The following is a 50,686-nucleotide window of genomic DNA, read 5'->3' on the forward strand; positions in this document are numbered from 1 at the left end:
AGCAACACCACGGCACCCCGCTCCACGCTTAATGTGGACTTTTGTAACATCCGGGGAATTCACTCCAACTTAAACGCCGTCCACCACCACCTTGAGACGTCGCAGCCGGCCTTGTGTTTCCTTACGGAGACGCAGATATCTCGACCTAGCGATACGTCATATTTAACGTACCCCGGGTACAAAATTGAGCATAATTTCATGCCTCTTGCCGGGGTATGTGTGTACGTTAGGGAGGATATCTGCTGTCGCCGTCTCGGCAATTTTGAGGGTAGGGGCCTGTCTACTCTCTGGCTCCGCGTAGATTTAGAGGACCGCGTCCGCATCTATGCGTGTGTCTACAGGTCCCATAGTGGTAACGCAGAAACGGATCACCTCATGGGCTGCGTTCAAGCGGCATTTGATGACGTGCTTGCTCAGATCCCCTCCGCTGAAATTGTAGTCTTGGGTGATTTCAACGGGCACAATGCCGAATGGCTTGGATCACGTACCACAGACTACGCAGGGCGATCTGTGCATAATTTTGCATTGGCGTATGGTCTGTCCCAATTGGTTGAGTCGCCGACGCGGCTCCCGGATGTGGATAGCCACATGCCGTCCTTATTAGATCTTCTGCTGACTACACATCCCGATGGTTACCAGGTCTCTGTCGACGCCTCTCTCGGAACGTCCGACCATTGCCTGGTCAGGAGTGTAGTGCCTATCCGACGCCAACGTCGCAGACCACCAGCGACCCGCCGCGTTTGGCACTACAAGTCAGCAGATTGGGATAGGATGCGTTCCTTTTTTGCATCCTACCCTTGGGGCAGGGTTTGTTTCCCTTCGGATGATCCTAGTGCCTGCGCCGTTGCAGTAGCCGATGTGATACTGCAGGGCATGGATATTTTTATACCAAGCTCTGTAGTACCGATCGGTGGCAGATCACAGCCCTGGTTCGATGCGTCAGTTAAAGCAGCATCTGACTGCAAAAAACAGGCGTATCGAACTTGGGTTGCGGCGCTGGGCTCAAAGGATCCGAACTGCAAAGTTCTGAAGAGGAAATATAACGTGCCTCCAGATTTTTTAAGCGGCAAATCGCCCGTGCGAAATCAAAGCACTTTTCAGCTTTCCAGTTACCCGACCGGAACACGCAAGTTCTGGTCGTTGTCGAAAGCTGCTCTTGGTAACTTCAACCAGCCGTCCATGCCGCCGTTGCACATGAGGAATGACACCCTGGCCCATACGGCAAAAGAGAAAGCCGATCTCGTGTACACTCTTTTTGCCTCCAACTCGACTCTTGACGACAACGGAAAAACACCGCCGACCATCCCGCGGTGTCAGAGCTCCATGCCTGAAGTACAGTTCCGACAGAAAACTGTTAGGCGAGCTCTGTTTTCGTTGGACGTCAGGAAGTCGAGCGGGCCGGATGGCATTTCTCCAATCGTGCTTAGAACGTGTGCCCCTGAGTTGACGCCGGTGCTAACGCGTTTATTCCGGCACTCTTATTCAAAAGGCGTAGTCCCTGATTCATGGAAGTCAGCCCTTGTCCATCCGATCCCAAAAAAAGGAGACAGTTCGGATCCGGCAAACTACAGGCCTATTGCGATTACCTCCCTACTCTCCAAAATCATGGAGAGCATAATTAACCGCCAGCTCTTGGTATACCTTGAGGGTCACCAGTTGATCAACGACCGGCAGTACGGCTTTCGCAATGGTCGGTCGACTGGCGATCTTCTGGTATACCTAACACATAGATGGGCGGCGGCTATTGAAAGCAAGGGGGAAGGCCTGGCAGTTGGTCTGGATATAGCGAAGGCCTTTGATCGTGTATGGCACAAGGCGCTCCTCGCAAAACTTCCATCATTTGGGCTTCCCGAGAGCTTATGCAAGTGGACCTCCAGCTTCCTCACTGGGCGCAGCATACAGGTCGTTATCGACGGTTATTGCTCGAATCCCAAGCCCGTGAACGCTGGAGTTCCCCAAGGCTGTGTGCTATCTCCCACGCTGTTTCTTCTGCATGTCAATGATATGTTGGACACCGCCAACATGCATTGCTATGCAGACGACAGCACTGGTGATGCCGTATACACGGGCCATGCAGGTCTCTCTCGGGAAAACGTCGACCAGTGCCGGGAGAAACTTGTGTCTTCTATCGAGTCCTCTCTCGAGAAGGTCGCGGAATGGGGTAAGTTGAACCTTGTCCAATTTAACCCCCAGAAGACTCAAGTTTGCGCGTTTACAACTAAAAAAACCCCATTTGCCGTATCACCGCTCTTCGAGAACACTTCCCTTAAAGCCTCGCCTAGTATCGGAATACTGTGTCTCGAAATCTCGAGCAATTGCCAATTCCGTGGCCATCTGGAGGGCAAAGCCAAACTGGCTTCAAAGAAACTGGGCGTCATAAATAGAGCACGGCAATACTTCAAGCCGGCCCACATTCTAGCGCTCTACAAAGCGCAGGTCCGGCCTCACATGGAGTATTGCTGTCATCTCTGGTCTGGCGTACCCCAGTATCAGCTCGATCCATTTGACCGCGTGCAACGCAGAGCAGCTCGAATTGTCGGGGACCCAGTACTCTGTGAACGGCTGGATCACTTGGCGTTGCGTAGAGACGTCGCTTCATTGTGTGTCTTCTACCGCATTTATCACGGGGAGTGTTCCGAAGAGCTGTTCAACCTGATTCCTGCCGCCGAATTCCACCTTCGCACGACACGCCACAAGTTAGGATTTCATCCCCACCATCTGGATGTGTGGCGGTCCTCCACAGTGCGGTTTTCAAGGAGCTTTCTTCCTCGTACCACGAAGCTGTGGAATGAGCTTCCGTGTGCGGTGTTTCCGGGACGATACGACATGGGTACCTTCAAGAAAAGCGCGTACACCTTCCTTAAAGGCCGGCAACGCTCTTGTGATTCCTCTGGTGTTGCAGGAGAGTGTGGGCGGCGGTGATCACTTAACACCAGGTGACCCGTACGCTCGTTTGTCCTCCTATTCCATAAAAAAAAAAAAATGTAGAGGAATATCTAATATATTGAATTCCGGTATTGTTTAGAATAAGATTACCTTCAGCTCGGTTTGAATTAAATTATATTATATATTATTTTAACGTAATATAGTAATAGATAAATAATATTATCATTACAAAGGGATAGACAATGTAAACCCTTCACATAGTGCTAACTTTAAATTCAGTATCCAATGCTCTATGTGCTCCAAGGCTGTGTGCTATTTCCCACACTGTTTCTTCTGCATATCAATGATATGTTGGACGTCTCCGACATGCAGTGATAGTCCGCAGTCATCTGGAAGGTAAAGCCAAATTGTCTTTGCCTTTCAAAAACTGCAGACGCGGACAAATTTATCTTTCTCGAACCAATTGACCGCGTGCAACGCAGAGCTGCTTGTTGTTGATTGTCGGGAACCCAGTGGTGCCAGTGGCCAGTGCCAGCTCGATCACTTGGCTTTGCGTAGAGACGTCGCTTCATTGTGTGTCTTTTATGGCATTTATCATAGGGAGTATTCCGAAGAGCTGTTTCACCTAATTTCTGCCGCTGAAATCCGCCTTCGCATCTTCGCAAACTTCGCCCAGGCCACAAATTAGGATATCATCCTCACCATCTGGATGTGTGACCTTCCTCCACAGTACGGTTATCAAGGAACTTTCTTCCACATACAAAAAGCTGTGGAATGAGCTTCCTTGTGCGGTGTTTCCAGAACGATACGACATGGCTTATACGATATGACCCTCAAAAAAAGCGCGAACACCTTTATAATAGGTCGGCAATGCACCTGTGATTCCTCTGATGTTGCAAGAGAATGTTGGCAGTGGTGATCACTTAAAATTAGGTGACACGTATTCTTGTTTGTCCTTCTCTTCCATAAAGAAAATGTTGTGAAGAGATAAATAAATGAATAATCACAATGTAGTTTGATTTTTAATAACGGTTACATGGTGAAAAACGTACAGAAATAGAAATGAATACCCCAGGCAAAGCGAATACGTCTCGCTAATAAAGTTGACCCGAGTACTTGGTGCATGTGATCAGTCTCCACTTCTACCCCGGAGGGGACAGAAAAAGCACACGGTCACGCGTTGCTCACCAAAGATATTGAAACACTATAAGAGTGAAAATTTAAATAATTATACGGCTAACACAATTGTGGGCTACACCAGGGTGAGTGTGATAACTTCGCAGTCACACCCAGTCTCGCACAATTACGAGTGAAATTTTAGTACAATATTTCAAGGTAGATTCGTGTTTGCATAAATACCTATGTACGTTGTAGTAATATTTGTATTGAGCAAGCAGATTTTAAGAGACAAGCCCACTACATTTACGCAAATAAAACAATCAAAAACCAACAAACAAATATGCAGTAAGCCAAACATTAAAATATTGCACAGTAATCTAAAGTTAATTATAACGCACTTTTTCAAATTTTGGGATTATTTATTTAGATTTTTCTGTTACACAGATATTTTCCATACCATGTATCGTTGTAATTGTTTGCGATTTGATATGAACCGCGTCATTTTCTAATAAGGTATTCGCTTCGTTTTTAATTTTATTCCAACTTAACTCTACATCTTCAATGTTAGTTAATTGAGAACAAATCACAATACGGATGATATATTGGTTCCTAAAAGATCCACGCACCATGAATAGTTTCTTTTTCTTGGTTATATTCTCAAGCAGCTTTTTCGTAAGTAGATCACCTTGAACTAGTCTGAAGCAAACTAAACCCATCGATGGTTCCGGTTCAATAATGAATCTATTATCAGCTTTCATCAATTTGGCAAAATATTGTGCTAAACTTATATGTCTTCTTATATAACTTCTTATGCCTTCAGCTCCATAACTTTTCATTACAAACCATAATTTTAAAGCTCTGAATCTACGGCCAAGTGGCATTTGCCAATGTCGATAATCCGGTATTTTTATTTCAGAGTCCACGTCTTCTAGATAAACTCTTTGCACGTCGAACGCGTTGATAAGATCATAACTATCCCTAACCCACATGGCTGAGCAATCGAAATTCACCAGGAACCATTTATGGGCGTTAACATCGAAGGAGTCAGCATATTCTATGCCGTTCAACAAATGTCTGTATTCTTGGCAAATCAAAGCTGACCCAGCATAAGCAGCGTCAACATGTAGCCAGACATTGTTTTCTCTGCAAATGGGACCTATTTCATCCATTGCATCGAATGAACATAATCCTGTGGTACCTAGATTGCAGACAACATAACATGGAATAAGTCCTAGAGCTTTATCTTCTTCCATTGCTTTCTTCAGAGTTTTTCCACGTAGCCTTCCATTAATGTCTGATTCTAAAAGCCTCATCTTCATTGAACCTAGGACACCTGCCTTTTCCACTGCGGAGTTGCAGTGATCTGATGTATATGCTACAAATTTGGTTTTAGCAAGATCTTCGTCTAAATCTGGATCTTGTTTTTTTAGTCTACGAACCATTTTATCTTTAGCTGCAAGAAGACCGACAAGCATAGCTTCGCTAGCAGAACCCTGAAACATTAAATTAATTTGGAATTAACATTATATATTTTCTCACTTTTGTGAGGCATGCTTATTATTACAACATAAACGTTGATTGTATTCAGTTATTATTTTTTTTACGTACAAACATGCGTATTAATAGCATCCGCTAAACCCGTAAAACCAGTAAAATTATAAAGTTAACATTGGTTTCAACTATGGAGTTACACTATACTAAAGCGTATAGACTTATAGGCGCCTATTTCTGCCGTGAAGCAGTAATGTGTAAGCATTACTGTGTTTCGGTCTGAAGGGCGCCGTAGCTAGTGAAATTGCTGGGCAAATGAGGCTTAACATCTTATGTCTCAAGGTGTCGAGCGCAATTGTAGTGCCGCTCAGAATTTTTGGGTTTTTTGAGAATCCTGAGCGGCACTGCATTGTAATGTGCATGGCGTATCAATTACCATCAGCTGAGCGTTCTGCTCGTCTCATCCCTCATTATCATAACAAAAAAAAAAAACTTCCTGAGCAATCCTTACTGAGAAGTCATGTACTAGACATGATGAGTGACGCCATGTTGCCGAAATTCAAATTCATCAAATTCTAATATTTCTGTTTAAAATCATTTACCGAACGTCGAGAACGAGAGTTAGTTAAACAAACCGAAAGCGGTAGCCCCCCGAGAGCTTTATATGGTATACCCATGGATCCAAGTCGGGAGCTGAAGTCGGCTGTGGAATCTACGGTAATTGTCCCAAATTTGGGAAATCTGTCACCTTGGGAAACCTTACCTCCGTTTTCCAGTTGGAGATATACGCCTTTGTTTAATGTGCGGAAACCATCCTGACTAAGGCTACGTCGGTATGTGTATTTACGTCTACACAGGTCGAAGATTTGCAGACAACTGCCGGACTATATTGAATAGTTTGGAAAAAATAAAGAGAGTTACACTTCGATGGGTTCCACGATATGCAGGGATCGAAGGTAACGAAAGCGCTGACGAAATTGCAAGAATTGATGCCAAATGCACTCAATTTGGCCCTAAACCTTCGTTACACATCTTCTCTGATTGTGGTCCCTTAATGTGTAAAATTAGCGTCTCTGGGAGACCAATTCTTCAACCACTTGAGAGCAAAAGATATATATAATAAGATTTAGCCGATTTATCAAACATAACCATAAGATATACATCGTCTAAACAAGCCGCTCAAATTGTGACATTGGTGCGCGAAGTCGTTGATCCAAATCAACGAAGTGCGTGGAGTAAACGTGACTGCACGAACAATAAGAATGAGGCTTAAAAAAGCGGAAATCACGCAGCTCACAGACGAACTCGTTTATGAATTATGTTTGAATTACGTATAATATCTGATACTGTACTTGTAAAACTCCACCGCCGGGTCCAGAATGGCTATTTAAGAACTCGTCAGGCAGACCTAAGAGTTTTGCCAGCCAGTCCATTGCCACCACTTCCAACTCTGTGCATGCTGGACTTGCTATCTGAAACGTAAGGTATATTTATTAGAGCAGTGCCGAAGCCTTTGAAAATGATAAAAAGTGAAACAAAATAATAGTAGGATGAAACCCATTGGAAAGGGACGAGAATATAACAAAAATTAAGGGAAAAATAAATTACGGGCGATCTGAGGTCGGGAAGTGGAAAAGAGGGGTGTTTTAGGGTAAAAAACGGTTTATCTCGATTTCTGGCAAAACTACAAGTCTTATGGCAAAAAGTTAATTGGCAACGTTGTAGGTAAAAAAGAGATCTTTTCATATAACAACTTTTGTAATTACACTTTTTTCACATAACCTCCAAATTTAGGTGAAAAATTCAAAAAACCAAGATTTTGGTTTTTTATTTATATCTTTTTCAAAAAAAAATTTTTTTCTACGAAATTTGGTGAAAACTTACCTCATTATGTCCCAAATACACTGTAATTAATTTGATTTAAAATATTTATTTTTTCGCCTTATTTTAACTTAATATCAAAAAAGCACCCTAATTTTCAATCGAAAATCTGACGTTAAAATATCAGCTTTTTTCAAAAAGTTGGGGGGTTTTTTGTTCGTTGAAATATCTACTTTCTGATCTCAGATCGCCCGTAATTTATTTTTCCCTTAATTTTTGTTATATTCTCGTCCTTTACCAATGGGTTTCATCCTACTGTAATTTTTTTTCGTTTCAAAAATTATCGACCCTGGTCTAATTGTAAAAATTATATTTTAAATATCCAATGTCAGAGTGAAGGGCATTACTATTGCCACGTTGTGCATCATAGATAAAAAATACCTTCACAATATGCGCTCTACGCACAAGAAGCCAGTCATTTACAGAGTATGCCAGGTGTTTTAGTATTTACAAGTTCTAGCCAAAACCAGAAACTGAACCACTCTGATAGCGTAGAGAAAGGACACTCTACCTAATTATCCATCCCTACTCTGAGATTACTAACTGGGCACAAACTTGAATTGCCAAGTTTGTAATGAACGATAGAGTTATAGATATTACAACACCTGGATCTAGTACACTTTTATTTATCCTCTTATATCTTATAATATATATTTAAGCGACAAAATTGTAAGAAACAGGTAATACTGAATGGGTGACATTGAAACTTTTAGAGGAAATGCGAAGGTTTGGGAACAGACGTGAAGAAATTGGTCTGAATTCAACAGGCATACATGCGAGACTTAGACGCCCAATTTTGAAATGTTTGCGAAGAGGTTGAAGCTCATGCAAAATAATAGTAATTCTGCAACCTTCATTAGACGAAAAGCTTTGAGAACCAACACAAGGAAATTGATATAAATTCAAAAAGCGTGCAGGCAAGACTTAAACGACCAGCTTTCAAGCGTTTGTGAAGAAGTTGAAGCTGATGCATTAATATTAATCTTGCGACCAAGAAACTCTCGTTACCAAGAAATGTGTTACAGAAAATGCTCGTGGAGAGACCACGACTGTAATAGACTAACTTTCCGAAGTTTGGACCACTGTCTGTCTGTATTTCAGTACCCTCAGTCACACTATTTTGATGAAACCTAATTAAGAAGAGAAAATTCACAGCAAAGGGATTAAGTCAAGGACGAGATCAGACACGTAAAAAAGGAAATGATAGGGAGTAACTATCTACCTATTGTGATCGCATATATATGTATAGCCTCAAGGATGGGCTCACATTGCTTTCATTCCTCTCCACAAAAAAACCCTGGCAACTATCGCCTAATTGCGCTTATTTCAGATGCAAGCAAATGTTTACATCATATTTTAAATGAGCGTAAGGATGGATACTTACGTATTAAGTATAAGAATGCTATATATGACATATGCTTTGTTGACTTTTCAAAGGCGTTTGATCCTGTCAAATGTCCAAAATTCTCAAAAGACTCTTTTGAAAATAAGAGCCAGTTTACTACTTGCTGCAGGAATTTGTCAAGAATGCACTACCTCTCCTCTGCTGTTTTTTATCTACACAGAAATTGTTATTAGAATGACCACTGAAAATTGGACAGAGAGTGTGATTAGTGGTCTGAAAATATTTAACTTGTGGTATGCCGACTACACTAGGTACTCTGTTTGCAACTAGTACCTGATGGATAAAAGACCTATAACGCAGGATTAGCATATATCAGCCTCAAGTTTGCACTCAAAATTAATTGGAGCAAAATCAAAATGATAATTGTGATCGCTCGCCAGAAATCATAAAAATTGCCAACTGTGACGTAGTCCAATCAAAAATTATTTATCTTCGAGCACTGAAAAAGAGAAATGTGTTTACGAGATCAAGAGGCGTAATGCATTCTGTAGATTTGCCATGGAGAAACAGCAGCGTGATAAAATCGACTAAAACCGTTGATCTTGCGAGCGTTGCTGTTCTCGGTTTTTATTCCACGCAACAGAAACTTTACGGGAAAGTGAAAAGAAGCAGATAGTTTCTGTCAAGATGTGATGTTGGAGAAGAAGTAACGTGGACAGAATTCTGTAGCTAATTTTCCATACCCCAAGAACTTGTTATCAATCAGAAACGCAATCAGCGTCTATTATCCACTATATAGTGATAATCTTACATTCTTCGGGCATGCTTTTCGACGTGTCTAGCAAACGCCTTGAGGTATGGGGTGGGTTGCGGGTACATGAGCACAATTAAAATGGTCTATAAAATGGGCTGCCCAAATACAGACAGCTGTGGATGGACTATTAGACTACTATATTAGAAAAGTGTGTGTGACCACCAAAGAGGAGAAATAAGCAAAGCCTTGTGTACCTTAATCGACATAAATAACATGTACATTGTACACTCCCGAAAGGACAAACTATGTATTAATTACTAAGCAAAAGCAGCGTGAATATACCTGGGCCTATACTTGGATGTAAGACTCAAACAAAAAACAGAACTCATATTACAATTCAAAGAGTTAACATGACTCTAGGGCGGCAAGTCCGAATGTTTGCTTCAGTAATAATCTGTTTACAAGGTGATAGCAATCTCCATGTACGTAATATAACTTTGGGGCTGTGCTAACAACTCTTAAAAATACCGCACTAAGAACTATTTGAAGTGCAAATTTCTTTGTAAGAAACACAGAAAATCCTAGAGATTCAAATTACATAAAACGCAGAGATACACAGAGAAAAAAAGCCCAACGCACACGAATTGGCTATTCAACCTAATATAAAATATAAAATTAATAATTTCACAGGTAATTCCAATTCGGCCCAAATTATAGCAGAACCCTGTAATGGAATTAGACTTAATCCAATTTTATCCAAGAAAATATATTGTGATGATAGGGCTCATTAAATATTTATTACAAATCTGAGTGCAGTTAAAACGATAGAAAAGAAAAAATCTTATTCTCTTTTTGCTTAGAGCAGTATATATCTATTAGGAGTTTAATTTGTAGTATAATGCTGAAAATAAGAATATATTTATTTCGATAAATGCTTTAAAAAGTATTATAAATGTATTTAATATTACTGTCTAAGGGGGTGTTTTTCGACATTACATACAGTTATTTTGACGTTGCAACAGTCGCCGTTCCAAAATAAAGGCAGTTTAAGTATTTACCAAATACAGTATTTAAACAAACATCTTAATTAAACATCGAAAATCTATCAAGGGTTTGAAGCTCAGATTGATCACGTACATCAAGTGAATAAAAATGTTTGCCGGATCCAAAAAATCATTTACAAATTGAAAAATAATATTATCAATAATAATTTCAATTTATATTACCCAAGTCAATCCCAAAACACCAAGACCGTCGCCAAGGAGACCGCCTATTACACTGGGTAACGAGTATCCAGCGGGGTAGTATGCGTGAAATTGTGGTGAATTCCAGTTTGTTATCTGAAAACAAATAATAGGTACGGGAAAGTCTTTTCGCATATAGTATGTTTAAGCTTCTCATAAAATATGTTTGGTTGTATTTTATTTTTGTCTAAAGGTTTTTTATTTTTCAAAAAATAAAACTAGTAGAATATTTCCAGCTTTTTTCATTTTATTTTTCTCTTCAATGAAGAAATTTGATAAAGAAAATTTTTACAAAAAATTAAAAATGTTGATATAAAAATTGAATAAGCCTGAAGCAGACTGTCCAATATTATACCAGCCGAAATCACCGGTGGTTGCTTGTTTCCTTGTTCTGTCCAAAGCATTCGATCTAGTTGCATACGATGTGCTTTAGGAAAATATGGAGCGAGCTGGCGTACAACCAGAGCTGCTAAATATAATGCGATTTGGTACGCAAACCAGTTAAATAGTGTCAGATGGTGAAGTGAGCTCTCTGAACTGTACGGGTTGGAGTGCGGGGTATGGCAGGGTAGGTTAACCTCGCCTAAGCTCTTCAACTTGTTCCTGAATGAGCTGATCGTTGAACTCAGCAATAAGCTAGTTGGGTGCTGGATAGACAGCATCTGCGTAAATAATCTAAACTATGCAGACGACATGGTATTGTTGGGTACCACGGCCGGCTCGATCAGAAAGTTGCTTTAATCATGTGAGAAGTACGCTGCTAAACATGGGTTAGTGTATAACGAGGCCAAAAGTGAATACCTGATATTTAAGGCCCCTCGTAAGCAAGTGCAATATGAGCCTAGTATCCCACTCAATCCCAGTTCAAATATCTAGGTCACTATGCTACGGAGGACCTTAGGGGCCAAGTGGACATAGAACGAGAACGAAGAGCCTTAGCTGTAAGGTGTAATATGTTGACCCGCAGGATCACCTGATTTAGCAAAGAAGCATAAATTACGCTGTTTAAAAACCTACTGTCAAACCTACCTATACGGGAGGGCCTGTGGACCAACTACAGTCAAAAGGCACATGACACGCTGAGGTCGCAGTATAACCAGCGGTGGATTTACACTAGGGGCAGTTGGGGCAAGTGGTCAGGGCGGCAAATATTTTAGGGCGGCAAATTTTTGAAAGTGAAAAAAATTTTTTTGTCTTATCGAGATTGCTCAATATAATTAATTAATTCTGTCAATTAATAATTTTTGGTTTTGTTGATAATATAAAAAATTCAATTTATCCATTATTTGTAAATTATAATTTTGGCACGTTTAGTCAAAATTAATAATAAAAAAGATTCAATCAATTTATTTCCTTGGAGACTTAAAATAATAATCGTTTTTTTTTATTTTGTGGAATTAAAGAAATTTAATTCGTATTTTATATTTTTACTTTAAGTATAATTCCATTATTGGGGCGGATTTTTTTCCGGTGCCCAGGGGCGGCATTAAGTTTAAATCCGGCCCTGAGTATAACAATAGTTTCAGGATACTGTTGGGCTTGCCGCGGTTTTGATCGGCGTCAGGCATGTTTGCTGAAGCACTAACGGATTATTTCTATGCCATCATAAGGAAACGGATGACATCGAGCTAAAACAGTATCCTGAATATGATAGCGGGAAAACTGGATTCGCCAATATTGCAGCGGTTCATTTAAGTTCTTGTCCGGTATACACGCTGTCTCAGATTGTTTCCGAAGTAATTATGTTTCCTACTATGAATTATATTTAGCAAACGTATTATACTCTTTATTACAATTTCATCTTATTTTCAACATTTATATATATATCATATTTATAAAAACAATATTACAAATATAAATATAAAAATTAGAGTCCCGCCGGCGTTGGTTCACGACAATTCCGCCGGTCGCGGTGGTTAGGGCGACAGACTGAGGAACTTCCGCACGATGCGTGCCGTTCCCAAAACAGCTGCTTTCTGTAACTGACCCTTTATCCAGTTATTAAGTGAGAGCCTTTTGAGATGGTCGACGCTCTTTGCTATTAGACCGTTAACGGATACGATAGTATTATACTTATTATTATTATAACAAAATATAGGCCTCCATTGCTATAATAATAAAAAAAAGAAAATGTCTATAATACTTTCGATATTAAAAAGATACTAAATGGCGGACATACTCCAGGAATGACAACATCCTTGAAGTCTTGAAATATTTGTTGCCACGGTTCTGGCTGCTCGGGTGCATCTTTTGGTAATTTCTTGATGATATCTCCTGGCTGTACAGATGGTAAAACATCCCTGAAAAACATCATATGTACTTATATGTAATTATTGCGATTGTGGCCCGTTTATGTAAATTAATAAATCAACGAGCCACCTGGATACATAATGTATACGCGATAATTAACCCTAAAATTAAGTTTTAAGTGAATACTCGCAAAATTTTACTTAAATAGTTAAGGTTTGATACTTAATAATATTATCTTGCCCCAATCTAGGCATAACCATAATATAAACATCCATGACTCGGAAACAAACAGCCATATTCATCATATGAATGATTGCACCTACCGGGATTCGAACCCGGAACCTCTAGCTTAGTAGTCAGATTCAATAACCAATCGTCATAGAATAGAAATAGAACGGGATATGTGGATTAGGTCTTCGCCTTACAGTCTTTTATAAAAAAAACATGGCTTAAACATCATCATCATCAGCTGGAAGACGTCCACTGCTGGACAAAGGCCTCCCCCACAGATTTCCTCGATGATCAGTCCTGTGCTGCCCTCATTAAACGTATTCCGACGATCTGGTCAAGATCGCCGGTCCATTTTGTGGTGGCCTACCAACACTGCGTCTTCCAGTATGTGGTCGCCATTCGAGGACTTTACTGCCCCAACGGCCATCTGTCCGTCGAACTATGTGCCCTGCCCACTGCCACTTCAGTATCGCAATCATTTGGGCGATGTCGGTAACTTTGGTTCTCCTACGGATCTCCTCATTTCTGATTCGATCTCTCAGGAAAACTCCGATGATGTCTATGTTATAGTCACAGTTAATTCTTTATTACTCTTTATGAAATAATTAATATTATTTCAATACGACCCATATATTGTGGATGCAGCACCTTACAAACGAATTTGTTAAGTATATTACAGCCATTATAAAATACTCTATTGAATTAAAAAGAGTGGCCGTTGAGTTTCTTGTATGTTCTTCTTACGAGCTCAACTTTTTACGAACATATACGGTAAATTCAGTAATTTAAAATATTTGTAGTGACCATTCAAAAGCGCTTAATTGAATAAAGTTTATTTGATTTTGAATGTAGGTATCACTTTTCATCGGAAAGAGATCAAGGCCTCGGCTATCTCCCGGAGCCGCTGGGCGCTATCCGTGATTGTATGTCTCTTCTGGGTCGATACGCTCTTGACAGAGCTGTCGTGGTTATCAAGAAGTTGCAATAGGGGAGATGTAATGCGCCTCACAATTTCTCGCCATTTCTCTGTTAGCGGTTATTAGAGTGCACTTATACAAAGAGCCGCCCATAGCAGATGGTCAAGCAGCTTGTAGTATAGTTGATGCATTGGGCCTTCTGCTAACTTGAAATTGTATTTAGTTACGCATAAAAGGTCTAGATTGCGCTAGTTTTTTTAAATGTAAATAAGGGACAAGACGTTCAGTTGATGGTAATTGATGTACCCTGCCCATAACAATGCAGTGCTGTTCAGGATTCTTGAAAAACACAAAAATTCTGATTGGCAATACAATTACGCTCGTCACCTTGAGAGATAAGATGTTAAGTCTCATTTGCCTAGTAATTTCACTAGCTACGGCGCTCTTCAGACAGAAACACAGTAATGCTTACACATTACTGCTTCACGGCAGAAATAGGCACCGATGTGGTACCCATAATCTAGACGACATCCTGTGCAAAGGAGTCTCTCACTGTTTGTCGCGCATGTGCGCGCTGACTACGTGCGATTAATCGAACCTATAACTATTATTTAAGTGTTTTTGTGTGCCACGCGTCCGCTGCATATATTGTGAAGACTCGCTTGTAATATCAATCTAGTTCCCGACTATACCGTGGACGCTATTCCTGTTTGCTGTGTTTATCCGCTCTGCTGCGACGACGACAAGCCACGAATCAAGACTGATCTGCGAGTATTCCTCCTTTGGAAACTCTAGATTCAAGTGGTTGGTTCTTTCATTTGTTGTCGCCATAATTATCCGCTTCTTTTTCAATCTACGTTCCCCGCAGTAGACTGTCTATTTACACGACAGCCTACCATCATTTATGTGCAGGGTGTAAACGCCCTACCAGCAGATACGATCTGATCGGTCCATCGCATAGGTGACCTTCCACTTGGACTGGCTGCCTCGTCTCGATACATTTCGAAAGAAGGCTAGTATGCGAGGTTGCATGATGGAAGATAAACGCTGTTAAATTTTTAATTCCTGAAGTAATGAAACGTTGGTACGCAATTCGGTTCACGATACACGAAGCATCCATCCAGCACCACATTTCCAGAGCGTCTTATTATCTTCTTCTTTTCAACCTCTATTGTGTTACCCAATATTGTGTTTCGTATAAAATTGCCTTCAGTGGCAAACAAAAATATGGGTAAACTCTTAGATCATTTATACGTCTAGATGGACTATGACAGCTGTCAAAGCGTCGAAAAGAACGACAACGTTTGGAACTAATCCCTATTTTGAGCATTTCACGCACACTAACACAAAGTGTCAAACAAATCGCTAGTGTAAGACGTAGCTTGTCACGCACACTAAACTAATATTACTAGCCTGTTTTTATCGGTTGTCTAACAGCAAGAGACTATCTAGACGCATAAATTATCTAAGATTCTTAGCATAGATCATATTATTTTTATGGACATGCCATACGCCTCTTTATTTCCTCAATGCGCCCACCATTGTTGATTGTATGTCTGTATGTTTTAATGTGTAATAAATACTTAATCGAAGAACATGTTATTTATGATAAGATAATAGCAACAAATTATTTATTTACTTTTATTTGTACGAAACACAACATTAATAGTCTTATCTAGGTTGTACCTTCTATTTTATTTTAATTGCTAGATATTTATGTATATAATCAACTAGCCAGTCGTGAATATTTATTAGAAATTTAATTTTTTTAGCTTTTGTTAAACAATTAAAATGAAGGAATTTATCAAGACGTGTGTATTTTTTTGTTTATTACTACAGAACTCCATCGTTTAGAATACGTAAGTATGAACTGTTCCTACAAAATATAACATTTACACAACTACTAAGTTACTTATTCTATATAAGTATTTTTGATTTACTCTTAATTATTACTAACGATTGCAACGGTGAAACCCAAATAGGTTTATGATACTACTTTAGGTAATAAACTAATACTTTGTTGTGTATAAATAAATAAAAAGTTGCCATACTAGGTCTTAACATAATATACGGTTCGTAACATATTATATATATTAAAAAATAGTTTGGAAAATTTCATATTACTCATAAAAATTTATTATTTAGATGCACTAGTTCTCATGCGCCAAAGCTCTTGTATTCCTTGAAGGCTTTAAGGTGTCACTATGGCCGAAATGGGTGGTATTTTAAATTGAAAATTTGAATAGAGTTAAGGAGTAAGTGACAAGTACAGTGTCATGACAAAAACATATCTAAAATTGCAAAGTCCATCATCGTAACTGTCAGTATAATTGTGGAGTTTGTCAACAATAGTGTGACCAGCCTAGCGAAACTCTCTAAGAAAAAAGCGATTCACTCGATTGTATGATATGTGCAGTGATTGATATATTGACAGATGAAATCTTGTAATAAACGGAGATAGCCTAAATCCACTACGTTTTGAGCAACTTATCGCCTTCAAACTTAGGTGGGTTATACTTCGTGGCCACTACTATTTCAAACTCATGTCAAATGACTGCACGTTTCATACTATACTAAATTTCAATTTTTACACAGGTAGTCCTGCCTCTCATTACGTAGTACTTACATCCTTTTTGGATGTAACGAGTGTATTCGATGTCCAGTTGTATCTAGTCCAGTTAGTAAGTCTTTTGTTGGGCGATGTATATGCTTCTACAATATGATCCCAGAAATTGTACAAAACAATTAATTTGTTACGAAATTTAATAGAATTGTTAAAAAACGTTTGTGTGGGAAAGGTATATAAGGCATAAACGATTTTATTAATGACACCACGGACTGGGAATAAAGCGAACACTCTCAGGCTCTTTAATTATAAATGTTTATTGTACGATATCACATTGTAATACATATCCAACAAGCCCGCTGAGTTTCTTGCGTCCATTCTTCTCAGGTCTGAGGCAGTCTCTTTTGAATGGGTGGTAGTTTTTGACGTTCAATAAGTGATTTTTAAATCCTATTTTGAATAAAAATATTTGAATTTGAATTTGAATCTAAGTTTTTTATGAACAATAATTAAACCCCAGTGAATTTTATGCTCATAAATTGCCATTAAGTATATAAGTGATATAAATAAATAAAAATTAATTTCAGTATCGAGAAAACTGCTTTTTTGCAACGCTTCGCTTATGACTAGTTCGATAAATATTCTCTACAATATTTTACAAATGTTTCCAAGTTAAACATAAAATTGTTTATCGATAAGGGTCGAGAATAATAATTTGAGGTTATCAAGTATGAGGAAATATTTAAGTTCTCAATAGGGTCTTGATTTGGTATTATTTCTCGATCCACAAAATCTAGAATCTCACTATTGATACTAATCTCATTATTTATTTATTAGGTTTATTTACAACCACTTACAATAATACACACAAATATAAAAAGTAGAACTAAAAACTAGGAACTTAATGTTGTGATTACTTACAAATAAACACAGCATGCAAAGAAATAATTAATTTTAAGTATCAGATATATAGAATAAGATAAGAATTAAACAATTTTTTTTATATAATAAATGAGTAGGTTACATTTTTCACGACACACTAGTGATTGTTTTTCGCTTTTGGCAATATTGGCATTTTTTTTAAATAGGGCAATTTATAATATTCCAGAAATAATTGCCCTCTTTGTACTATGTATCCCTTAGGGAGATATGGGGATAGCTGAAAACCAGCCCTTTGTCTTAATCAATGTTTTTATAATAAGTTGATTTTGTATAGTTAAATTAACTTCAAGTCAATAAAGTTTATTATTATTATTATCATAGTACAGCACAGAACAGTTTAAAGAGATGTCTTTTACCTGTTCTATATTGTCCAGTAAAACAATTCTTCCTCATGAAAAGGCAATAATGTCCGAGTAATTCCTCTGGATTAGTTAAGGTCGGCGATAATGAATCTCACTTAAATATAAATACAGGAAAAAAAAGTATCTGCGAGTTCAAAGAATGAGTTGGAAAGTATTGATTTTGAAGACAAAGTTATAAATTAAAATATTATGCTTGCATAATTAATTAATTTCAACTTCGGTTTTCCTAGAGAGCAAAAAAAATTAACCTTAAGACAATAGATGATATCTTTATAAATTACCTGTCCCTTGCTGTGTCATAATAATTGGCCAAAAAATCAATCACTTCTCTGCCGAACTCCCGAAACTGTTGTGAATCCATCTCGCCATTCAATTCAAGAGGAAACACCACAAAACCAAAAATATGTGTAAATAATTTTACAGAAACAGTAGTGTTAAGCACTGCGAGTGAAAATACAATGGTGAGGATCTTCAATGAGGAGTTGCTTTATACTCGTTCACCTGAAACCTTGTTTGGAATTTAAAGGCATTCCACACACTATTATTATCCACAGCATGAAAATAATACTATGTTTTTTATGATAATAAGGAACGAGACGATCACGTTCAGCGGCTGGTAATTGATATGCACTGCCCATTTCAATGCAGTGCCACTCAGGATTCTTGAAAAACCCAAAAAATCTGAGCGGCACTACGATTGCGCTCGTCATCTTGAGATATAAGATGTTAAGTCTCATTTGCCCAGTAATTTCACTACCTACGGCACCCTTCAGACCGAAACACAATGATGACGGATTTAAAGCAGTGGCAAATAATTGTGTTAATTTTGTTAGGCAATTCTCCGTTTGAAAGTCTTCTTAGACGTTTGCTGACAGGTAAGTAAAATAGGGTTACCTACAATAGGTTGCCCACATATGCATGATTTTAAAAAATACTTAAATTTAATTGTATACATCCTAAAAGTTATACACATTAAATTATTGATTAAAAACATTCTTATTTAATTAAAAACTAAATATTATTTTCCGGCTATATATTTCGGCTATTCAAATTTCAAACGCACCATTTTGCGCGGGGTTTCTGTGACGTCAGAGTCTATGTCAAGAATCTATTGTAATAATATATATGGCCGGTTTTTCCTTCGGTTATACTGTGTAGTAGTTTTACTGGACCGATCGGAATAATTTTTGTATCATTAGATGCAGTGTGTTTCGGAGAGGGTTTTAGTATATGATATGTTGGTGATTACTTATCTGGAACCTATTTTTTACTTAGAAATGCCTATAAATTCGGAATACAACTAATTCAGTCAGTGACATTTCATTACATAATATTAAGATAATTTCATACAACATGCAACATGAACGTGTGCGGGGTATTGCCCGGTCAGCACTCGTCTTGTGTAAACAAATTGTAACAATTTTGGTAAAATGTATTAAATTATATTTTGTGATTTATAAAATAATTGACCAAAGGCAAAAACTTACTTAAAAGTATTTTCTGGTGCTAAAATTACTTCGAAATTTGCACTAGATAAAGTATTTTTTTTCTAGTTCCAAGGGATCCAACTATACTAGCAACGTGGTGTAAACAGTAACCATTTGACCGCGTGCAACGCAGAGCTGCTCGAATCGTTTATAGCAGGTGTGGAGGAGCGCCACACATCGACACTTCTGAAAATACATAGTTTTGCTCGTTCTATCACAATATTATGACGTCTAATTTAAATTAAATTCAATTAGAAGGGATAAAGTATCTCCAACAAAATGCTTATATTGTTGTGGCATATATTCAATTATGAAGTGACTTTAATGAATATGTAATTTTTAATTTTATTGTTTTTTAGTTTAAAAATGTAAACTTAAAAAATAACCTTAAAATTGATATGATTACCATATAATTCTCGTTGAGATATTTAATACAGTAAAAACAATGGATATAGTAATTCCAATAAAATTATATTTTCCGCATTTATAGATTATATTGTCTAGTTTCACAAATTTATATGAGAAAATATGAATTGAAACAACTTAAAAATGTATTATCACAAAATTGCCTTGTAAGCTACAACTCACTCTTTTAAATTCAGCAGAATTAATATCTGGGTTAAGAAAAACACAAAAAAAACGCGTCATCAAAAACATAACATCATAAACGCGTCTTTTTTTGGAAGATTATCCGATTGCTCTTTAACAAATCCACTTTCAGTCATTGTTAATAATAATTGTACAGATCATGTAATGATGAAAAACCGACATAAAATGTAATATATCGCTAACCATCGAAAATAATATCTAGGAACCATACCAGTGATTATCGAGACTGACGTCATACTGCGCTTCAACCAATAGCATTGCGTTTCGATGTTTTATATTTCGCGCGTATTTTTTGGATCTATGCTTATTTCATACTAATAATTCAGCAAAACTAAAGTTTTGCAAATATATAATGCTGTAAATAAGAAAAAACTAAAATAAAAACAAGTAACATGCATATAACCTATTGATATTTCCCCGTACCTTATATTCTGCAAGGTACTGTACTTATTGTAATGTATTGAGTATTTTAAAAATACTCTAAATTATTTAAAAGTGTTTGTTCTATTGCAAAGTTTATGCATATCAGACAAATAATTTGAAATGCACCGAATAAAATAAAGATAACTTGGAATCTGGAAGAGTGAAAGACCTCAACATTGAATAAAATCTTTAATATTTTTATTATAATATTTTTATAATTTTTATAAAAATTTCTATCACAAGCACTCTTGTCTCCTCCACCAGTGTTGCTGAGTCACTTCTTCTGGAAAATGTTAGAGAATGTCAACAATTTTTCAATTATAGTTTTGTTAGCACTGGAGAAATAATTAGATTTAGGTTTAAAGAGTTTATTTCTTAAAAAGAAGAAAAGTTCACTTACATGAGAACAATGATTCTAAATAAATATAAAAGAAAACATAAATTTAATAGTTTTATAGTTACGGTGACTTTAAAGTTAAACAATAATAAATTAAAAACACGCTATGTTCAAAGGTAACAATCTAACTATTGTGATTGACAGTGCTTTTTTAATTTAGCTTTAAATTTTGGAAGATTTTTCCTCAAATATATCTTTCGGCAAGTATATAGTAGCGCTCCCTCAAACTGTATAGTTTTCGTACCATAACTTGTCCTAGCTTTAGTTAATTGAAGTTTATGTTTGTTTCGGGTACCATGTTTATGTGATTTTGTCTTAAAAGTGATTTGGGTATGTATGGAATTTAAGAGAATTTCCCTAACTAGTATGCATACTTTGTATTTGTCTGACTTATTGATAGTTGATCAGTTTTCTTATATAGTTCTCTTGTCGGGAAGTGATAATCGAGTTGGAACAAAACTTTTAACTGTTTGTTTTGAGATATTTGAAGTTCTTTTAAATTAGTTTTATATGCACATCCCCAAATCTCTATTAAGTATTCCAGCAAAGGTTTGGCTAATGAGTTATAAATTATAACTTTATGTGGTATACATCGTGCATATTTACGCAAAGCTCCAGTCAATGATGTTATTTTTGACTGCAGATAATCTATATGAGCTCGCCATGTTAATTTAGAATCCAGACCAAGATATTTTTCTGCTTCTGACTGTTTCAATTCTTTGTTATTTATAATTAAGGGAACAAATTTTGGAACTTTTTTGTTTTTTGCAGTAAAAAGCATATAAGAGGTTTTAGCAACATTTATAGTCAGTTAATTGTACTGTAGCCATTCATTTTGTGTATCTAAATCCGCTTGTGTATTCGACATGATTTCATGGATTGAATCTCCAAAATCAAATAAGTATGTTTCATCAGCATATAAGGATACCTCTCCGGTCAATCCCAGGTTTCTAATATCATTTATGTAGATCAAAAATAATAAAGGGCCTAGGATGGACCCTTGAGGTATACCACAAATAATGTCACATGGTTTGCTTTTAAAATTTAAAATTTTTCTATTTGTTGTCTATTTGTTAGGTAAGACTCAAGAATTTTATAAGTTAATCCAGATATACCGATACTTTGTAACTTATTTAGCAAGATATTGTGTGAAACAGTGTCAAAAGCCTTTTTTAAATCTATAAATATATAAATATACCTACAGCTATCTTTTTCTGGTCAATAGTAGTTTTTATTTTGGTAATAAGATCAATTACTACCGAAAGAGTATTTGATTTGGCACGAAAGCCATACTGGGCTTTAAAAAGAAAATTATTTCTATTACATAATTATTTAGGCGTATATATATAAATCAAATATTTTTGATATTATGGACAAAACAGATATGCGACGATAGTTCCCGGGGTCAGATTTAGAGCCATCTTTGTGAATAGGGCAAACTTTAAGCTATTTTAAGGCTATTTGGAAATTTACCATCTTTCGTACATTTGTTGATACATAAACTTAGATTTTGACTTATTGTATCATTAATACAATTAATTGCTTTGACCGTAGTACCATCGATCCCTGAACTTGCATTTGTATTTAAGTTTTTAATGATTGTTTGTATTTCATCTTTTGTACATATTTCGAATTCTATACTTATTCTATACTCTATACATGGAAAAAACTGCTGATATATGGGGCATTTCTGTTAAAATAATAAGTTCAATAATTATTCATGTCATAGCACCGCATCTTGCAATAGTCTTTAATAATTGTATTAATCGTGTTGTGTTTCCTGACCTTCTGAAACATAGTAAAATTACACCAATATTGAAGTCGGGAAGCTCTTCTAAGCCCGAATAACTATCGTCCTGTGTCGGTTTTGCCGAACCTTAGTAAAATAAAAAAAAAACCTTTTGATTACTTACTTTAACTATCATAAGTTCACTTTTAACTTTTTAACTTCATTTGAAACAATTTAGCTTTACTAGTGGACGCTTAACAACGGATGCAGGCGTTGAGCTAATCAAGAATATTTTTGATGCCTGGGAGGATACGCAGAATGCACTTGGAATCTTCTGTGATTTATCTAAGGCTTTTGATTGTGTTCATCATTCAACGCTGGTCAGGAAGCTATGTCAATATGGCATAAAAGGAACTGCGCTCGATCTTCTGACTTCATATTAAAACAATAGAGTTCAGAAGGTCGACGTGAATGGCAGGAGATCTGCTGGAACTCCTCTCAGTATGGGGGTACCACAAGAGTCCATGTCCTTCCTAATCTTATAGACAAAAAAACATAAGGTAGAATTGTTTGCGGACGACACTTCACTAATTTTCAAAGTGAAAAGAAACCACGCTATGTATGACGAAGTGAACCATATTCTATGTGACTTCGTGTTTTGGTTAAGCGCTAATAACCTATTGTTAAATAGCAAGAAAACGAAATATATAAAATTTACCCTACCAAATGTCAAAACTGTAGATGCAAGTGTTTTGTTAAGCGGAGAGGTGATAAAACCGGTGGAATCTGCTTTATTACTTGGCATTACTCTGGATTCCAAATTACAATATTGAAGGTTTTTCGAAAAGACTTAGTTCTGCAGCATACGCGGTTAAAATGATTAGACAATTAACTGACATAGATACGGCGCGACTAGTTTACTTTAGTTATTTCCATAGTATTATGTCCTGTGGTATATTGCTGTGGGGCAACGCTGCCGATATTAATACAATATTTTTGCTGCAGAAGATGGCTATTCGCACTACCTATTTATAACCTAGGTACTAAAGAACTAATTAATTATTAACTCAGCAAAATTCAAAGAAATTAACGTCTTGACTGTTGCTTCTCAGTATATTCTTGATAATGTAATATATGTTCATAGGCACATAAGTGAATTTGATAGAAACTGTCGCAACCATAATGTCAATACCAGGAACAGACATAAACTTATAATGCCTACTACTCAGCTAAGTCGAGTTATTAAGTCTTTTGTGGGCGATGTATATGCTGTTACAACAAGATCCCAGAAAATGTTCAAAACGAAAGTATTACGTTATTTAAAAGAATTGTTAAAAAACGTTTGTGTGGTAAAAATGATTATAACATAAATGACTTTCCTAATGATACCACAGATTGAGAATGGAGCGACCGCCCTCAGGCTATTAAATAATAAGTTTAATTGTACAATATTACTTTGTAAACATATTGTTTGGATAAAAGAAAATCTATAACTATGTTGAATAAAGATATTTGAATTTAAATTTGGATATAACCATCGGCTGTTTGTTGTGTTTTGAACATTATGTTTTTTTACTGGGGGTTTTTGTCATAAATGCCACGCTTGGCAGGCGGGTTGGAGATCACAGTAGATGTTGGTGGTTTTTGAAGAATGCTGCTGCCTATTCTCCGCTCTATCGCCTCTTACGACACCCAAGGGAGGAGATGGGGTTGTGCTATTCTGGTGCGACCAGTGCAGGACCGATCGTCATGGCGATCTTTGCCTAACAGTGGACTTCTTCCAGTAAAAATTGTGATGAATGAAATGATGTTGACGTTAACTGAACCAAGATATCACCACCAACATCAGCTATTAAAATGAATACCTACGCTAACCTCTCCGTAAATTAATCACTAATTTAAATATTTTGTTATACTAGCTTTAATAAGCTTTATTAATATTTTTCATACATCTGATTGCATCTCAATGTTTACTTTTACCCACAACACACGCATGCCTCAGATTATTTCCTTTTCCCATAACAGGAGTTTACATCAAAACAAGTATCAATGCATGCGTCGTCTTCACTTACACGACGAAAGGTTAAGTGAACGTCGACTGACCACTTTTTATGTGCAGTCGTTTGTCAATGAAAGTGAGTTCTTGTGCTGTTTTCGTTCGATCGATTGTGGAAAGATATTGTTTGTTTAGTGCGGAAGTAGCTTGCAAAAATTAAAGGTCAGTAACTAAATTCAAGCATGAGCATTTTAAAAGCATTTTTTATTATTTCAGTTCAATATTTATGAAAGGAGTGTTTTCATGGAAAACACAACTAGGGTACCGGTCACCTGTTCAAAGGTGATCGCCACCTCCCACTCTGGCGCATCTCCTGGAAAATCAGATGAACCACAGGAGCGTTGTATGCGGTTTTTTTTGAGTGTACTCATAGAATAAGGTGATGTAATCATAAATCACTAAGGTTACGACTTTAAGGTACCTAATTAAAAATGAAGACAGCTATTCCATAATTGTGAATTCTTTTACATTTTTCTAATGAGAAAAACTAATTTCCTCCTCGGAAAAGTAATTTCTTTTTTATGTTGATAGATTAACTATCTGCAAATTATATTCGAGGTAGTCGTCTACGTTGGATAGTATACACCGTATAAAGTCAATTAATTACTTTCGCAAAATAAGGTAGTTGAATCGATTACTTCTCCACGTTGATTATATTGCGCCATCATTATTAATCTGCGAATTGCACTCTTAAGACGCATAGGTGGGAAAACATATAACATCACCTGGATAGGTGCAGAAGCTGTGTGTATGCTTAGAGGAGAGATGCAGTAAAAAGATCTATTGTAGTACATCACAGTAACTCTCCCAAATCGGCCGCTTCTATGAACAATATCCCTGGGGAAGAGACTGAAATAAAATCTGTTGGTTTAGATCAAGTCCCTTTAGGCGCACTTCCTATATTATAAAGCGGACTACATTCGCTAAGGATGTGACACGATGTGGCATCTTCTTGAAATCTCAATCTCTGTCTCTGTATGTATATCTATCTCCGTTTAAAGAGAGCTCTACCTCAGCTTAAAATTTAATAATAATTGAAGAATAATAATAATTGAATTTCAACTTTAAGATTACATCAATATTTGAGGATGTGAATAGGAGAGAGAGAAAAAACAACTACCTAATACTTCACTAACTCCCACAAAGTGTTCACATATTTGCATCCATCTTACATCTTGATATTCGGTCCTCTGTGTTTGCTCTGGTCCCTCACTTCGCTATAATATGATTGTTCTAGTAGAACTCGTCACTTACATATTAGTTAAGGTATATATTATAATTATTATCTATGACAGGTCTGCACCTTTTTTAGCTGTCACTAGCTACTTTATTGTGTTTTGACTCTACTCTGTCCTTGCTCGCTCCCTTCATTGTATGCGATGAAACGGTGCTAAAGAGAAGAAAAAAGAAGCTGCTACTGGAGAGTGCCCTCTCTTAGTTGAGAACAGTACTCATCGGGAAAAAGGTATTTTCGTACATAGTGTATACAAGGCTGTATCGCCTTATTGAGTACAACAAGCTTTTTACAGGCCAATTTGGCCTTCTCTTGCAAGTGAATTACGCCGAGTATGTTGATAGAAGGATGTTAGAGGGAGACTGTTTTGATGATAAAGGCACAAAGTATAGTCTTCATCTCAGACACAAGTTTATTCCAGTTCTCGTCAACGCTATCCGATAGATTTTGGCACGGTCGGTGAAACAAGCATACCCTGTCCTGTCGTCTGCATGGCGATGAAAGCCGCTGATTTACAGCATACCATTGAGCATTTACCCTCACATTGATGGATGTAAGACGCCAAATGAGCCTTCAGTCCCCGGACGATGCTTCCCAGTATAGACAGCTAAATAGACAGTTCTCCAAGTCATTGACTCGGGATATACGCCGCCACAATACAGATACCAAAAACCCCGTAGGGTGACGGCACGTGTTAAAAAAAAGGTATGCTAGCGAAGTAACTGCTTAGAGTCAGATATATTAAAATGATATGCTCGGCCACATAACATTCGGCTAATTGATGAATTGATGATCTAGTTCTAGAAGATCATGGATAACTTTAAATTAAAAGAGAGGTTGAGTCATATTATAATTTTATATAGGTGATGAGTCTGTTATAAGATCGATTTATTTAAGTACATTCTCAATTCACAAATTGGTGCTCGTAGTCAATGTCTAGTACGTTAATTACTACTAGATATGATTGTATTATGTAATATATATGTAAAAGAGATAGGTAGGACCTAGGTAGGTTCCTTGTAGGTCGTAGGTGTCAGCTAAGAAACGGATTTGAGAAACTCCTCTCTAAGGGGGTGAAAGGGGGTATGAAAATCCTATGTTTTTGAAGTTAGAGACCATTAAATCTACATTTCGGTTATTAGCTATAAATAATAAAAATCTGTGTAAGTCATTTTGGGAAATCCCCTTTTAAGCGTGGTAAAATAAGGGAGTAAAGTTTGTATAGAAAAGTTATAACTATAGTTATTTCAACTGGAAATTTGAAATGTAGTTCTTTATTGGGGGCAAATGCACGAAGAAATGATGCTATGAAAATGCTCCTCCAATTTCGGGGTGTACAACTTTTGTAATTTTCAATATTCGAATTGGGGGTTGGAATGTTTTTGAAGGTAGAGACGTAAAAATCGTAATTTAGGTTACTCGCTATAAATAATGAAAATCTGTAGGTACCTATAGGTACGTTATTTTGGAAAATCTCCCCTTAAGGGTGGTTAAATAGGAGATGAAATTTTGTATGGGAAGGTTTTAATTATTGCTTGATAGAAGTTTGGTAGTCTTTTTAGGGAGTAGGTATTAGCTAAGAAAATATTTTACGAAAACCCTCCTAATAGGGTGAAATTGGGTTTGAAATGTTGGATGAAAGTCTTATGATGTTGGGCCGTAGTGGTATTTGTACCTTTATAGTTTAAATACCTTTGACACCAACGCCTTTCGTCATTTAGAAGAGGGATTGCTTGATGGAGTCAAGACAGCTTGACAGAACTAGATTTCAGTTGAAGACCTTGCATCTTGATCAAAGCCACCATTATTATTGGCATCAACCAAGGGGAAACAGTCTTTATCTGTAGGATTCCCTTGATACCATTGGATTTCCAATTTGAATTGAAACGTCTGCAATTTCCGGTTAAACTATGCTATGCGATGACAATTAATAAAGCACAGGGCCAAACTTTGAAACTAGCCAGTATAGATCGCAGAAATGATTGTTTCTTGCATGGCCAGTTGTATTTGGCGTGCAATAGAGTCCAGTTCACTAGATTTTTCTTAGTTGAAATGTTGTAGTAAGAAATGTTGCCCATAGTTTTAAAAGAACAGGACTGTCAATTCTTTTTTTCCATACCATCGGATTACCAATTGCAAATTTTAACATTTCTGGTTAAGAAATTATGCTACTCGATAATCTTATCCTATCTTATAATTAAGCCAGAATCAAACTTTGAAAACAGCCGGTGTGCATCTCAGAAATAGTTTATTTCACGATCTACCCACGTGGAGGCATAAAACAATATGGAAATTTGTTTACGGGGAAGTTTGGAAAAAATAGAACTGTCAGCTCTTTATTCCAAAAAAAAAATGTAAATTGCGACCTCTTTTGGTGTAAATTATGAAGCGCGGTTTTTACTAGCGGTAGGACATTTTTCGTTAAGTTTTATTGCCCTTCCAGCAGGAAAATAATCTCATAGGAAATCAGAAACTATGCGCGGACGAAGTCGCGGGCAACTGCTAATAAATAATATATGTGTAATGTATAGGATAAGTTTACTAGTGTGGTATTCATATATTATAATTCATATCATAATTGTAATTATTTTCCTTGTCCTTTCAGACTACTACAGCCATCTTGTCGCAGAAATAAGAACTAATTTAATTAACCGACTTCAAAAAAGAGGAGTTTTTCGAAATCGATTGGTATTTTTTATATATGTACACCGATTAAGCTGAGATTTATGATCTGATTTACACGATTCTTCTTTAGTTCCATGCGAAATGTTTGCCATTTGATCCCATAAAAATTAAACATAGTTTGGCCCTAAAGTTTTTTTTTTTTTTTTTTTATGGAAAAGGAGGACAAACGAGCGTACGGGTCACCTGGTGTTAAGTGATCACCGCCGCCCACACTCTCCTGCAACACCAGAGGAATCACAAGAGCGTTGCCGGCCTTTAAGGAAGGTGTACACGCTTTTCTTGAAGGTACCCATGTCGTATCGTCCCGGAAATACCGCACAAGGAAGCTCATTCCACAGCTTCGTGGTACGAGGAAGAAAGCTCCTTGAAAACCGCACTGTGGAGGACCGCCACACATCCAGATGGTGGGGATGATATCGTAACTTGTGGCGTGTCGTGCGAAGGTGAAATTCGGCGGCAGGAATCAGGTTGAACAGCTCTTCGGAACACTCCCCGTGATAAATGCGGTAGAAGACACACAATGAAGCGACGTCTCTACGCAACGCCAAGTGATCCAGCCGTTCACAGAGTACTGGGTCCCCGACAATTCGAGCTGCTCTGCGTTGCACGCGGTCAAATGGATCGAGCTGATACTGGGGTGCGCCAGACCAGAGATGACAGCAATACTCCATGTGAGGCCGGACCTGCGCTTTGTAGAGCGCTAGAATGTGGGCCGGCTTGAAGTATTGCCGTGCTCTATTTATGACGCCAGTTTCTTTGAAGCCAGTTTGGCTTTGCCCTCCAGATGGCCACGGAATTGGCAATTGCTCGAGATTTCGAGACCTAATATTCCGATACTAGGCGAGGCTTTAAGGGAAGTGTTCTCGAAGAGCGGTGATACGGCAAATGGGGTTTTTTAAGTGGTAAACGCGCAAACTTGAGTCTTCTGGGGGTTAAATTGGACAAGGTTCAACTTACCCCATTCCGCGACCTTCTCGAGACTCGATAGAAGACACAAGTTTCTCCCGGCACTGGTCGACGTTTTCCCGAGAGAGACCTGCATGGCCCGTGTATACGGCATCACCAGTGCTGTCGTCTGCATAGCAATGCATGTTGGCGGTGTCCAACATATCATTGATATGCAGAAGAAACAGCGTGGGAGAAAAAATCTGGAGGCACGGTTATATTTCCTCTTCAGAACTTTGCAGTTCGGATCCTTTGAGCCCAGCGCCGCAACCCAAGTTCGATACGCCTGTTTTTTGCAGTCAGATGCTGCTTTAACTGACGCATCGAACCAGGGCTGTGATCTGCCACCGATCGGTACTACAGAGCTTGGTATAAAAATATCCATGCCCTGCAGTATCACATCGGCTACTGCAACGGCGCAGGCACTAGGATCATCCGAAGGGAAACAAACCCTGCCCCAAGGGTAGGATGCAAAAAAGGAACGCATCCTATCCCAATCTGCTGACTTGTAGTGCCAAACGCGGCGGGTCGCTGGTGGTCTGCGATGTTGGCGTCGGATAGGCACTACACTCCTGACCACGCAATCGTCGGACGTTCCGAGAGGGGCGTCGACAGAGACCTGGTAACAGTCGGGATGTGTAGTCAGCAGAAGATCTAATAAGGACGGCATGTGGCTATCCACATCCGGGAGCCGCGTCGGCGACTCAACCAATTGGGACAGACCATACGCCAATGCAAAATTATGCACAGATCGCCCTGCGTAGTCTGTGGTACGTGATCCAAGCCATACGGCATTGTGCCCGTTGAAGTCACCCAAGACTACGATTTCAGCGGAGGGGATCTGAGCAAGCACGTCATCAAATGCCGCTTGAACGCAGCCCATGAGGTGATCCGTTTCTGCGTTACCACTATGGGACCTGTAGACACACGCATAGATGCGGACGCGGTCCTCTAAATCTACGCGGAGCCAGAGAGTAGGCAGGCCCCTACCCTCAAAATTGCCGAGACGGCGACAGCAGATATCCTCCCTAACGTACACACATGGACGGGGGGGAATGGCCTCCGGTCCTCGACACTAACCTATGCGAAACATAGCGGCACTAGGCCGCTACTTCACGCCGGTATTCTGTGCGAGTGTGGTAAGTAACCCGGACGAGTCTGGCCCGATTGTGCTGACGTCATAAGACAGCAGCGTGACTCTCCCACTTTCAAAAAGCCCGTAGTCGCCTCTTACGACACCCTTCGACCTGGGACTACCCTATTCTTTTTACGCCCCGGGGCAGCACAGGGCAATTCATTTAATGAAAATTTTTCTTTACGTGGATGATATAATTGTAGTTTGTATAGAGGTTTTGTAGAAGTTTTAATTTAGGTTGATTATATATTAAGATAAGTGGATCACATGATTATCTGTCATTCAGAGCTGACAAAAATTCTTCACGATATTTCAGCGTGAAACAAGAACAAGACCAACAAGAACGTGAAATAAAGTTTCGAACTTCGAACTTTTTTCGGAGTCGATTCCTTTTTTCCGTTCCCGTTTCTTGGGATCTATATTATAAAAGGCGAGCGGCAGCTTTCATAGGTCAATCCACAGATATTTAAAAAACTTACTATTTAATATATGACAATAAAAAGCAACGAAATCTTATTGTTTACCTGATTATAGACACTATAAAGAAAAAAAATAAGAAAACTACGTCCAGAAAAACGGTTAATACTCCTTAAATATTAATAAAATACTATAACTTTTATGTGCTACCTTCGGAATCCGGCTTCTTTGGGAGGCTGGAATTCGTGTAACCTGCGCAAGAGACGATTCGTGATAACCCTAGAAAAAAACCTAGAAAAAAGCATCTAAAGTTCTTCAGAAGCGGTTTATCGCCCTTTTTAAAGAATAGCACCACTATACTTCTGTGCCAGGCTCCAGGATGACGGAATTGAATAACTTCTGGAGGATCTTAAGCAGTGGAGTACCATCAGTTCTCAGAAGTTCGGCTGTAATTCCATCATCACCCGGCGACATGTAATTTTTAAGCTGTTTTAGGGCCTAATACTAATCTCGAATTGACTTAAATTGATAATGTTAGTGCACGTAAAAGATGCAAATACAAGGCAAATTAGCGATTTTTCTAAAAACTGTAAGAATCATAATTCTAACACCAGTAACAAACTTGTTATGCCTACAACTCGGTCCGGTCGAGTTAGTGAGTGTTTTGTTAGCCGACATATTTGCTTTTACAACTCAGAGAATGCACAAAACAAAATAAATGGAAAAAACAAAAATAAAAATTTATTTATTTAGCATTTTAGTAAAGAGATTGAAGGATTTCCCTTCTGAGTTCGCTGAACCTGTGTTAGGGAAGACCGCTCTTTCCAACGGATAGGAATGCTAACATGCTTAACAAAAACATAAAATATATGTACTTTAATAAACTAATCTTATGCATACAATAAACAAATTAAAAATTGTTACAATTATTTCTATACATTTGAAGGTAGTTTAATATTTGCGTGGCTCGCACTAAACTTGTAAACAATATACATACATAAAACCACTTGATATCGTCTCAAGAATGTTCGACCACTGTGACTATGAACTAAGGTAATTTGTAGTTTTTCGAATATTTATCTAACAGGAAAACGGTCAATTTACGAGATTAAGTTTCTTTTATTCCAAAATCAAATTACAGCAAGTGAAATTAAATTATCAATATATATAATGTACCATTCTATAATTACTACAAAAGTTTAAGAAATATTTTTTTAAAACACACATTCACACAAGTTTTCAGTCTCAAAATAATTAAGAGTTTTAAGCCATTTTATAACGCTAGTTTTAAATTCCCTACATGACTTTGTGTATTTATTTAAGATTTTATTTGCGGTACAGTATAATTTGGTAGCCTGTGCATCAAATTGTTTAGACCCAAATTAAGTTTTAGTGGATTTACATTTAATTATTGTGTTTTTTTACGTTTATTTAAAATCGAGCTATCTTTGGATTTACTTTTGTATATTTTTAGTATACATTGTAACATATATAATTTTCTTACGAATAACAGGTCAGCATCTTGATATAATTAGTATCATATAGACGATATAAATATATATATTTAATTATTGCTCTCTGTACTCAGTTCTATGCTTAGGAATCGAGTTTTAAAAGTACACCCCCAGATTCTTATACAAAGAATATAGAAGGATAGATTGTATCAGTGATATATATCACTTAATAAGTTTTATATCACAGGTAAAGGTAACTATAACATAAATTATCAATAAGCTAATTAACGGAAAATTTTTTTTGTAACTTTATAATAAAAAAAAGGATCCCACTCTATCACACTATCTTACGCGAGATCTTTTCACGTCTGAGGCATATTTTTAGGAATAGGAAGGAGGAAGACAGTGCAGTAAGATGCATATTATGTATTAAAATACTAATTAATTTACAGTTTTCGTTTAATATGCAATCTATTTATACATCTATGTTAAGTACCATGTACTATATCAAGCGATAGACAAACCTTTTATCAATAGAATTCCTAAATAACTAACAGTAACTTAAATAAAGTAAAATCTTTTCTGGGTATTCGTCATATAAGAATAACAAATCTATTTCAAACATTATTTTAGATTTATAAAATACTTCTTATTACATAATATGTCGTCATTTTAACATAGTTATTCTAATAATATTGTTAATTTATTTAGATTTTTCTGTTACACAGATATTTTCTATCCCATGTATCGTTGTAATGGCTTGTGATTTCAAATGAACCACGTCATTTTCTATTAAGGTATTTGCTTCGTTTTTGATTGTATTCCAACTAAATTCTATGTCTTCATTGTTAGTGAATTGAGAACAAATCACAAAACGTATGATATATCTGTTTCTAAAAGATCCACGGACCATGAATAGTTTCTTTTTCTTGGTTATGTTCTCAATCAGCTTTTTCGTAAGCTCATCACCTTGAACTAGTCTGAAGCAAACTAAACCCATCGATGGTTCCGGTTCAATAATAAATCTATCATCAGCTTTCATCAATTTTGCAAAATATTGTGCTAAACTTATCTGTCTTCTAATATAACTTCTTATACCTTCAGCTCCATAACTTTTCATTACAATCCATAATTTCAGTGCTCTGAATCTACGACCAAGTGGCATTTGCCAATGTCGATAGTCCGGTATTTTTATTTCAGAATCTACGTCTTCTAGATAAATTCTTTGCACGTCGAACGCATTAATAAGATCATAACTATCCCTAACCCACATGGCTGAGCAATCGAAATTCACGAGGAACCATTTATGGGCGTTAACATCGAAGGAGTCAACATATTCTATGCCATTCAACAAATGTCTGTATTCTGGACAAATCAAAGCTGACCCAGCATAAGCAGCGTCAACATGTAGCCAGACATTGTTTTCTCTACAAATGGGACCTATCTCATCCATTGCATCGAATGAACATACTCCTGTGGTGCCTAGATTGCAAACAACATAACATGGTATAAGTCCTTGAACTTTATCTTCTTCCATCGCTTTCTTGACAGTTTCTCCACGTAGCCTTCCATTAATGTCTGATTTTAAAAGTCTCATCTTCATTGAACCTAGTACACCTGCCTTTTCCACTGCGGAGTTGCAGTGATCTGATGTATATGCTACAAATTTGATTTTAGCAAGATCTTCGTCTAAATCTGGATCTTGTTTTTTGAGCCTACGAATCATTTTATCTTTGGCTGCGAGAAGACCTACAAGAATTGCTTCGCTAGCGGAACCCTGAAATATTAAATTAAATTGGATTTTTTAATATACATCATTAATAAAGAACTTTGTCCATAGAACATCATTTCTTTCTATATCTGGAGAAGGGCGTTGTTAGCTGCGCTTAAGTTTATACTTTTGCAATTATCGTTGTTTCTACTTGTTGTTAGTAGTAGTAGTTTTTAGTCTTAGTCTTGCTAGTTCCAAAATAAAATTATTATAATTATTTGTTTTCAATTTGTGACGCATGCTATCAAAGAACATAAACGTTTATTTTTCCAATGCCCGGAATGATTATTCATTCATTAGCCTTGGTAAAATGTTTTTCACTACCGGACGTTTTTATGTTTATTGATTTGTTATTGGTTAAACATTGTATTTTAAATACCCATCTAAAATTATTGAAGTTTATTATATTCTCCTAACAATACCATTGTGTTTTGAAGATAACCGTAGGATACCATTATCTCTTAAGGAGTTAGAGATAAATCTACCCATTATTTTTAGAATCTTCTTTCATTCTTCGTCACCAAGAAAACCTAAGACACCTATTATATTTTAATATATCATTAAATAAGTGACTTATTAATAGGTGAAGAATTTCAATTTAGTGCATTTATAAACATTTTTAGTGCATGATGAGAAGTGATTACCGCTTCCCATACGCAAAATCAAAGGCATCACAGGAGGTTGCTAGCCTTAAGTTAGCCGGTTTTTTCGAGCTTCCAGAATATGAGTACCAATCGTGTTATCCTGGAAACACCACGCAAGGAAGTGTATTCCAGTGTTTGATTGTGGGTGGGAAAGAACACCGCACTGTTGAGGAGCACCATACATCTACATGGTGACGACGATAATTCAGCTTTTGCGTGAGGGGTGAAGGCTATATTGTGTGGCAGTAATCCGCTCTCTCGTCCACTCTCTATGATAATAAATAAGGTAGAAGAATTACTACAAGAGACCATCGATGGTGTAATCAATGATGGTGGTGGCAGCACAGGTACATCACTTCGTCAAAGATTGTGTAACGAATGACAACTTTTATACATTTAAGTTTACTAAACAAATTTCCAATTGCAACTTTGAATCAATGTTCCTTATCATTTTGCCGGTATTGTGTACAAAGTATTATTTCATCAAAAACCTCAATAATAAATTTTAATATATTTTTTTCTGTTTATGACTTCTGTATAATATATATTCTAGATTACTTTACTTGTAAGACTCCACCGCCGGGTCCAGAATGGCTGTTTAAGAACTCCTCAGGCAGACCTAAGAGTTTTGCCAGCCAGTCCATTGACACCACTTCCAACTCAGTGCATACTGGGCTTGCTATCTGTAATGTAGTTTTAAATATAAACAACAAAATGGATATACCGTAGCATATAAAAAAATAGTATTTTATATACGTGGACTAGACAATTAACAAACCATTTACTACAGTTGTAACTACATTTTAAAACAACTAAGGGATCGTATGATACTGCCATTTTTTGCTAAAAATTCTAGCATTTTGTATTATTAGGTAAATATATATTTCAGGCCCATATTCCAGCCATTTCACGAAAAGGTTATTTATTTAAGTTTGTGGTAGACCACTGTGAAGGCATTTTGAATTGATTCTTGAGAAGGAAATGTTAAACTATTGAAAAAATTTCCATACAGCATAAGTAATGGTAGTCGGTTGGGGTCAGATGTCAGAGGGTTTTTAAATGAAGGCACTGTCGATATAAATCGGTTTTTCGAGCCGTGTGAGTTAAAAGGCATAAAAGGCCTTTATTTTCACATAATTGATTCCTTTAGAATCCTTTTTATGTCATTTCTAATATACTAGATGCTACTACCGCTTTGGAAACAAATGGCGCTCTGAGAGAGAAGAAGCGGCGCAAGAAATTCTCCAAGCACTCTTTTTTTGCGCTCTTTTTAATTAAAATATACAATATTGTGCTGTCATTACTATTGCTATAAAATAATTATAATATAGTCCCAGCCTGTCCGATCACTTTCAGCTGTGGAGCAATAGGATTTACGACAGAGCCATTTATTTATTAATAAAACATTTAAATTTATTTATAGAAAATGCCTGAACAGTGGCTGGGACTTTATTATAAAAGTGTATATATTTACCCTTAAAGCTCTTATGAAGCCTACTTGAATTAGTGAACGTAGTGTTTAAATTCTCTTTGAGAATTAGTTACAAGCAATCCCTTATTTCGAGTGTTATAATAATGAAAATCACTATTAACAGCAAAAGGGTGACGATTTTTGTGAACGTATATTAAATTTTCATAAATGTACTGACAATGAACAGTCATGATATTTATTTCTTTAAATTTTTCTTTGAGAGACTGTCTAGTTATAATGAAGCATCGATGGTGAGGATTGATTAGCGACTCGGGATTGTCTCACTATATAATATTGACACACTTTTTACACAAATTATCTTGCCCCAAATTAAGCATATATAGCCTGTGTTATGGGTTGCAAGACAACGATATATTTAATACAATATACTTACATAAACATACATAAATACATGTAAACATACATAAATACATTTAAACATCCATGACTCGGAAACAAACACCCATATTCATCATATAAATGCTTGCACTATGAATGTCATCTTCGTTCACTCGAAGTTCAGTACAAAAGTCTTGTGCAGTTTTTGCTAGACCGTATCTGAGGAAGCTGTAGAGAACCACACCATGAGGTTACCATCAAACAGCTACTATCACTTTTTTTTAGTACTCCTAAGCGTCGCTTTTGGGCTTTGGTACCAAGTGTGAACTGGAGTCAGCCTTTGCGATGTTCATTTGCAATTATCGTATAGAACTCACTTTTAATCTATACTAATATTATAAAGCTGCAGTGTTTGTTTGTTTGTTTAAACGCGCTAATCTCTGGTACTACTGATCCGATTTGAATGATTCTTTCAGTGTTGGGTAGTCCATTTATCGAGAAAGGCTATAGGTTAGGTTTTTTTTTTTTTCAAAATTAGGGATCCGTAATAAAATTGCTATTTTGTAACACAAGGTGTAAAATCGAAAACCTATTTTTGCGTGCGCTGCAAAAACTATTGACAATAGAACAAAATGATGTACAGGCTATAATATAGGCAATATTTTATTACTTATAAAACTATCGCGTGAATTATACTTTTAATGGCAAAACAACGTTTGCCGGGTCAGCTAGTCTTACATAACGATTAAATCCCCGTTCAATTTAGCACCAGTTTCAATCACAATTATTTTCTCTAAACTTTCGTCACCTCTGCACATCCTGTGGCCAAAATATGAAAGAATACATTGTCTGAATATTGTTCACCACAAGTGAGTTTTTATTCGGAGCAGGTGCATTGGTGCGTTTCGATTTCGATTTTCAATACATTTTATAATAAACTAGCTGACCCGACAGACGTTGTTCTGTATATAATAAATAAAATAATGTTTTTATATGAAGTTGTCAATAATATATAATAACATCAAAAATTACTTCGTAAAATATGTACCCTGCTGTCGTAATGAAATTGTTTCACAGCAGAACTGTCAAACCGTGCGTCAATAAATTCTCTCATAGAAATTATGTATGGACACATCAAAGGAAAAACAAATTTGTTGTTTTTATTTAATTTAGCAGCATTTTCCTATTTATTCACCTTTTAAACATTCCCTGGGCTTCCACAAATAATTCAAGACCAAAATTAACCAAATCGGACTAGCCGTTCTCGAGTTTTAGCGAGACTAACGAACAGCAATACATATATATATATATATATAGATAGATTAAATTATACATTACCCAAGTGAAGCCCATGATGCCAATACCGTCGCTAAGAAGACCGCCAATTATACTGGCAAACGAGGTTCCAGTGGGGTAGTATGCGTGAAATTGTGGTGAATGCCAGTTTGTTATCTGAAAACAAATACAATAAACAATTTAATAAATGATTTGAAATCCAAAATGTAAGAATAGAATATTAATACATATATTTTTTATAATAGGTCACAATAACATAATATATTTGATAAATGTAGAAGCTACTCTGTTCGTAAAGGGGTTTTGACATGTGGAGAAGAACTAATAAGAAACTCCTGGCCCAGCTTTTAAATAATGTTATAACAAAATTGATCTATTATACGATTTTAGGTGGCCTGACAAGAACCAGACAAGAATCATGCATTCTCTATAATATTATCTATTTAGCTTACTAGCCTTCTTTGTCAAAGAAGCTATAATGTATTTCTTGAATTTGTGGTCACTGAGACCTAGTATAATGTCTGGTATTTTATTGTTAAATTGAATACCATGACCTATAAGAGAGCTCTTAGCCCTGGCTAACCTAGTAACATGGCACGTACAGTTTACTGTTTCTTCATTCATTTATTTCCTCCACTGTCCACTGTTGGACAAAGGCCTCCCCCAGCGATCTTGACCAGATCATCGGTTCATCTTGTAGGGGACCTACTGACACGGCGATGGCCATTTGAGGACTTCATTGTACCAACGGCCACCTGTTCGTCGCGCTATGTGTCTGGCCCACTCCCACTTCAGTTTCACAATCATCTGGGCTATTTCTTGGATGGATTGTTTTATTTTTTTCATTAGATTATTAAATAATTAAAGTTTTTTTTATTATGAACAGAGCAACTTCTGCCGTACAAGCTAGTATAATAAATGGCATTTATTTTCTCAAAATTGATTCCTTTAGAATTCTTTTTGATGTCATTTCTAATATACTGGATACTACTACCGCTTCGGAAACAAATGGCGCTCTGAGAAAGAAGAAGCGGCGCAAAAAACTCTCCCAGCATTCTTTTTTTGCGCTCTTTTTAATAAAAATATACAATATTGTATAACTAGTCCCAGGCTGTCAGATCACTTAGATATTCAGCTGTGGTGTATTAGAATTTACGACAGAGTCATTTTTTAATAAAACATTTAAATATATTTATAGATAATGCCTGAACAGTGACTGGGACTTTATTATAAAAGCGTATAAAGCTAAATATTAAAACAATTACCTACCCCAGGAATGACAACATCCTTGTAGTCTTGAAATATTTGTTGCCACGGTTCTGGCTGCTCAGGTGCATCTTTTGGTAATTTCTTGATAATATCTCCTGGCTGTACAGATGGTAAAACATCCCTGCAAAAATTATAATAAATAATATATAATTACGTTCACAATATTTACAGGAAACCCTACTAAAGTTCCTACTTGTCTTTCTGGGTGTCGAAATTGGAGCCGATTCAAAAAAATTAAAAAATTAAATTTTCATTGTCAAAAGTCCCTTCCCTTCAAAATCTGCTTTTACAACAATTTTCCTAGTAATATCTAAGTTCTACCTATATTTTGATATAAAAATGTCACTAAAAAGCTCAGTATAAAAAGGGTTTTCCAAATTTCTGATGATTTGGATGACAAACAGCCTTGAGATCAAAGCTGCCCAACATCAGTTTTTTTTTTTTTTTTTTTAAGTGATCACCGCCGCCCACACTCACCTGCAACACCAGAGGAATCACAAGAGCGTTGCCGGCCTTTAAGGAAGGTGTACGCGCTTTTCTTGAAGGTACCCATGTCGTATCGTCCCGGAAACACCGCACAAGGAAGCTCATTCCACAGCTTCGTGGTACGAGGAAGAAAGCTCCTTGAAAACCGCACTGTGAAGGACCGCCACACATCCAGATGGTGGGGATGATATCGTAACTTGTGGCGTGTCGTGCGAAGGTGAAATTCGGCGGCAGGAATCAGGTTGAACAGCTCTTCGGAACACTCCCCGTGATAAATGCGGTAGAAGACACACAATGAAGCGACGTCTCTACGCAACGCCAAGTGATCCAGCCGTTCACAGAGTACTGAGTCCCCGACAATTCGAGCTGCTCTGCGTTGCACGCGGTCAAATGGATCGAGCTGATACTGGGGTGCGCCAGACCAGAGATGACAGCAATACTCCATGTGAGGCCGGACCTGCGCTTTGTAGAGCGCTAGAATGTGGGCCGGCTTGAAGTATTGCCGTGCTCTATTTATGACGCCCAGTTTCTTTGAAGCCAGTTTGGCTTTGCCCTCCAGATGGCCACGGAATTGGCAATTGCTCGAGATTTCGAGACCCAGTATTCCGATACTAGGCGAGGCTTTAAGGGAAGTGTTCTCGAAGAGCGGTGATACGGCAAATGGGTTTTTTTAGTGGTAAACGCGCAAACTTGAGTCTTCTGGGGGTTAAATTGGACAAGGTTCAACTTACCCCATTCCGCGACCTTCTCGAGAGAGGACTCGATAGAAGACACAAGTTTCACCCGGCACTGGTCGACGTTTTCCCGAGAGTGTGCTAGGTATACCAGAAGATCGCCAGTCGACCGACCATGGCGAAAGCCGTACTGCCGGTCGTTGATCAACTGGTGACCCTCAGTTAGCTCAATTTGAACTAACTGATGTGCTCAGGTTGTGTGACATATAATAGATGGTTTCTTGCGCCGCTTCTTCTCTCTCAGAGCGCCATTTGTTTCCGAAGCAGTAGTAGTATCTAGTATATTAGAAATGACATCAAAAATAATTCTAAAGGAATCAATTTTGAGAAAATAAATGTCTTTTATGCCTTTTGATTTAAGACATGTAAAAGTGCTATTAATATGGTTTAGTTGCAGAGTAAACATTTGAATTTGAATATGCTAAGAACAACAAAATATTGGCGTTTGTAGAAGAACAGTGCGTAGTATTAATTACACGCGTGAATCAAAGAAAATACTACGCGTGTAAGTGATACAGTTTCCCCCTTATTCATAATAGTCTGCTAACTTAAAGCATTGCTAATTCTCACTCTGTCTTCTTCTATTGACCTAAGTCAGAATGAGAAAAAACACTCCTTAGCGGCTATTTAAAGTTAGCGGACCATTATTAATAAGGGGGCTTAAATATAAAGCTAATATAACCATTGTAGTATTTCGTCTTAAACACGCCGTTGCTAATAAAACTTAACATACTACATTTTGATAAGCAGGGCGTTTCACTTTCCGTCAGGGTTTTACCTGCATGCCCGTCTCATAATTAAAAAAAAAATATTCAGCTGATTTGACACTAGGTGGTAGTTCATTTATCGCGTGGAACTATTGTCCGTGGTAATTTTAATCGGAAAATCAATTGAGCATAGTTACGTAATTATTATTATTCCTGAGAATAATCCTTCAAAAATTATCTATATGTTATTACGTGTCGCGAAAAGTTAGGAACTCTTGCTAAAAAGATCTCGCGCACGAGATAATTAATATAAGTTTTGGCATAGTAAATTGAATACGAAACAGTTTGGCTTTACTAGGAGACGTTCAACGGATTTTTGATGCCTGGGAGGAATCCTACAATGCATTTGCTATCCTCTGCAACATTCAACGCTGGTCAGGAAGCTATGTCACTATGGCAAAAAAGGAACTGCGCTTGATCTTCTGTTTTCATATTTAAGCACTATTGTAATTCTATAACTAAGGCGGTTGACGTGAATGATAGGTCTTCTGGGACTCCTCTCAGTATGGGGGTACCTCAAGGGTCTATTCTTAGACCGTTACTTCACTGATATTCAAAGTGAAAGGAAACCAAGTTATCTATGAAGAGGTAATCGATATTTTATGAGACATTGTGTAATCGTGTTGCTTAGCGCTAATAACCTTATGTTAAATAGCAAGAAAAAATTACCATTTTTATTTAAAATGTAGAAGCGAGTGTTTTGTTAAGGCATTACTCTTGACTATAAATTCCAGGATCCCTCATATTTAAGGATTGGCTAATATAATTAGTTCTGCTGCATACATGGTTAAAAAGATTAGACAACTGACATAGATACGGTGCGACTAGTATACTTTAGCTATTTTCATAGTATTATGTCCCATGGTTTATTGATTTGGGGCAATGCTGCCTATATTAATACGATATTTATGCTGCAGAAGAGGATAATTCAGTATTTATACCTAGGTGCTAAAGAATCATTGAGAGCAACATTAAAAAAAATAAACATTTTAACTGTTGTCTCCCAATTTATTCTTGATAATAATGTATGTACATTTACATATTAGTGAATGTGTTAGAAAATAATATTATAAAATCATTCGGAGTTACGTATTTGTTTGTTTTTTAACTCATTAACTTTGATTACACATTTGGATTTTTTTATTAACAGAACAGTTTAGTTTTATGACTATTTATCAAATAATATCTGGACGCCCGAGCCTTGCTCGGACATCTGGATTCGAACCGGGGTCTTCTGCTTTCGGGATCACCCAATGTCCCATCTAAGCTTTTATAGTCTTGTATATAGTGGCGAAATTTACCTTTGTATTCTAATATTATTGTAGCTGTTTCTCATTAAAACACGGATAAAACTACATTTTTTAAAATTGAAACCTAACTAGATCGATTTCTCGCTCCCGAAACTATCTGTAGGTATACTCAATTTCATTAAAATCGCTGGGGCCGTTTCCGAGATTCAGATTATATATATACAGGAATTGCTCGTTTAAAGGTATATGATAATATCTTATCTAGTCGGTTACATATATTACGCAAGTGACTATTAATTTTTCCTAACGTTGCGTAAACAGTAAATAAGGTGTTCATAATTCAATAATCTCACCATTACCTTATAAAAAACCATCTTATTATGTATTGCGTTGTTCATAATCATCTTGTGTAATTACTAGTCAATGTAACAATTATAAGTTGTTATTCAATTGATGGAACTTTTCAACATCATTGTTGCTGGATATTTTTTATTAACTTAGAAAACACGCCTAACAATTTTAAATCACCACTATATTTAATGCTTCTAACTTATACATGGATTTTACGCACATAGTCCAAAATGTTAAGCATGCATATTATATTACCACTAGCTGACCCGACAGACGTTGTTGTGTATATAATAAATAAAATACTGTTTTTTTATGAATTTGGCAATAATATTTCATAACATCATGAATTATTTCGTAAAATATGCTCCCTGTTGTTAAAATGATATTGTTTCACAGCAGAACTGTCAAACCGTGCGTCAATATTATTATCATATCTCTAATTATTATTATTATTACTCTCATAAAAAATATGTCCATACAAAACAAATGTTGGACACACGGACGAGTAAAAAAGAAGTACTTCGCGCCGTGATATTAGCAAGTGAAACAGTTACACGATTTTTTCTCCCTTAAATAATCATATATGGCTACAAATACTTATATAGTATCGTTTTTACACGTTTTGACAACGCACGACGGCATTTTTAAAATATTTTATTGAGACGCAAACTGATCTGTCACAGACGATGACAACTCTCATAATGGCCGCCTATCGGCCTGTAGTAGTGTAAGTGTGTGCATGGGGCCATGTATTTACACGGTAATCGGCTTGTTTTGGTGCTACACTGTTATGTAAGGTGATACGGAGTCCTTATTTTTTTACTAGTCCGTGATTGGACATAAAAACAATTATGGGTCCCAAACCGAAATAAAAACTATTCTATCTCCACTCCATGAAGTAATCCCCATTAAAATCCGTTCATTTGTTTAGGAGTTCACTGGAAACAAACATCAGGACACTGGATTTATATATATATTAAGATAAGATTGCGGCTTATATATATGTATATATATATATATATATATATATATATATATATATATATATATATATATATACATATATACATATATTGCTATGATGTAATGAATTATTTTTATTTACTTTAAAACACGAGTAACAATTTGGTTATGTTTATTTTTATTTGTTTGGTGCTATTACTATTTATGACAGTAATCACGACCATCATGTTAATTTATACAGTTTATTTAAAAAAAAATTATGAAATATTTTATATTTAAAACGCTTTTTGACTTTGAACACTATGCATTCAATAGATGTAGCACCTTACAAACTAATGCATTAACTAATAACTTGTTATGTATATTACAGTTTTTTTTTCTATGAAAATACGGAACGAGACGAGCAGGACGTTCAGCTGATGGTAATTGATACGCCCTGCCCATTACAATGCAGTTCCGTTCAGGATTCTTGAAAAGCCTAAAAATTCTGAGTTGCACTACAATTGCGCTCGACACCTTGAGACATAAAATGTGAAGTCTTATTTGCCCAGTAATTTCACTAGCTGCGGCGCCCTTTAGACCGAAACACAGTAAAGTTTACATATTACTGCTTCACGGCTGAAAAAGGCGCCGTTGTGGTACCCATACTCTAGCCGGCATCCTGTGCAAAGGAGCCTCCACTTGTGGAAAAAGAAAAGGATTGGCCATTGAGTTTCTTACGTGTTCGTCTCAAGGTAGACCTTTTCAGCAATTTAAATTAAAAATTTATGAAGATTCAAAAGCGCTTACATAGTTTAAGTCTATTTGAATAAAATTTATTTGACTTTGACTTTAAATAGTTGTAGTTGTAGCTCTAGTGGCCGTTCCCAATATTCAGTCTATCTCTTACTTGAGATAAAAATCGTAACTATCGTTGAGTTTTCTGTCCCAATATATATCTATTTATATTCATCAAAAAGAATTCTAAAGGAATCAATTTTGAGAAAATAAATGCCTTTTATGCCTTTTTATGCCTTTTAATAAACTTATCGACCGTAACTCACCTTATCCGTACACGCTGTTTGTCAATCGGACGACGTATATAGCTTGCCAGCGATAGATGTTTGTATGGAAATTGCAATTCACGAGTCCCAATATAAGGCGATAAGAATGACTTATCGGGTATCTGTCCCAATATACCCCCATCAGATTATTGACAACTAATTATTGACAGTAGAAGGTTTATTTTTTTCTATCTGTAGATAGTATATGGGGAACGGCCGTTAAAGGTTCAACTAGCCTTTCGACTTCAGCCTTCGGGAATTACTTCATTGATTTTTATGCTTGGTATCATAATTCAAAATTAAGATGGGTTCTAACAAACAAAGCGATTAATTACATCATAATATGTTTGAAAAACCATCTAACTACAAATAATTTATTACAACGAATAAATTATAATACCTACGTATAACATATATTTTAAATTAATTTTTTAAAGAAAATGTTTGCCATCACAATTAAAATGCTGACAAGCAAAAGAAAATGTGATAAATGAACTATTAAATTTTAAAGTTATTCATATACTTATCATGTTTTTATTTATCTGTAATTAACTGCTTTTATATAAAAACTAACTATGGCCTCGTACAGCAAAAGATAGGACAGAATGGAAATCGTTGCAGGAGGCCTTTGTCGGAAGACAAGCTCTACCACAGTCAAGACCGATAGTATTTAGAGGCACTTTTTTTACTTTATTTTAGTACCTAGTATGTTAAATGAGTACAGCAATTATTTTTTTTTTATTTTTATTTTATCTATCTATATATTTACTCGAGAACGCCTGGACCGATTTGGCAAATTTAGGTCTTGAATTATTTGTGGAAGTCCAGAGAAGGTTTAAAAGGTGAATAAATAGGAAAATGCTGCTAAATTAAATGAAAACAACAAATTTGTTTTTCCTTTGATGTGTCCATACATAATTTCTATGAGAGCATTTATGGACGCACGGTTTGACAGTTCTGCTGTGAAACAATTTCATAACGACAACAGGGTGCATATTTTACAAAGTAATTTTTGATGTTTTGATATATTATTGACAAATTCATATTAAAACATTATTTTATTTATTATATACAGAACAACGTCTGTCGGGTCAGCTAGTTATTATATAAAAACCATAGTGTATACTAACGATTAATACATTTCCATAAAATCGAAATTAAAAATAATTAAACTTATCGAAATTACCTGTCCCTTATAGTGTCATAATAATTGGCCAAAAAATCAATCGCCTCTCTACCAAACTCCCGAAACTGTTGTGAATCCATCTCACCACTCACTTGAAAAGGAAATCACCGAACCAATAAAATAAGTGAATAATATAAAGTGCGAACAAATTAAGAATACGCAATGCATGCACGATTTATACAAGCTGTTTCGAACGACGAGAAGCAAGACAATGGTTAAGATGTATCATGAGAAGTGGCTTTATACTCGCTGACCCGGCTTTCTAGTTTTTGCCCGTACAAAATGTACAGGCATTATTACCGCGTACTTCCATCTGCAGTCTTTATTTATTCAGTAAGTTACATCAACAACACATCATATTCTTAATATCTATATATATAAAAATGAATTGCTGTTCGTTAGTCTCGCTAAGACTCGGGAACGGCTGGACCGATTTGGCTAATTTTGGTCTTGAATTATTTGTGGAAGTCCAGAGAAGGCGTAAAAGGTGAATAAATATGTCTCGGAATTAAAAAAAAACAACAATTATTTTGTTTTTCCTTTAATGTGTCGCCCGTCGTTCAGAAGTCGAATTGAAAGAATAGCTTAAAATGAATAACTAATTAGAATTTTTATATCTTTCTAACTTTCTCAGGAGGTAAAAAATAAACTTAATTTTACATAATAGTTGGTAGATTAACTACAATTGCTATCACATTATTTTTATGTAGATTGATAAATCTTAAGTTTTGTCACAAATAAAATTTATGAGCCATTAGAATCCATCTTATATGTCGATCGATTCTTTAGACAAAGAGTGCATCCTTCTTCTATCTTTGTGACTGACGATTACCGCTACGTGCGCGAGAACTTTATTTGCTTCGATAGGCCTTTGTGATAGTGACATTTCAATTCATAAAAAAACATTCTTTTATTTATTAAATACAGAACAACGTCTGTCGGGTCAGCTAGTAATATAATAAATCTTAATATATATAAGTTACGTGACACGTAGTTTGTCCGCGATGGACTCCTAAACTAATGAACGGATTTTAATAAATAACTTCATGGAGTGCAGTTTAGTCCAACTTGAGAGATAGGAGTTTTTATTTCGATTTCGGACCCGAATTATTTTTATTTCCAATATTTGTATTGTATGGACATATTTTCTATGAGAGAATGTATTGACGCACGGTTTGACAGTTCTGCTGTGAAACAATTTCATTATAACAACAGGGAGCGAAATAAATATTTTACAAAATAATTCGTGATGTTATAAAATATAATTGACAAATTCATATAAAAAACAGTATATTATTTACTATGTACAGAACGTCTGTCGGGTCAGTTAGTAAAATGTAAAAATTTCGTGTCAAGTTGTTCGTCCGCGATAAACTCCTTTACTACTGAACTGATTTTAATCAAATTTTTCTCAACGTGTGCAGTTTTTTTTCTTTCATGGAATATGAGGACAAATGAGCGTACGGGTCACCTGTTGTTAAGTGTTAACCGCCGCCCACAATCTCTTGCAACACCAGAGGAATCACAGGAGCGTTGCCGGCCTTTAAGGAAAGTACCCATGTCGTATCGTCCCGGAAACGCCGCTGAAGGAAGCAGTTTGAACCAATTTGAGAGATATGATAGTTTTTTATTTCAATACGTGACCCTTAACATTTTTTAATTTCAATTTTTATTTCTGTTTTTTTGAGATAAATTATTGACTTTTCTACTGTGACATTATTTCATTGCAAGAACAGGGGAAAACGAAATAATAACTACAATGATTGAACTCCTATAAATTTCGTAATTTACAAAATGGATAGTATAAAAGATTACATTATGCATTCTTTAGGTGAAGCGAAGTGCACCGGTCACCAGCTAGATACAATAATGACAGATAAAAGTAGAGAAGAAGAAAAAGTATATATTTGTGAATACCCGAATATCTTCTAGAAATGTACTTTTTTACCCCTTGGGATACATATTATTGTCGGGTTAAAAAGACACATTATTTGCTATAAACGATATGCCAACATCGAGTAGTTTAACGGCCGTTCCCAATATACTATCTACAGATAGAGATAAATTACTACCTTCTAATGTCAGTACTTAGCTGTCAATAATCTATAGCTGTCCCAATATACCCGATAAGTCATTCTTATCGCCTTATATTGGGACGCGTGAATTGCAATTTCCATTCAAACTTTATATCGCTGGTAAGCTATACGTCGTCCCATTGACAGACAGCGTGCACGGATAACGCGAGTAACTGTCGATAAGTTTATTGGGACAGAAAAGTCAACGATAGTTACGATTTTTATCTCAAGTAAGAGATAGACTGAATATTGAGAACGGCCGTTAGAAATCTCTAGAGCAGTCACTATATTTCTCAAGGAAACAGTGCTTAATTCCATAGATCCGAGGCTAGATCGTTTAAAGACCTGCATTAAAACCCAAAGTAGTAGTGGTGTAAAATAGAATCCTTTATATTTTATTGCTAAGTCTTAAATAAATAAAATGATAAGGTATTATTATGGTGACATTACGTCGAAAAATGCATTTTGCATGGCCAGCTATGTGTTCTGTTACAAATAGAATGGCTGGCCAGTTTGCTATTTTTTATGGAAAAGGAGGAAAAACCAGCGTATGGGTCACCTGGTGTTAAGTGATCACCGCTGCCCACACTCTCTTGCAACACCAGATGAATCACAGGAGCGTTTCCGGCCTAAAGGAAGGTGTACTTTGTGCTCATAGAGAATTAATAGTTTGTACACCTTCGTGTGACAGGACTGTGCGTTAGTAGCGCTCTCTGGGTTTCCACGGAAGACCAGCGTTGTGGATTCTTTCGAAACCACAACTATGCTGAGTTGGGGGCCCATTGGCGTCATTAGATCATAATTAGATTAGTATAACTTTGAGAACTGTTATCAGAATGTATAATGACGTCAATAAACATTTTTTCTTTCTTTCTTCTTTCTTTCTTTACGCGCTTTTTTTAAAACGTTTACCCATCTCGTACCGTCCCGGAGACACCGCCCAAGGATGCTCATTCCACAGCTTTATTGTACGCGGAAGAAAGTTCCTTGAAAACCGCCCTGTGGAGGTTCGCATCCAGATAGTGGGGATAATATCTAAATATGTGGCGTGTCGTGGTAGATTTCGGCGACACCAATCAGGTGAAACAGCTCTTCGGAACACATCCCATGATAAATGCGATAGTAAGACACACAATGAAACGACGTCTCTGTTAATACTTGCGGTATGTTAAATATGCTGTACCACGCGGTCGAGATATATGCGTCCCCGTAAGGCTCCGGCTGCTAGTGTTGAAGTTCATTGCCCTAATATTGCAAAAGTCCACATTAAGCGTGGAGCGGGATGTGTGTTGTGTGAAGTGTAGTCGAAGAGCGGTGATACGACAAATGGGGATTTTTTTGTGGTAAACGCGCAAACTTGAGCCTTCTGGGGGCTTAATTGGACAAACTTTAACTAACCCCATTGCGCGACCTTCTCAAGAGAGGACTCGATAGAAGACTCAGGTTTCACCCGGCACTGGTCGACTATTTCCCTAGAGAGACCAGTCCGTGTGTACGGCATCGCCCGTGCTGTCATCTGCCTAGCAATGTATGTTCATTCTTCGACTCTCTCTCCCTCTCTCGACTCTGGCTGCGCTAGTACCGGGGTAAAAATCTATTTGAGGACCGCTGTTATATTTTGGTGGAGTGACGTGCGGGGTGGGCTCCGGTCCTCGACACTAACCTATGCGAAACTGGCCCGTTCGTAGGATGGCAGCGTGAGCCTTCTAAAAGCCTTTAGTCGCCTCATACGACACACTTGAGCCTGGGAGTCTTCTATTCCTTTATTGCCCCGGGGAAGCACAGGGCATTCGAAAACTTACTGACATAAATAAAGTAAATATTTTTTACCTATTTAGTTCACACTTCAGAAAAGAGCTGTACGTGCTATATATCAAATGAATCCACGAGAATGTCTTCAGGAAATTTATGTTATAGAATTCGATAAGTACTACCAGGGAGTTTTCTTTTGCACAGTAATTGCTTGGTTATAGGTCTGTGTCTGCCGTGAAGCAGTAATGTGTAAGCATTATTGTGTTTTGGTCTGAAGGGCGCCGTAGCTACAGATATTACTGGGCAAATAAGACAACTTATGTCACAAGGTGACCAGCGCTATTGTAGTGCCGCTCAGAATTTTTGGGTTTGTCAAGAATCCTGAGCGGCACTTTATTGTAATGGGCAGGGCGTAACAATTACCATCAGCTGAACGTCCTACTCGTCTCGTCCCTTAATTTCATAAAAAAATAACAAAACCGTAAAATATCCTAAATATCTTGATATACCTAGTTGTTTTTTGTACACCAAAAGTAGCAAAGTTACTACTTTAACTATATACCAAGGAGTATTTACCAATACCACACTACATAATATTTATTTGCTATAAAGCTTTTATATTGCTGATTAGATGAAAATTACTTTGATGTTGCATTGTACACCAACGCGTGAAAAGTAACAACCCCCTCCAGAGCTCGACCGTTGGGTAAGGACCCATAATACCCCATAA

The 50,686-nt window shown here is 36.8% G+C and overlaps 1 protein-coding gene across 4 annotated transcripts; it reads right to left on the reverse strand.

Annotated features, from left to right (window-relative positions):
* Positions 1-3,886: 3,886 nt before the first annotated feature.
* Positions 3,887-46,331, reverse strand: LOC126968928 (aromatic-L-amino-acid decarboxylase-like). 4 transcript variants are annotated; one of them, XM_050814135.1, is made up of 6 exons: positions 46,130-46,331; positions 39,350-39,470; positions 38,123-38,236; positions 35,538-35,657; positions 34,177-34,336; positions 3,887-5,338 (listed from the first exon to the last, which is right to left on the reverse strand). In XM_050814135.1, the coding sequence occupies exons 1-6, from the start codon at positions 46,207-46,209 to the stop codon at positions 4,425-4,427; spliced, it is 1,509 nt and encodes a 502-aa protein (XP_050670092.1). In that variant the 5' UTR covers positions 46,210-46,331; the 3' UTR covers positions 3,887-4,424. The 4 variants fall into 4 exon arrangements, with proteins under 4 accessions (XP_050670092.1, XP_050670093.1, XP_050670090.1 ...); XM_050814136.1 differs by lacking the exons at positions 34,177-34,336; positions 35,538-35,657; positions 38,123-38,236; positions 39,350-39,470 and adding exons at positions 6,849-6,968; positions 10,703-10,816; positions 12,900-13,020 and having other exon boundaries at positions 3,887-5,498; XM_050814133.1 differs by lacking the exons at positions 34,177-34,336; positions 35,538-35,657; positions 38,123-38,236; positions 39,350-39,470; positions 46,130-46,331 and adding exons at positions 6,849-6,968; positions 10,703-10,816; positions 12,900-13,020; positions 18,270-18,440 and having other exon boundaries at positions 3,887-5,498.
* Positions 46,332-50,686: the final 4,355 nt, after the last annotated feature.

The sequence above is a fragment of the Leptidea sinapis genome, chromosome 17 (assembly GCF_905404315.1).
Source record: "Leptidea sinapis chromosome 17, ilLepSina1.1, whole genome shotgun sequence".
Lineage (NCBI taxonomy): Eukaryota > Metazoa > Arthropoda > Insecta > Lepidoptera > Pieridae > Leptidea > Leptidea sinapis.

What these genes read in the sequence shown, in the direction of transcription:
- LOC126968928 (XM_050814136.1), bottom strand. Translation starts at nt 46,209, where the DNA reads ATGGATTCACAACAGTTTCGGGAGTTTGGTAGAGAGGCGATTGATTTT. An exon ending in TATGACACTATAAGGGACAG is followed by an intron (nt 13,021 to 46,129) that starts GTAATTTCGATA and finishes GATGTTTTTCAG; the next exon opens with GGATGTTTTACCATCTGTAC. An exon ending in AGGATGTTGTCATTCCTGGA is followed by an intron (nt 10,817 to 12,899) that starts GTATGTCCGCCA and finishes ATTTGTTTTCAG; the next exon opens with ATAACAAACTGGAATTCACC.